This window comes from Nelumbo lutea, chromosome 3, assembly GCF_056320005.1.
Source record: "Nelumbo lutea isolate HS-2025 chromosome 3, American lotus-T2T, whole genome shotgun sequence".
Classification (NCBI taxonomy): domain Eukaryota; kingdom Viridiplantae; phylum Streptophyta; class Magnoliopsida; order Proteales; family Nelumbonaceae; genus Nelumbo; species Nelumbo lutea.
This window is the reverse complement of record NC_142686.1, coordinates 49,746,496-49,798,535: the sequence shown is the minus strand read 5'-3', so window position 1 is coordinate 49,798,535 and position 52,040 is coordinate 49,746,496. Positions and strand designations below refer to the sequence as shown.

Sequence of the window (52,040 nt, the reverse complement as noted above, 5' to 3'; positions counted from 1 at the left end):
GCCCATAAGGCAGTACAATTGACAACCTGTGACAGCTGAGACTAGTGTCACCTAGTAGTTGCTTACTTGTGACAATTGAACCTAGTGTAACACTATTTTTAACCAATAGTCGACTAACTGAAACAGCAGGGACTAAGTAACTTGTAGTAGTTGACTATCAGAGAAGAAAGATTCTGTCATGCGAGTAGTAGTGAACTACTTAGTCCTGATAGTCGACACCTACTTCTAACAGGATGAAGTAGTTGACTACTTGGTCATGACAATTGACTATTTCTTGAAGAAAAATCTGATTTTTGAATGTTTGAAGGCTCAACGACTTTTTCTTCTTCTAGTAAACCTTCAACATCATTGGGAAAAGGCTTTGAATGTTTCCTAGAGTGGTTTAATCTCTTCCCAATGACTCTATAACAGCCATAAGCTTTTTAAACTTGATTACAGCTATATATGCATGAGTTTGAGTTGAAGATTTGAACAAGGAAGAAGGAAGTGAATTTGCGCTCAAGTGTTTGCAGAAAAAGAGAGCGGTTGCAAGAGAGAAAAAGAGTGTGAAGAGATTCTAAGCTGAAAGAGCTTCAACTTTGTGGAGATGTACAAGGGTAGCAGTGGTATGGTTGGCATGGGAAGAAAGAAATCCAAGGATCTTTTAAGGCTAAGAAAGAAGCATGGAAGCTCTAATAGAGGTAATTACCCTAAGAGTGGCACACTTGGCTAGAACCTTGAATCTCTTCTCTAGACTCAAGGTTGATGGTTTTTTCTGGTCTGGGGGTGCAATAGCTGTTTCTTCCTCTAGAAGACAAAAAGCCTTTGTGGAATGGTCACCTCCAAGTTCTTTTTTTTTTTTTTTATTTTTTATTTTTTTGATCAATAACTTTGAAAAGATATCATTAATTTGAAAACTTTAGGATACAATAAGAAGTTGTGAAAGAAATCAACTTTAGTAAGAGTTGAAAAACAACCCACTTGATGTATGGAACTGTTTGAGATTAGATGCAAACCAGAAAATGAACAAACAAGAGAGGAAGAGAAGAGAGAGTTGGCGGCAATGAGTGTTAGAGAGTAAGAGGTTCGAACATAACCCCTCTCTAACACTCTAAACATCTTATTAATAAGTTAATCTTTGACAAATTACAGAGAGGCCCTTGAGTGAGCAGGAAAATACAAAAAACAGAATATTACAGAGTATGGGCCCAGAATAAGGCCCACAACAGAGAGAAACATAACATAACATGAAATGACAGTCTATGGGCCATTCGGCCCATCTTCTCTACACTCCCCCTCAAGCTGAGCATAGATGTTAATCATGCCCAGCTTGCCAGTGTCATGTTGAAGCCTTGCCTTGGAAATGCCCTTGGTGAGAAAATCTGCCAGTTGTCCTTCAGAAGTAATGAATGGAAGACACACTTCACCGGAGGAGACTCTTTCACGAATAAAGTGTCTATCAACCTCAATATGTTTGGTTCTATCATGTTGTACCGGGTTGTGAGCAATGTTGATGGCAGCCTGATTATCACAGTACAACATCATGGGTTTGTCATGATCTACCCCAAGTTCTTCCATTAAGGACCTTAGCCACAATAATTCCGAGACTCCATGTGCCATAGCTCTATATTCTGCTTCTGCGGAGGATCGAGCCACAACTGTTTGTTTCTTACTCCTCCAAGAGACAACATTACCAGCCACCAGACTGCAATACCCTGAAGTAGATCTTCTATCATCAATATTTCCAGCCCAATCAGCATCAGTATAGGCTTCAAGTTTCAGATGACCATGTTTGGCAAATAGAATTCCTTTTCCTGGAGAGCCTTTCAGATAGTACAAAATCCGTTCTGCTGCTGCCATATGGGTATCTCTAGGAGCATGCATGAACTGGCTAATGCAACTGACAGCATACGCGATATCTGGCCTAGTCATGCACAGGTACAAAAGCTTCCCAAGAAGTCTCTGAAAGACCCTTTTGTCTTCCAACAAAGTTCCATCCGAAGCTGAAAGTTTGTGACTCATATCAATAGGAGTTGCAGCTGGTCTTGCACCCAATTTTCCAGTTTCAGACAAAAAATCAAGGACATATTTCCTCTGGGAAATAAGAATCCCATCCCTGGATCTGGCAACTTCTATGCCAAGGAAATATCTCAACTCCCCCAGATCCTTAATCTCAAATTCTGTACGGAGAAAAGACTTAAGGCCCAGAATGCCAGAGGCATCATCACCAGTCACTATAATGTCATCAACATACACAATGAGATACACTGCTAGAGACCCACTTTTCTTCACAAAAAGAGTATGATCTGACTGTGTCTGAACATAGCCGAATTTAACAAGTGCAGCTCTAAATCTCTCAAACCAGGCTCTAGGAGATTGTTTGAGGCCATAAAGAGATTTCTTCAGTTTACATACCTTTCCTTGCATATCTTTCCCATACATTCCTGGAGGAAGACACATGTAGACCTCCTCATGTAAGTCACCATTCAGAAATGCATTCTTTACATCTAACTGATAGAGAGGCCAATCAAAGTGAGCTGCCAGAGATAAAAGAACCCTCACAGATGTCATCTTAGCAACAGGGGCAAAAGTCTCCAGATAGTCAATCCCATATGTCTGTGTGTAGTCCTTTGCAACAAGTCTGGCCTTGTACCTCTCAATAGTCCCATCTGCCCTGTATTTAATGGTAAAAACCCACTTGCATCCAACTGGATCCTTCCCTTCAGGCAAATCCACCACCTCCCAAGTACCATTTTCATGTAGAGCATCCATTTCAGCCAGCATGGCATCTCTCCATTCTGGAATCCCAAGAGCTTCTGATACAGACCTAGGAATGGGGTTAGAAGCAACTGAAGAGAGGTAGGCACAATATGAAGGGGAAAGTAGGTCATAAGAAAGGTGTTTGGAAATGCAGTGTGCAGTACACTTCCGCTTTCCTTTCCTAACAGCAATGGGGACATCAAGATCTGGGAAGGGGGATTCCAAGGGAGCTGAAGCAATACCTGTTATCTCATCTGTGATTGGGAGGGTATGAGCCTCATCTGTTGTAAGGGAAACCACTTGCTTATTCCTGGATCTCTGCCTTTGATACACTTTGGGATTATGGGTAGGACGAGGAGGTAAAGAAATAGGAGCACTAGGACAAGAGGAATGAAGTGGCTGATCCTCCCTTGATTCATTTTGTGAGGATACAGATTTGTCAAGAGACTGAACTGGGACAGGAAGGGGAAGAGCAAAAACTTGTGACAGACTCTCCCCCTGTTGACAATGTCCTTCCTGAGAGGAACCATAAAAAGGAGAAAGTTCATCAAAGGTAACATCCATAGAGACATGTCTGGTGCCAGTCTTTGGATCAAAACAACAATAACCCTTTTGTGTGGGGGAGTAACTAAGGAAGATGCATTTGTGGGCTTTTGGTTCAAACTTGTGTCTCTGCACACTTGGAATGTGAACATAACAGGTACAACCAAACACACGAAGAGGAATTGGGAAGAGATCCTTATCTGGATGAAGAAGACTAAAGGGGGATTTAAACCCTAAAACCCTGGATGGCATACGATTTATGAGATAGGTAGCAGTAAGTACAGCATCACCCCAAAATCTTGTGGGAACATGTGAGGCAAATAAAAGGCTCCTTGCAACTTCAACAATATGTCTATTTTTTCTTTCAGCAACTCCATTTTGTTCAGGGGTTCTAACACAGGAGCTTTGGTGAATAACCCCCATGTCAGAGAGATACAAGGATAAGCTCTTCTCAAAATACTCTTTTGCATTGTCAGATCTGAAAACCTTAATTCTGGTACCAAATTGAGTCGAAACAAGCTCATGAAATTGCCTCACAAGTCTCGGGACTTCATCTCGGGATTTCATTAAGTATATCCAAGTGAATCTAGAAAAGTCATCAATGAACAGGATAAAGTATTTGTAGCCCCCCATAGAGGATAAGTGGTAAGGCCCCCACACATCAGAGTGTACAATATGAAAAAGAAAAGATGATCTTTTATTGCTCACAGGGTAATTTTTTCTACAATGCTTTGACAATTGACATGACTTACAATTGAGACTGGACACACTGACTCCCTTAAACAGTTTGGGAAGCAAATGACTTAAAGCAGAAAAAGGTAAATGACCCAACCGACAATGACTCAACATAATTTGACTGACTGACTCTGAAGAAGTAGAACCAAAAGCAGCATTCTTGGGATGATCAAAGCATTGGCCAGGGGTGTCGAGCAAGTATATTCCATTCGCTTCATGGCCACTCCCAATCACCTTCCGAGACTTCAGGTCCTGAAACACACAGTGAGAAGGGAAAAATGTTACACAACAATTCAATGACTTGGTCAAGCTACTTACAGATAACAAGTTGGTATTTAACTTAGGTACATGAAGAGTGGAAGATAAAAGTAAAGAGTCTGTAGGCTTGACAGTTCCCTTGCCAGAAATGGGGGCAAGAGAACCATCAGCTAAGGTGATTTTGTCACGACCAGGAAGCAAATCAAATGACACAAACAAAGTGGAAAGGTTGGTCATGTGATCAGAAGCACCTGAGTCAATGATCCAAGGGGTCTTGGGATTACCTGAGGTAGATGCATGGTTAGCAGAAGCCCTTATACCTGAGTGAGCAAATGCAGAGGTGGCTGGACTTCCAGAAGGGTTGGATGATGAAGTTACACCTTCAAGCTGGCTGATCATCCTTCCAAACTTCTCATAATCAGCTTTCATGGCTGCCAATTGTGCACTTGCAGACTCAAACTCTGTATCTGTACTTGTGGCTGTATGTGCACTTCCTGTCTTTCTACTGTCATTCTTCTTCTGGAATCGGATAGGGACAAGACTGGGATGCAATTTCCAGCACTTGTCCTTAGTGTGTTTCGGCTTCTTGCAATATTCACACACCACCTCCTTCTTTCCTGTGCCACTGGGGGCTTCTGTAACCCCTTTGGGTTTGATTCCCATATTTGCAAAATGATCATTGATACTGACCCCTTGAACCTGCACTTGCCTCCTGCTTTCTTCACTGCTGACCAAAGCATATGCTTGAGACAATGAAACATCTTCCTTGGACAAGATGTTTTGCTTTGTAATGTCATATTCAGAATTCAGCCCTGTCAAGAACTCAAAGACCCTATTCCTTTCAACCAATTTCCTATATGTTTCAGCATCCTTAGGGGTATCCCATGTCACGGCCTCTATCAAATCAATCTCTTGCCATATAGATTTTAGGGCTGAGAAGTATGCTGCAAATGACTTCTCCCCCTGTCTTAGATTCTTCACATCACTTCCCAGTTTGTAAGCTCTAGCAACATTCAACTTCTGGGAGTAAGTTTCTGCAACACTATCCCAGATTTCTTTAGCCAAGTTCATCAACAGATAATGCTGACTAATCTGTGGCTGCATTGAGTTCACAAGCCACCCAATCACTGTGTAGTTTTCTTGTACCCATCTCTCATAAGATGGATCATCCTCTGGAGGAGCTTTCTTGCTCCCAGAAATAAAACCCCATTTTCCTTTGCTACAAATGTGGATTTTCACTGATTGTGACCAAGCCAAGTAGTTGGTCCCATCAAGCTTAACTGTAGTTACAGCCAGCATAGAATCAGTTGGGGTTCCCAAAATCTGTCCATATTCAGCAGCATTCTTGTTTTCAAGGCTTGAGAAATCCATCATGTAAAGGCTCCAATTAGGATTTTTAATAGGTTTCTCAAGGTATTGGGGTCTTGATGAGTTTAGTTTGAGCTGAATAGGCAACAACAACTAGCTCACAGAATCAGTTCAGACTTGATAACTGTGACAGTCCAGTTTGGTGGTAGTTTTTCTTTACTGTTTCACCCTTTAAAGGACACCCAACAAACCTCCAATCACAAGGTATTTCAGGTTCTCAACAGCCGTTGTCCCAAAGAGAAGAAAACAGGGCCACAGTCCTTAAGAGACCTTTCGTCGAACACTCAGTGTGCAGTAGTTAACAGCCTACTGTTAACTAGAAGAAACCACTTCAAGGTGTTCAGTATAGGTCCAAGAAGAGGCTGGGATGAAGATGAGACTAGTGCCACTTAGTTTTAGATCAGTTTCAGCAGCTCGGCAGTCCAATAATCAGCCGAATAGCACTTCCAAAACAACCCAGAAAAACAGTCCAGCAACAGTGGGCCGAATGTATGTGGGCTTTGAATGCTTTAATAGTCCTCCCAAACAACAAAAAATAACTCAGCAAAGGACTGAGAAAAGACTTACAGCCAGAGAGTCTCTGGTTTGAACTATAAACCAGGCCGAACACTTGTTCTCTGAGATAACTTCAAAAGTCCTTTTCTCTGATTTCAAATCAGGCCAAACAACTTGCTCTCTGATTCTTCCTGGTCACCGAACCCTTCTCCAAGTGTATAGAAACTTGGGCACCCTCCAATGACCTCCAAGAACCAGGCGGATGACTGTAAACTTTCAGCCCTAGAACCTCCTCATGTAGTTGGCTGAACTAGAACCACATGAGGGACACGCCAAGCAATGGCCTGCTCTGATACCAAGTTGAAAAACAGCCCACTTGATGTATGGAACTGTTTGAGATTAGATGCAAACCAGAAAATGAACAAACAAGAGAGGAAGAGAAGAGAGAGCTGGCGGCAATGAGTGTTAGAGAGTAAGAGGTTCGAACATAACCCCTCTCTAACACTCTAAACATCTTTATAATAAGTTAATCTTTGACAAATTACAGAGAGGCCCTTGAGTGAGCAGGAAAATACAAAAACAGAATATTACAGAGTATGGGCCCAGAATAAGGCCCACAACAGAGAGAAACATAACATAACATGAAATGACAGTCTATGGGCCATTCGGCCCATCTTCTCTACAGTAAGCTGACACAGAATTACAAATGTACCCAAGACATGTGTTCTTTGAACCCCTTGCTTTGCTAAACTATCTGCCATACTGTTGGCAGATCTCCTAACCCATCCCACCTGGATTGACATGTTCCTTGACATCCATTTAAATCTTCGGAAATCATTCTTCAACTGCCGCCCCTTCCCCTTTCTGCAACCATTTTATCACAGTTTTTGAGTCTCCCTCGATGTTCAGTCTATTAATACCCAACTCTTTAGCCTTTTCAACCCCATATGCTGCAGCTAGGAACTCTGCCCTTGCCACATCATCCTCCTCCACAGGACCGGAGTACAGAGCAATAATGAGTCCATTTTCATCTCTAATGGCCTCCCCAATGCCTGAAGGGCCTGGGTTACCAACACAACTCCCATCAAAGTTCTGCTTCTTCCAACCATCTGTTGGAGGAGACCATGCCTCAAAAAACTGTTGTCTTGTAGATGAGGAGGCAGCAATAAGTCCCCAAACCCTGAAAAAGTCTTTGACCTTAAAAGCTGAAAACAACTTCAAGCTTTTTACCCAATGTGCCACCCTCGATGTTATTGTTTCGACTAAAGCTTCCTTGCATTTTTCTTTTCCTTCAAATATTCTATCATTTCTTTCCTCCCAAACGGTCCAAAGTATTGCTGCTCTAGTACACCTCCATAGAATCCTACCCCTCCTTTTCATGCTACTGATACCATTAGGGCTGAATAAACCTTCCACCCTGTCAGGAGAAGACCACCTGCACCCAAAAAGGGAAGTAAACTAATTCCAAATAAAATAGACAAAAGGGCAAGAAATTAGAAGGTGGAAAGCAGTCTCACTACTCAACTTATAGAGGGCACACCAGTTCTTCTTTTCTTCCTTTTTTTTTTTCTTCTTCTTTTTCTTTCTTTTCTTGGCCGATTACATCCTAAACCTAGTTCTGTTAACAGCTCTAAATCCAAGTTGGTATTAGAGTAGAATTTGATTTGTTTTTGAGATCACATGTAAGCTTAACTCAGCCAGTTGCATGAAATTCTTTCAGGTTTGAAGTTCTTGGCCTGATTCTTGGAGATTAGTAGAGATCAAAGTGTTGCCCAAGATTATTTATTGCTTGAAGATTTCCCATTGATCAGGAAGAATCAGAGATATCAGTGCTGTTGAGGTTTAGGGATTAAATCTCAGTTTGAAAGTGGCACTCAGTTGAAACTCTATAGTAGTATCCGTCCAATTGGAGATGGAGAAGAACTCTGTGGAGGCCACAAGTTGGGGAAGAGCTCCAAAGTTGGAGGCAAAAAGCTTTCTATTTGAGGAACTAAGAATCAAAGGATAGATCAGTCTGAAAATCAGGGAAGCTAAGATAGCTGGTATTATTGGTAGGACTAGATGTGGTTGAATGGTTCAGAGATTTTGTAGCTAAAGCTAACTCGAAAGGAAAGCTAAGAAGCTGGAAGGAGATTTCTACAGAGGTGGGAAGAAGACATGTGGTGGAATGTAAGAAAAATCACGAAGGATCTTTCATAGCTCTCTCAGAGTTCTTTGCCAAGAGCCAAGGTTGGCTCGAGATAGTAAAGATCCTGAGAGATTTTATGCTAAGAGTGAAAATAGATGAGGTTAGGTCATAGGAAAGAAAGAGAGGAAAAAGGGATCTCGAAGGTAGCAAATAATGTTGAATCCCTTGGGCATGATTGTTTGACCTTGTTGCAAACTGAAAGTAAGGCGGCTCTGTTGGTGAATGCTGGAAAAGGAGAGTGGACAAGCAAGCTGATTGTTGGAGTTGACAATCCAATCAGAAGTTGGAAGAAGATTGTTGATCTTTTGACAAAGCAGTTGAAGCCGAAAAATACTTTTATCCGAACACCTTTTGATAGGTTCAGAGCTTTATTTGATCTGCTTGAGAACAAATTATAAGTCAATGCTTTGTGCCTGCAAGATGATTATGGGTTGTTAAATATTTTTTGATGGTCCCCATCATCAAACTCGAAGGATTTCTCTATTTTGGATGGGATGGTAGTGCGTGCCCCTTTGATTCATAGGTGATACTTATTTTGTGGGGCCTGCCTTGCCTGAACCTATATGTACCTCAAATAACTTACTGTTATGCTTTGATGAATTAGTTTGAATTTGTTACTAGGTTGTGCTTATGATGATTAGACCTTAAACAATTGGGGTTTTTACTGTTCAGTCCACCCCCACAAATCTTAGCTCCACCGTACAGTTGGGGTAGGTCCCAGCTTGGAATTGATGCCAATACATGGGCGGGTATTGGTGTTATAGGTGGTGTTTGAAATTTTGAATTGTTGTAGGTCTGCAGTGGAATTCAGAATTCTGAGGTGGAGTGCAGTCTACTTATCCCTAAACAATTTAGCCTAGATAAGACTTAAATGTACAAGGCTACAACCTTTGTGTCATTGACATGATGCTTTTATTTTTCAGAAATGTAGATTTTGCATATTTTTGTGTATTAAATTTTTCTTTCAACTTTTTTTGTCAAAGGTGGCACTTCGATTTGGTATGGGCCTTGCCTTGCTCCTCAGGCTATAGGAATCCCTGGCACTTAAGTTGTGTATTTGCTTTTAAAACACTGTGATCAGGAAAGGATAAGAGAAAAAGTTCTACCACCAAGTGTGTGGAGGTACTAAGTGAGATACATGTGCGATGAGCTTAAAATCCAGCAAGAATGATTGTAGAACACTAAAGGGAGATATTCTTGGTCATGTACTGGAAATTCCAGGCGGTATGGTTGGAGGGCCTCTAGGGTTAGGGCACAACATTAAATGGTTTGGAATTATTGCCCTAGGAAGACCATTTTTATTGAACTTTTAAATGAATGCCTATTTTTATCAATTGCTTTAGACATATTTATTGAATTTTTACCAAACTATGTTCAATATTGCATATGGAATTGTTTATGATGTTTATGGATGGATGCTAGAGTGGTAACTTATTGTGCACAGTTCGATTAAGTGTTTATGGAAATATTTCATTTTGTTCTCAAATGGTTGTTTCTTATTGTTGTATGCAATTGGTTAAATTGTTAATATCCATTCAGGGAACTTGGTAATGGGCAATCCACGGACATTGCAGATTTGGGTATAATAGATCCATATGACTTAGATGACTCGGATGAAGAAATAATTGAGTTTTTTGTAGCAATGGAAATGATGAGATATTATGAGATGTGTTCTAGAAAACAGCCTTATTACACCTCCAAAATAAGTGGCCATGCATATGTTATGGAAATCTTAAATGACTTAGAACACCCAGAAAGGTGTTGTAAAGAATTTAGGATGGAGCCACATGTGTTCAGAAATTTTGCTAACTTTCTTAGGGAACTTGGCTTAATGAAGAACACTACTTATATCACTGTTGAGGAATCTCTTGCCATTTTCCTCTTAACTGTTGGACACAATGAACAAAATCGGTTAATAGCTGAACGGTTTCAACATTCTAAAAGCACCATAAGTGTTCATCTTAGAAGAACATGCAAAGCGATATGCAGATTAGGGAAAGAACTCATACAGCCTCCTCCTTTTGATCAACCACATCCATATATCAAGCGTACAGAGAAATATTATCCATGGTTCAAGGTAATGGTTTAAGGTTTTTAAAGTGTGTGTGTATATATATATATATATATATATATATATGTAATCTTCCTAATATTAAGTTTCATGCTCGCAGGATTGCATAGGTGCAATAGATGGCACACATGTTAGTGCATGGGTGCCTCAACAACAACAAATTCCATATAAGGGGAGAAAGAGCAAATGTACGACAAATGTGATGGCTGCATGCTCATTCGACATGCACTTTACATTTGTATATGTAGGTTGGGAGGGGTCTGCACATGATTCTAGGGTTCTCTCAGAAGCTATATCTCGCCCTGATTTACAGTTTCCGCATCCTCCAACAGGTAAGAATATTGAGAAGTCAATAGGAAGGAATTAAAGAAATTCTTAGTATGACTAATAGTCTAATGAAACATTAATTGTTGTAGGGAAGTACTACCTTGTAGATTCTGGTTATAGTAATATGATTGGATATCTTACACCTTATTCTGGGGAACGTTATCACTTAAATGAGTATCATGGCCCACATAGGAGGTTTAACTCTAAAAAAGAGTTGTTTAACTTCACTCACTCATGCTTGAGGAATGTTATTGAGAGGTGTTTTGGTGTTTTAAAGAGTAAGTTTCTTATCTTAGGAAACATGCCATCCTTTGACTTGAAAATGCAGCGTTACATTGTGATGGCATGTTTCGTCACATACAATTTCATTCAGAAGGAAGCACATCATGACATTGAATTTGAGAGGTGGGCAAGAGAAGAACTGGTGTATGAAGAAGAAGATGAAGATGAGGAAGATTCTGAAAGTGAGGAGGAAGAAGACGATGAAGTAGCTGATTTGGAGATGACCAATCTTAGGGACAGGATTGCAGATGATATGTGGGCATGCTATCAGACATACCAGGCTTGTCATTAACTCTATTTGTGTTATAATTTTGTCCTCACTTTTGTTATTTATTTATTTTTGTTACACAAGGGATCACCTGACCTATCTACAACCAAGTAGAGTTCACATCACTAAAAATCCAATGGATACATGCAGGAGCGCAGCCACTCAATGTCAAGTGTCAAGGTTTGTGGTGAACCAAGTTCACCAAAAGATTCACTGCCTGATTGCCCTCTCAATGAATGTGGTTAATGATACAAGTCAAAAGCATTTCTGATACCAGATTGTCTTGAATTTGGCTGAAGATGCAAGTATCAAAATGCTTACTATTTCTCTTTTGAATTTTTGTCCCATATGTTTAACAAGCGGGTTTGTGAATTTAATGGGATTTTAGACGTCCTCTCTCTACTGTTGAACTTGAAACATAATCATGTGTATCATTGTTTGAGGTCTTTGTATATAAGTTGCTAATGATATGCTATCATTACTGCTTTTAATGAATCATTTCAAAATGTTGGTAGACTACAAGCATGGATGGTATATAGTTGTCAAGGCAATGTATAGACAATCAAAGCATTTTTAACATCATCTATATTGTTTGTGAAAATAATTATCCTTCATTGCAGAAATTGCAGAACCTTTTGATCAAGGTTGTTCAGTTTCTGATTTCTCTAGCTTTGGTTTCCCTCAAGATTTATACAGAGAATGATTTGGATGGAGGTAGGAAGTGAGATTGGTTTCTTGCATCAAGATGATGACCAATAATCATATACTTTAACATTACGTACTTGGGGATTTATAATACTTTTGTATTGCAGAAATTAGGGATGAACAGGTTTAGGGCTGCAGACTGATTGAATATAGGGGTATATCCAAATTCGATTTGTTAAGAAATGGAGCATGCCCAAATTTTATTCAAACCCACGGATCTATAAATCTCTATTTTTGAATTCAATTTGATTAAATAATCGGATATCTAATTAAAATCCGGTTTGATATGATTATCAAGGAGAAAAGTTCTGAGTTTTAAGAACTGAAACGGACGAGAAAAAATTAATGAAATTAACGAGTGAGCGAGATCAAGGGACAAAATAAAAAATTGAAATAGAGATCCGAGTTTTAAGAACACCCTCAACCACAGTGGGTTTGGTATTCAGCACCGAAGTTGGACAATGGTTCAAGTTCTGAGAATTGAAAAAGAAGAAAATGTTGAAAAAAAGCACATTGTTTTCTATTCTTCCCGGTTGAAGGCCACTGTTTATCAACTAATTCTCCATTTGTTCATTCATATTTTGGGCGGTAGAGTGTAGAGTATTGGTAATAGGAACGTATCTCTTAGGGAAAACCTATGATGCCAGAAAGACATGATACCAGAAAGACTCTGTCCAATCAAAACTCCCCATCAATTTCTTATGAAATCCCTTTTGATCGATTTCCATTTTTATGATGCCGGTTGATTGGTTATAAGTTTGTCATGTTCTACTGGTAATTGTTTTTTGTGGATTTGAATTCTAGTTACTGCATTGTTATATATAATGTTTGGGTAATTAAATATTTATAGTAATGCCTTATTATTAGTTTATGTTATGATTTCAAAATGGAGGTTATTTGTAGAAAATAATAGCATGAAAATTGAATTTAATATCCATTTCATCAGTATTAGTCAGTGGCAATTTTTTATGATGATGATGGTGATAGTAAATAATATGTTTTTAAAATTTTTTATAATTTTTATATTTGTATCTCTACAAAAAATATTTTTTATTTGTCACACTTATATTTCTTATACTTTTGTGTATTTTCATTGGGGTATTTTAATCAAATAAAGTTCCACACTTTCATTCACACTTTTAATAGTAGTAGAGATCTTTGAAAATAAAGAGAAAAAGAAAGTACATAACCCGATGCTGGTCTCAACTATTTAGGGTCTTGGGAGGAGTAAATTGAATTTGGTCCCAAAATTTGGCATTTTCCACTCTTAGGATAGAAAAACACTACACAATGAAGAATTTGTTTTATGTGCTTTGGTTTTAATAAAGTAATTTTTTTTTTTCAAAACATGTATGGGGACTCAGTTCCTTGAAAATTGAAATCACAAAGAAGAGAACAATTCATATTGGAAAACATCTCCTTAAATGTTAACTAAAACCAATATTTGTAAATCCTACCTTGGATTTAGATGATAATCACCTCAGTGAAATAATTGTAGTAATGAATAAAATTCAAAGAATAAATATGAAAAGAAAAGAGAAGAGGATATATAAACTAAAAAACAAATGAAGTGAAATTGGAAAAGAAAGAAATGGTTGGTCATTTATCCATGAAAATGGCTAAGCACCAGAAGCAATATTGCACACTCCTAACAAAAAGAGAAGCAATATTTATTTTTGATAAATGACCAACCCTTTTTTATTGATGCTCAGTTTGGAAGGAGTACAAATGCAAATTTGCATTTGTACAAGGTTTTACACTCTACAAATTTGCATTTGTACCCTTTTCAAATTGAGCCTGAAGGATATTTTAGAAAATTCTCTCATTCATGGGACTAACATTTCTCTGCAAAAGTAATTACCTGGTAATAATCTCTCAGACTCAATTTGGAAGAAGTGTAAATGCAAATATGTACAGTATAAATATGTACAAAATAATATAGCATACATAGTTTTGCACTCCAAGCCTTAAGTAATATTTACCCAATTGAGGCATTTACCTGTAACCAATTTATGGGCAAATGAGTCGAGCCTAATTGCAATTTGCATGGGAATGTTGATCAGCTTCAGATGTGGACTTGACATTGAGTTGAGTTGAACCAATGATTTCAATCCTGAGGCATTTGGTTTAGAGTTTAGACATGATTCGTTCTCAATTTTGTTTTAATTGTCATGGGACCAAAAAATGCAGACAATAGAAACAAACAGGCAGATGGAATTTGGGTTGGCCCAAGTTGAACCTGGATCAAAATCCGTATTCGATCCATGGCGTCCCGTGCTTCATTAGACGTCATCAGATTGGAATCCGTTTGGTTGGAGTTCAAATGCAAATATAATCGGTTCAGGTGTGAGCAAAATTTAAGCCGGTTATAAGGGCCATTTGGACTTTTACCGTTTGGGAAGAAGAGAGAAAACTATCGATGCAACTTTTCTATCGTTTGGGAGAGTTTGTAACGTTACAAACTCAGGTCACAGAGTATGTACAGTGTAAACTTTGCTGTATGAGTGTGTACACTGTACATAAACCATCCTCTTCATGTATCGTTCATGTAAGCATTCCTGGGTTCATGAATCATTTATCTCATCAACTGGGGTTTCATTTGTGAACAGACTTTACAAATCTATACAATTACAAGATCTATTTATGTTAAAACAGGGGAAATGTTAAACTACAAGATACGGGGAAAAGGTTTTCAAATCTGTAAAAAAAAACAAATGGTATTGAGAAAATGAAAACAGAAAAGAGATCTGGAAATCATCTTACTTTCAGGCAGTCCAATAAGGTATTAGATAAGGTGAAGAGGACTTGAGAATGAACAAGGTTTTGAAGTTTGGAACAAGAGGAAAACTCCAAAAACAACAAACAACTAGGTATGTGTTTGGTTCTGTGGGCGGGCGTTCATCGATAGGCTATTTATTTGTACTTTTTACTTTAAACATTTTCTGTTTTTATTGTTTTGTTGGGCTTTTACTTCAAATGTTTTTTACTTTATACCTCAGATTGATACCTATTAAAGTGTGTGCATCTGGTTAACTAGACCAGATACAGCATGCATTGATAGATCAAATGAAAAACTAGACCAGCTACGTACAAGAAACCTCACTGACAACTTGATGCTAAAATCTTTGTTTCCTAGATTTCAAATCTCCAATAACGAACACTTGTATCTCAAACACTCGGACGCTCAGGCACTTAATTTGATCTCCGTTGCCTAGAATTGATTGTCGACTTGATGCTCAAATCTCAGATGTTGTAACACTTAGACTGAGAATGGGAAAATATCCATTACTCTTCGCTAGATCGATGTGAATTCTGGTGGATGAGGGTAAACCCTTTGCCTGTTTCCCTCGATGGACTTCGAGCGTGATTTTTACAAGTAGTTTTTCACCCCCAAAATGTTTGCAATTTTACTTCGACTTTTGGTTTTTTTTTTACAATGTTTTCAAATACTCGCAAATCCAACCCGGGATGCATATTTGTGCTGAACCGGAATTTGCACCCCTTCTAAACGGAGCCTTAACAGTGGTGATTCAGCCATTCAGTGATTCACGCTTCAGGAATAGGCGTGGAAAAGGGAACCGTAGGCGTACGTAACATTTGTATTGTAGCCTGAGGGTAGTCTCGTAATTTACTAATTTGGGCATTCAGGAATCCAGAGCTGAAAATCGAAAACGTCACGGCTTGAACTTGAAAGTTGAATCCAGAAGCTCTTCATATGTTGTTGTTTGTAGGTTAGACCGTTACAGTTAGCGTTTTCGTTTTGATCTCTCTCTGTCTCTGAGATCGACCGCCAGAAAGCTTTGGAGCTGGGGTTGGGTGTAGGGTTTTGCCGTTTGGGGACTAGGGTTTACTTCCTCTCTATCAACTCATTATTCTGTAATCACTAATTCTATCCAGATTCGGAACAGGGTTTCTCCGTGATGTCGAAGGCGCCACAGACTGGTTACGGCACTATCCCTTCAACGGCAGCTTCGACTTCGAACCCTGCGGTCGAGTTCATATCCCGCGCTAAGGAAAGAGGGAAATCGGTCTACGCCACACGGCGCCCATGGAGGGAACTGGCAGATCCGTCTGCGTTTGGGCGCCCGTATAGCTATGGCGAGGCTATGGTTCGAATCAAGCGTAATCTCGGCTATTTCCGCGTTAATTATGCCATTATCGTGTTACTGATATTGTTCCTGAGTCTCTTGTGGCATCCGATATCAATGATTGTGTTCTTGGTCGTGTTTGTGGCTTGGTTCTTCCTTTACTTCTTCCGTGATGAGCCACTTATGGTCTTCAATCGAACATTTGACGATCGGGTTGTTCTGGCGATTCTGAGTGTAGTTACCATTGTTGCGTTAGTCTTCACTCGTGTCGGGTTGAATGTTCTGGTTTCGCTTATAATTGGAGTAGTCATTGTTTGTCTTCATGCGGCTTTTAGGGTTACCGATGATCAATATCAGTTCCTCAGCGAACAGGAAGCTGCTGAAGGGGGATTGCTTTCGGTTGTTGGGAGCCCCCTGAGAACGACTTACAGCCGTGTTTGAATGGACTGCTTTTGTACTGTTGGTTGCGGCTTGGTTTCAGAAATGGGATCTTGGGTGGTGATTGTGATCATTATCGAGTTCCATATGAAAGAAGTCTTGCCGACTAAATCTGCCGGTTTGGGTTCGTTGTCAAATGTTCTGAAAAATGTTTTTGGTTCTGAACGGAGGGATTCTTGTGAGTGCATTTCTCTTGTTTCTATTTCTACAAAAAAAGTGCAAATTCTGAAGGAATTTGGTTGTAACTGTTTCATGTTAGACTTCTTGTAAAGCAAGTCAAATTTATTTACTCGAGCTTGTATTTTGTCCTTTTATCAGTGTTGTTTTGATTACATTTAAGTGTTAGTTCATGTTGTTTCAGTTTGTTATAAATTTCAGACTGCATTTTTGACCCCTTTTTTTGTTGGTTTGATCAGAATTGGTTAAGTTAGTGCAGAGTCAGGCTTTGTTTCTTTTCTTTCAATTGTACAAGCATTTGTCATCTTTTTGTTTAGAATGGACGGCAATTCATGTTGATGAATTTGCCAGTGAAGTTTTGTTGAAATATCTAATTAATTATTTATTTGTTTTATATGAACTTGATGCACGTCCCAAAACTATGCACATGCAAAATGTACCTGTGTGATTTATTTCTTGGCTTATTTTGAAAACTTTCAACTTGTTAAATCTGTGTCTTGTTTTGTTAGATCATTTGTGCTGGTATTATGGATCTCTTAGTCTTTTGTTTTCCTAATGAATTCTTCTTGATTCTCTTTCCTTACCCATTTCATCTTAACATATGGTTTGTTGACATGGAGGCAGTTGTTATTTATTGATTATGTACTGTCTGATGCAACAGACCCTTAAAAAACTAGAAATATAGACAAACACCAATAACCATGTTGAAAGCTGAAACACAATGCTTGTTTTCTTGTCCACAGATGACCGGGCGAATCCAAGATAGGTAAGACTTAAGAGAAAGAATGGCACAGAGGAATCACTCAAGATGTCTTTTTTTCCCCTCCATAAACTGGCATAAAATTTGTTCATGGTAAAATATTTTGAGCTATATTTTCATCCCTTTTAAGATAGAGGTGTTCATTTCCTTGCCATTTACCTCAAAACAAATTAAAAGTGATGTAAACAAAGTTTTCACTATAAAAGGGATAGAAGTGATAACTAATATTTTTATTGTAAAAAAACAATAGCTGAAATAGGTCAGCTTGAAAACAAATTATGTCCAATCATGGAGAAACTTAAGAAGCCTAAAGAAAATTGTATACTTAAATTGGGACCTGGAATATATATGGACGATCATGAGCAGCCGCTATGTAGCTGCCATAACACTTCAAGCCTACCAACAGAAAACAACTTATTTTATGGCTTGCAAGGTCTAGTTGCTAGAAGTAGCAAGAAAAGGCCAACTGACATAATACTGGGCACTCACATTATGAAACATTTGCAATATATATGTCATATCTCTCAAAGAAAATTAATTTTTTGAGAGAAAAGGTAAAAGTAATTCATTAATAGAAGACTGAAAGAGAATTATCAAAAAAAAAAAAAAAAAGAATGAAAGAGATACATACAGCTTTGCCCACAGAGGCACTGAGCAAGGCACTCACTATGAACAACTCAAAAAATCAAAAAAGAACATCATACAAAGAGATTACTCTACCCCAAAAAAGAATTGTAAGGGCAATTCTTGAATGGTTTGTAAGTTGCCACCCAGGAATATAACCTTCTCCAGATTCTCTTTAAGACTTCCTCCTCTGATCTCAACTGATTTTCAAAGAGTCTCATATTTCTTCCCGACCAGATTGATCACACCACCATCGCTGGCAACACCTTGCATACAATCTTACATCTTCTCAGCAAACCCTTCAGACCCCAGCCCCGTATCAGATCCAATACATTTCTTGGGAGGCAGGACTGAACTCCAAAAACCTCTAGCATTTTCATCCAAATTACCCAACTGAATCTGCAGTGCAGGAAGAGATGTTCCAACTTTTCAGAATTGTTGCCACATAGAACACATCTGCTTGGTTCTACTACCCAACCTCTCTTTGACAAATTATCAGCTGTTAAACACTTCCCTAAAGCTGTCACCCATAGACAAAAGGAAACTTTTAAAGGAGCCACCGTCCTCCATACCAGGTCTTTGGGGAAATTATCTTCCTCCTCCCTGCAAAGGCTGCTGGAAAAAGATTTGACTGAGAACCTACCTGATTTCTCCTTTGCCCAAATCCTCCTGTCCCCCCTTGTACTATCTACCCTTACTGCACTCAGCATCTGCATCATCTCCTCCCATTGCTCCACTTCCCAATCATTCAGGTTCCTTCTAAAACTGGGACACCACACAGCTGCTCCTCCAACCTGAGAAAACACCTCAAAGAAAAATAAATAAGTGATATATTAACAATTAAGTTGAGGAATTTTCATCAAGATTAAACCTTTGGCAGTTAGGTAGGTCTGAAGACCGCACTTGCACTACATTTGAAACCCAACACTTGGTGGTCTCAGGTGTACATTGTACCATGAAAGCCAAAACATAACGTGTGGACTACATCCTGGGATTTGTTTGAGAAAGTATGGCATTTGTTTTGCTGCATTACAAGTAATGCTGCATTAAGCCCAGCTGAATAATTATCATCTTCTCTATTACAAGTTCTGTTTCACCTAGGGAAGTTAGACTTCTATTTCCTGCATTATGTTCGTACAAAGTTTGTTGTATGGCATATTGTACTTTCATATGAAGCATGCAGTATGCACTACTTTTGTTTTACTTATCTTTTGGGAATAAAATGCTGAATTCTATTATCTGACACATTTTATCCCATCATTCCCCATAAATAATTGAGAATTTAACAGGTGTGATGGTGTATCATACAGTATGGTGAATAACTTGAAAGCTTTGCATAGTTATTCAATGCAGATTTTGGTTTCTTTATGCAATATGTTAGAATAGGAGACTCATTTTTGGGTGATTGGTCTTTATAACCCTGTTAACCTGCAATTTATAAACTTCCGGATGGGCATCAGAGAATCAAAGGTATCCAGAGTACTGCGATTTTGTTGACCAAGGATTTCTGCTGGATTTATGGAGTGCTTTTATGTTCCTATGTAACTTATTGTCTGGTCAGTAGTTCTTCCAGGAAAGTAGGGGATAGTGGTGTTGATGATTTCTAACATGAGTCTTTCTTCTATATGGATTGGATTTCTCACTACTTATGCCAAATTGAATCCCATTTATCTGATGAAAAAATAAATAAATAAACAAAAAGAATCTCATTTCATGACGGGAGCAACTGCAGAGGAAAGCCAATCTGGTTTAACATTCTGTCTTGTTAGATTTATCAGCTGAACAAGGTGTAATTAATTCTCTTTTAAGCTTAGTTATTAAAATCAAACTATGTTTATTGTCTGTATTCCAGAATATTTTGTTTTTTATCATTTCTTGCATATGGCATATCTAGGGGAATAGAAGGGACTGTGTTTTGTTGTATTTGCTTTGCCAAGAAGGATCGTGGTGTAAAGTAGTGATTATTTCTTCTCACTTGCAAAAGTGGGCTAGTTCTTATCAATTAGTATATAGCTGAGTTATCCTGGTCCCGGATGTAGGCCGCTTTTATGCAAGAGATTTTGTAATATAACATGTGGACATGTTATGTTTTGTAAAACAATAAATATTATTTATATACATTGAATTGAACTTGCCAAGGAAACCCATTTCGAGTTTAGTTTTCTTCTGAAATTTTCTTATGTTTTTCTTCTCTCTTTTAAATTTGCATAGTTTGAGCTCTTACCTTATTCAAACAAAGCCATATATGTTGAGCCTTCCTGGATTTTGTCTAGTTGTTCTTTCTCTCTTTTAAATTTGCATAGTTTGGGATCTTACTGCATTCAAACAAAGCCAATATGAGAACCCTTCCAGGGTTTTGTCAAGTTGGAACTCCCTGGATAATAGAGATCCTTGGAGCTGATCGGTGGTGGTTATAAAGTTCTAAGAAAATCTTCTACTACATTACATGGTCAGATACATCTTTCTAAGTTAGATCCAAATTAGACCTTATGGCATCAAAATCTATAAGCTATGCTTAAGATCTTTTTCCAATGTTGATTCAATTCCATTGTGATGCCTAAATAAGCAAGTTGGCCGAGTCATAGCTAATTCCATATGAAATTTTATGCATCAATGCAAATGATAAGGTGTTTACATTGGAAGTATTAGAATAATTGGCATATAATAAAGCTCTGTTGTTCTGGCCTGGGTTTTTCGCACAAACCATTCTTTTCTAATTGATCTTTAAGGTTGTATTTGGTAGCGATGCAAATGCCAGATCAGTGCTTTAATGCACTCTGGTTCGATTTTACACATTTGATTAGATTGTAAAATTACATCGTGAATCGAGGTAAAAATGGAGATTACCTTGAGAATCAAAGGAAATATTTACTTCGATTTTATCGAAGTAAACACTTGCTCCCTTTTCCATTGAACAGCACAATCGATAACGGCTAGTTGAAGAAGTGCAGACGATCACGATCTAGGCAACAACGACCAAGAAAGGTTTTCTGATGGTGACCAAGATGGATATCACCATTGTTGGACGGTGACAATCTAGGCGTTAAAGATTCTTTTCTAACCATTGATCTCAGATTTGTTGGTCAAAAAATCTCTTAGTCCAAAACTCCAAATTTCAAACTTTTCCAGTTTTTGCGTCCTCTGCCAGGAGGTTTGAAGAAATGGTGATTGATCTCTGCCTGGTTATTATCTGATGAGAAACGCCATCACTAATGCCAATGTCAGATCTGGTGAGAAACACCATTTCTCCCTCTGGTCTGCTAATTTTGAAGCTAAAATGGTGAGAAACACTATTTCTCCTACTGGCATTCAAAATTTGAGTTAGAAGTTTCAGATTCAGCATTACCTCTTGTAGTGCATTCAATATAGATCCAACCTGTTGACGCTTGCCTACTGGCAAGATGAGCGAAAATTCTTCTCGATCATATTGATGAAACGGTTCAAATAGAATAAGACACCTTAGGCAGACAAGAAAGATTTTCTCATTAGGCTCAGTTTGGAAGGAGTACAAATACAAATATATAGAGTACAAAGCTTTGTATTTTATATGTATTTGTACTGTACTACTGTACATATTTATATTTGTACTCCTTCCAAACTGAGCCTTAGGTTGTAATGCTATGTTTGACTTGATAAAAATAAAAGAAAAACAGAGACTCAGACTCAAGGGAAAGGTCCTTGAGGAATTGAACAAAATTTCTTAAGAACTTCCCCTCGATTTTCAGTTTCTCCCTTATCTTCTATCAAACCAAACATAGCCTAAGAGAATACAGCGGCTGTATATATTCATAAATTTATGCTTTAAAGAGTAACTAGTAAGCCTCAACTTATTGTCAGCATTATTAGTTTGGATGCTGAAAGCCATACCAGCTAGTTAATTCCTCACTTTTGACATGGAGAAATTCAGCTAAAAATTCTTAGGAGCTGCTTATGAAACTCTTGATTCTTTGTTTATGTTTATTAAGATATGTATTTCATTTATAATTTTTTAATATAATTATGGGTACATAGGGAGGGAGGGGGAAGGAGAACCATACTTAGTCCTCTAGCTATTCTAACCAAATTTGAACTAATAAAGTATTTTAATCCTCTCCAGCTTCTTTTATTGGCCATTGGATACAGCTTGCATTGCTCTCTATGGTTTACAATTTAACCTAATGATGGATTGATTAAGATCAGTCTTCCTAGCTATTGTAACTCAATACAAATGAGCCTTTATTCAAAGAAGGCAGATTATAGATCAAATATTGATAACCAATAAATGGTTAGGGGACTTGAGAAGATCGAGGAAGAAAGGATTTGTGTATAAATTGGATCTGGAAAAGTTCTATGATATGGTGTATTGGTCATTTATTTTAAAAGTAATAAAGAATTGTGGGTTGGGAGAGAGGTGGTGCAAATGGATCAAAGGCCACTTACAAATCTATCATAATTCAGTCTTGGTAAATAGTGTTTTGGAATTTTTTCTAGCTAGTAAGGGTTTAAGACAATGTGATGTACTTTTTTTTTTACCCTGACTATAGATGTGTTTAGTAGATTAATCTCTAGAGCTGAAAGCTTGAATGTTTTTAAAGGTTTGAGGGTAGGACCTTTTCAACTTTGTAAGTTTGTATTCACTCTATTTGCTTAAAAAAGAACTTATTCATCGCTTTATTGCAGCTTATTCATCAACTAGTTTGAGCTGGGATTTCGGTTTTAGAAGAGGGTTGAGGGATCATGAGTATGATTGGTTGTATAGTTGCTAAATACCCTTGATAATGTTTTCTTGGATCATTTTAAACTAGATAACGGAATATAGGTGCCTCATCATAATGATTTATTTTACTGCTCTTCTTTTTTTGCCCTCTCTTTGTTCTTTATCTTCTTCTCGGCCTTCCCCCCTTAAAAAAATTTGGTGTCAATCCATCCCTGCTAGGAGAAACTTTTTGTTGGGAACACTTTAATGAGAAGATTAATACTTTGGATAATTTGTAAAATAAGAAAACCGTCGTTATGCATTTCCCCTATTCAGTGTATTCTCTATAAAGTTGATGGTAAGTTGATGGTAAGAGTTGTTACTACATATTAATCACTTGTACTTTTGGTGTAGGCATTTGGGAGAAGATTTTTTCTCCTTTTGGGTGTAAGTAGACTTTGCAATTGGTGTAGGCATTTGTAATGATAATATTTGTCCTAAAGGCTCTATTTGGAAGGAGTACAAATACAAATATATAAAGCGCAAAATCTTGTATTTTGTATTATTTCTTATCTCTCATTTACTTTCCTAGATCTAATTCATTTAGCAGCAAGCAAATTAAGTTCGTTAACAAGCACTCGTTAAAGATAACTTAGTACAAGACTATAAACACCTTCAACAATATATATATATATATAGTCAATGCTAATAATAAATGCACTATTGATTGAAAATGTCAGGAAATTCATAATCCTAAGAGTTGCTTAAATTAGTTACCTCTCATCAAACCTTCACACTGTCAAACAGAGTATATGAGTAAGAAATTTGTTGTGAATCATTCAAATGGAATAGGTCTAAGATAAAATTAAAATCAATTAACAACCCAATTCATCCTCCTTCTTGGGTTGCCTATATGGGCAACACAATCTTTTTTATAGCTATAGAATCATTCAAAATTCCAATTTTCAGAATTTCATGTCTAAGGTGCCTTAAAATTGAAGGGTTATTAGAAGAGAGGTTTGACGTCAGCAGGTGTAGGGTAACAAACACCAGTATAAATCTACCCTGAATCCATATGTAATTCAGATACCAAGTTGTTTAAGGTGAAGCCAAAAGAAAGAAAGAAAGAAAGAAGAGAAGAGAGGAGAAGAAAAGAAGAAGAGAGTTATGAAGGTGTATCTTGGGTTATTGTTCACACAAGAGACAAAGTCTTTATAACTTTGTTGAAAATACAAGTTTGCCCTTACTTGGGCGCCCAAATACAAAGAGGAAAAAAATAAAAAAAAAACCCTTTCATCATATTGCATATTCTCAACTGCATCCTATGTGGCAATTAGATATATATTTTGTTGCATCATATCTATACAACTATAAAATGTAAGAATAGGAACTAAGATTTTTGGAATTTTTCTTGACTGGAATGCCCCTTTTTTTCTGAAATATGGTCCCTCTTTATTGCGATGATAGAAAATGTAATTTGACTACTATTATTTAATGCATTAAACTCCTCTCATTAAATCCCACATTTTAAGCAATTACTCTCATTCAACCTCATTTAATCATATATTTAAGGCATTTTTATTTCTTCTCATTACTAAATTCCACTAATTCCAATAGCATAAAAAATTATACTTCTAAAATTGACTTAGAAAAAATAGTATTTTCATCTAGGTGGTGGTAATAAATTAAACCATTATAGGTCAAATGGGTCAACCCATGTTACAACAATTAAATAATAAAAAATCAAAAATAGATCAAATGCAAAAAATAAAATAAAAAAGAAAAATTTTGGGAACATCTTTAAGATCATGTATTCGTCCTATTAAACAAGAATAAGTATCATAAATAATAAATATTTTTATTAATGATGGAAATAGAATATGAAATTTAAAACCAATTAGAAATAAAACTATTTTACTATTTTCTCTCATTAAGTCTCATATCTAATGTTTATTCTCTCATTAAATTCTACATTTAATATTTATTTCTCTTATCATTAAATTCTACTAATTAGTCCACAATATTAATTTTAATAATATAAAAATAAATACTTTGAAAAGTAATTCGAAAATAAAACCATCTTCTTTCCTTTTGGTGGTGGGTAAGCAATTTAACCATTTGGGTTAAATGGGTTACAAAATAATATCATAATTAAATAATAAAAATAAAATAAAATAATACAGAAAAATAAATTGGGTATATCTCTAATATTATATATTCATTATACTAAAGAAAAATAAGTATGATATGTAATAAAAAATTTTATTAATGATGAAAATGGAATTCCAAATCTAAAACCAACCAAGAAATGAAATGATGTCATAATCAAATAATAAAACTTTTAAAAATAGAAAACAAAGAATCACAAAAATAAAGAAAAATTAGAGAAAAAATTGGGAACATATCTAATGTTATATATTGAATAAAATTAGGTATTGTACATAAGAGTTATTTTTATTAATGACGGAAATGTAATACAAAATTTAAAGTAAACATAGAAATCAAACTATTTTCATTTTTGGGTGGTGGGTTAGTGGTCTGGGTCAAATTGATTAACCAATGATGTGATAGTTAAATAATAAAATTTAAAAAAAATCAAAAAGTACAAAGAAACACAAGTATATAAAAAATTATATCAAACAAAAATTAAGCATGATAAGCAAAAATTATTTATACAATGCAGATGAAATATATATAATTTAAAACTGATATGAAGTCAAAGGTATTTTCCTATCTAGATGGTTCCATGGTGGGTCAGTGATTCAACTTTTCCAATCAACTCATGATGTCATTATTGAAAAAGTGAAAAAGTATAGAATTTTGTTGAAAACATTTGGTAACATTTCTAATGTTATATATTCATCATATTATAAAAAAAAAAATTATTTATATTAATGATGGAAATGAAAATCAAAATTTAATAAAATAATAATAATATTATTATTATTATTGTAATTTAAAATTTAGTTGCACATACACATTTACTAGTACTAGTAAAGCTGGATATACACCATGAATACCCATAAAACCTACTCTCCAAAACAAAGGCTATTCTTTTGGTTATATACTTTTAGAACCATTGGACTTGCATAATCTATATGAAGTAAATAAGCCAATAATTAGAAAGCATTTATTTTTAAATTGACCATTGGATGAAAATCAATAAGATAGGGTGGTGTCACACTGAATTTAGACATTTAATAAGGGGAAATTTCTTAAACTACTACTGTTTGCAAAATTGACTAACTTAATAACTATACCTTTATTGTTTACATATTGTCTTAAACTACCCTTAAGTTTTCTGACAATTGTCAAACACCTCCCTTACCATTAGTCGATTGTCATACACCGTTTGCATGTGACACCACGTGACTAATAATTTTGTCTAGAATTCCTAAAATACCCTTTTACGGTTAAAAATGCCCTTTTCATTTCAGTTCATTTCATTTAGGGCTCGGTCAGCACTGGATTATTTCTTGCATGAGGGCTCGGTCACCGGCATCTTCTTACACGAATCTGAGCCATTGTTTGTTAGCATTGGCACCATCAATGGTGACCCTTTTTGTTAAGAATCATGGCCTGTGTCTACATCATCATCATCGTCAAAGTCATCGTTAGCAGTGGTAGAGAATCACTGCTCATAACTACCCGTCAACACTGTTCGTGGTGACCCCAAGGAACACGTATATTCCTCAAATTTTCAAAATAAAACCCAAACAATGCTACTTTCTTCTCTGTTTATATTAAACCTGGCAATTGGGTTTGGTGGGTCGGGTTCGGATTTGGTCAAGGTACTTCTGGTTGATTTCGGGTCGGGTTGAATTTCAAGTCGGATTGTTAAATGCTAGACCCTAACCCTAAATGCCCGGTTTAAGGTTGACCCATGGGTCAATTCGGATCATCCCAAAAAATAATTAAAATTTAAAAAATAAAGAAAACTTACATGAAAAATGTCAAAATTAAAAGAGTTAACCTTAAAATTCCAAATATAAAATAAAAAACTTGAACATTTAACAATTTAAAGAGTAAACAATAAAAGGTAAAAACTAAACAAAAAAAAATTAAAGAGTGGAAACTTCTAACAATGCATAAATAATCCCAATTAGACTTGACAATTAGGTCAGCGGGTTGACCCATGACACAACCCAACCCAACCCAACCCAGTTTTTTTAGGTTGGATCGGGTCGGATATGAGACCCTAACCCTATTTTTCGGGTCGGGTTGGGTCGGGTTCGCGGGTTGGGTCAACTTTTTGCCAGGTCTAGTGACATGGAAGCAATGAATCTTTAGCCTGTAATCAATCGGCAATCGACTTGAATCATGTCTCCTCCGTTTTCTTTGGTTTTTCTTTTTTATTTTCCCTAAAATTCTGTTTTCTAATCTCTTTTCGTTTTCCTTCATCTGTTTGAACTGACTTTTTGTTTTAAGATCTGTGTTTTAGTTATCAACGATTAATATTTAGGATGTATTGGGATTTTAGGGACATCCTCTTCTCCGCCGTAGTTGATTTCTCCGGTGGTTCCATCTGTTGTGATTTATTCTTGCATATCTGATAGTCATGTGAGCAATCTCATATGGGTTTGGATAAATAGGTGTAGTTTTTCAAATGTACCACCGGCCGGAGTTTGCAGCGGCAGTTGTTGAAGACGATGACTTTTCCGCTTGGTAAGGGTGAGCATTATTCAGTTAAAATAAAAAATTTTGGTTTACAATATATATAACATTTAATATATAATATGCTACATATTATATATACAATATATAACATTTAATATATAATATGCTACATATTTATATATTAATATATTATATAATGTACTATAATGAAATTCAATTTCATAATATATATTATAGGTTATAATATATAATATTTTATATAAATTAATTAAATTCAAATTTTAACCAAAATAACCAAAAACCGAAACAAAATTTTGGTTTCGGTTATTTCGGTTTTTATTTTTTTTTTGGTTTTTAAAATTTTGATTTATTCGAGTCGGTTTTTAATCAAATAAATCGAATGCTCACCCCTACTGCTTGAACAATGCCGATGGTTTTTCAAGACAAGTTTTTAAATGGGTGGCCAACCTTTAATCGATCCCTTGTTTGTTTTAATGGAAGGGTAAAAAAGTAATTTGAACACTAAGGTCGATTTGAGCCAGTTTTAATAGAAGGGTAAAAATGTAAATTCAATATTTTCATCCCGATTTAACGATGATGATAATTGTCAGAAAACTTAAGGATAGTTTATGACAATATGTAAACAATAAGAGTATAATTAGTCAATTTCGCAAACAAAAAAGGTAGTTTAAGAAATTTGCCCTTCATTTAAAGCATAATTTACATTGCTAAAACTACATGTCAAAGAAGCAAAAAAAGTGAATCAAAAGTGAGATATGACCTGTAATATACACCTTATAAAATATGAACCAATGAAAAGTAAGTAGACCATGTGACAAGGGTGCAACTTAGGCAACCCAACCCAAAATTTTACACATGTTAGGCTTGGATTTTCAGTCCTTGGGCTAGACTCGGGCCCAAGAAGTCGAGCTTTTTTATTTTTTAGGCCAATACTAATTCATACATATACACACACACACACACACACATATATATATACACATATATATATATATATATATATATATATATATATATGTTTGTATACATATTTACATATGTACATAAATATATGTATAAAAATTTGCATGAATACATATTATATGTATAATTTTAAAGTGGGTTCATCAACCATCCTGAACCTGGCCCGGGCCTGAGTACATCAAATTATAGTACGAGCTAGGTTTGGGTTGGGAAGATCGGGCTTGGGCCTTAAGTCCAAATTTTAGGATTGAGCCAGGATTGACCATAAACCCAGCCCAACCCACCCGACTTGCACCCCTACCATGTGATAAAGATGATTGGTTATTTTTTAAAATTAATTGTATTGCTTTTGCACAAAGGTTTAACTCCTCATTTAAATTTTGAATTAGCATTACCAATACCAAACACACCTCTCCAAACGTTTGAGCCTGAATGGTAATGGCACAAAGGCAATCTAAATGAATTGTGAACTTGTAGTTACTGCACTTCTGCTTAAATTGGGTGGCTTTGGGTATCAGTGTTTTACTCAGGTCGATTTGACTATTTGAGGTTTCAACGCATATCCACCCTAAGATCAGATCAGATCTGGGATTCAGAGATCATGGGTCAGCCAATCAGTTTAATCTGATCAGACGGTCCTGTGCCCCCCGTCTAGGTTAATGCAAAATATTCTACATGAGGAAGAGGTGGAAGGAAGATAAATATTCCAGAAACAAAACCAAGTACATTAATTCATTTAATTAATACATTAAAAAAAAAGGCTTAGGCTGTTTCACAATCCAACATACAAAAGTCCAACCTCTCTTTCTTCTTTTTCTCTACATTCCTTCACTTAGAGGGACAATCCTGATTCCTCGTCCTCTTCAAGGGTAGCAGTGTAGACAAAATAGAGAGACCAAATGAGAGCAAAGACGCCCAGTAGGATCCACCCAAGAAGGTTGTTGCTCAGTCCGAATGGAAGTCCGGTTCCTTCGGTGCTCAGTCTCTCATCCACCAGAGCCAATGCCGGGTTCGACATGGTTGCAGCGCATGCAGCTGCCATGAGCGATGCACCCATGCTCACACTTGAGCTGACACTCGAAGCAGAGGGCTTCTCCTCCACTGAACACATCACACGTCCCCTCCTAGCCAGTGCTGGCAAACCTGAAATGCATAATAAGAGAAGATTTCACATAAACCGTCAACGTTCTCTGAATTTCAGTAACCGGGTATCTGGAACAGAGGACAAAAAAAAAGCATAATTATTCATCTGATTTACTCTCAGTACTAGGATCCTAACGGGAACAGAAATGGGTTTCAAGAATTCAATTCATTTCTTGAAACCCATTTCCACAATTTCAGCGTTCATCTATTCTATCCATTATGGACGATGATCTGTTGATTCCATCTTGGTTCCAACTTATTCGGCCCTGAACCCAGAAGCGCACTACAGAAAAATTTGGCCACAGAAAAGCAGAGTGTGTTCTGTCTTGCGCGAATTCACATGGGGTTTAATTAAATACACCTTTAGTTATCTCCACCACGGAAAGAAAAACAAAGATCTAAAATTCTACGAAGAAGGTTGAAAATCAGGTATCATACACAACCAAGTCGAGGTCTTACCAAGAACAGGGGAGGATGAGGTCCCGATCGAGCTCTTGCGCACGAAGCTGGCACGAACCACCGATGAAGTCGGGGTGGTTGCAGAGATGGAAGCCATTTTTCTTCAAAGTGCAAGAAAATGGGAGGAGAATTCAGGAGAGGAGAGGACCAGTTCACAGGTTTCTTTGTTTCAGGGAGCGCGGTTGGTCGGCTTTAGAAAATGAAATCAAGGAATTATATTCCGGGCACAGAGTTTAAGCTATGAATGCACCACACAAGAGGGATAGAAGGATAGAGAGCCCCTCGTTCCATATCCTCAATCTCCACGCGCCCAACCAGCGCCTTCCACGTGGCATATAATCCATCGGACACACGTATACCACTGGAAAGATACATTTTCATTCGATCTTTGTCCTGAGCACCGAGGAACATGTGGAAATGGAAGAATTAAGTAATAGGCAATTATTAGCAATTTATCACGAGCTTAATTACTAACATGCCCTTGCCCCGTTGGTGGTGTAACAGATATTTTTTATTTTGTGTTTGGTGGAGTTTGAGAGTGCCTATTTGAATAAAGAAAGTAGTGCTTACAAAGTTATTCTAATAAGTGTTCATGATCACTCAGTGAAAAATCACTTATTTCAAACAGGGGTAGAATAGGTATTTTCAAAATGATGTGGCAGGCCAACTGACCAAGACATGCCAAAAAGGAAATAAGCACTTAGGAATAAGCCTAAATTTTTGGCTTCTTGAATAAGTGATTATTGGATTAAATGTTTATTCTTAAGCACTCCCAAGCAAGCTTAGCCCAATCCAGAGGAGTCCTGATTAGAAAATTCTTGTATGTTCTCAATGCTGCACTCGGGAATATCGTGAGGTGTAAGTGGGTGAGTGTGTGTACAGTTCGTTATGGGTAGGACGTAGAGACCCCGAACACAACTCAGCCTTGATTGATTGAATTAACGAGAGGGGGCCTGGAAGTGAAAGGAGGTTATACTTAATAAGTTTATTCTTTTTAGGATTTTTCTTTTCTTTTTATTTTATAGATAACTTATGGAACTAATCATATATTTGCATGGGAATGTAAATGAGAAAATGATAAACTTTGATTAGTTTTATCCAGATTTCACTTTAGTTTGCTCAGATTTTATTTTGAGTCATCTACCTTGGAAATAAACAAATCAAAGTAAAATGCATAACAAAGTCAAAACAAAATTTGGACTCGTCTCACTTGCAGTCCAACGCTTTTACACTAGTGTTAATAAAATGAACTACAAACAAACAAAGCCTAAATATTATATTAACCAAATAAATTTGGATACAGGTGTAATAGCATAGACTTACAAACCGCCACAGGTCTGGTTTAATCCATCCCGAGTCAAAACTAGGCCAATCTGATTCTATGGTCGACCCAATTTACCGAGTAATAATTAAGAGCAAATTATAGTGACCTGACCAACTTGGAATTTGGATGATGTGGCATGAAAGGTTCTAGTAACCTCTCCACTTAGTAAATATTCGAAAACATTAAAGGGGAGCTCAGCTCATCTCACTCACTTCATTGACAATTTCACATTTTCCTCTCAAGTCCCCCTTTACATATACAAGTTTTTCCCTCTTTTTTTAGGTCTTGTTCGTTTTTGGGAAAGTTATTTAGCAGGGTAAGTGTTTTATGGGAAATATTTATCTGGGTAAGTATATTTATCTATATTCTTTTATTTTCTAGATATAAATAAGAAAATGACTAACCATAGAAATCCATTATTAAAAGGGGTAGGTTTATCTCATCCAAATGTTCACAACTTTTCCTCTTGGTGGGAAAGTTACTTACTCACCTAGGAGATGGGTATCATTTACCCAAATAACCAGATCCCACATAAATCTGAAAAAAGAACATGGGTATCTTGGTTAATAGGAATCAAAATCCCATTAACCAACTTCACTCTCTCAAAATCCAAAAAAAAAAAAAAAAAGAAAAAGAATAGGCCATTAAATCTTCCCTTATAGGGAATTATGATGACTTGTTGGAGTATACATAGTGCAGCCCTTTTGGGGCTCTAACCACTTTCCATCTTTCCCAACCCATTTCTCCTCATACCATGGTTTTTAAAACCGATCCGGTGATCAAACTGGTCAGGGGTCCAGTTACCGGGTCGAACAGTCCATATGTTCGAATCAAACACTCGGCCCATTCTAACAAAAACTAAAAAAATAAAAAATAAAAAATGGTCAAAATCGTTTGAACGGTTAACTGCCCGGTTTAGCGGTTCGCTAACCAAAATCAACGGTTTTGGGGGGAAATCCGGTTTTTGGGGAAAATGGAACTGATCACCTGACCGGTTCCTAGTTTTTCTGGTCTGGTCCGGTTTTGAAAACCATGCCTCATACCTTTGGAGTTGACCGCTATCACCATATCCATGTTTAGCCTAATATCGTACCGTATCCGTACCTGTTCGGGTTGTAGAATCCTAAAATTCGTTTGTTCCCCAAAACTCGTCCTGTAAGCAAAAGAAACCCATCCCATCGAGTAGGATAGGGGCTTACCAACCGGGTAGGGTAGAAATTGTCATCCCTACGCCTCCATATAAGATTTTAGTCCAAGTTAACCACTAACCCACCTCTACTTAAAAATTCATTGACTTGTTCAAAGACCTGATGACACTCGTGATTGAACATTTGACCCATTTGGCCTAAGCAAGGTTTAAATTTTCAACATGATATGTCTGAATTAGACAGCATATTAATGTTTAAAAATCAATCTGGATGTCTCCATTTCTAAGTCAGCAGCTCAACTGTCATGGTTGAATAGGTCAATCCATGATGTCATAAATAAAATAATAAGTATACTACTGTGGAACATTGATATTTTGAATTCTGACTCCCCCCGGGCGCGTGAATTATTCAATTTATGGCATTGAGTCCTACTAGATCCCTCTAACTCGCTATTTAAAAAACTAGACTGGACAAGGCGATCAAACCACTTGACCCGACAACCAGTCATGTTTCCAGATCCATTTTTAGACTAGAGCACTTTTTTGAAAAAAAAAAAACATTGAATTAGTCAGAGAACAGCTGATTCGGACAGTTGAACTGTTAAACCATTCCATCGGACAGCGGTTTATGGTTTAATAAAAAATTATTTAATTTTTTTAAGATTATTAATAGAAAAAAAAAAAGGAGATGGAGAGCTGAAGAGGGACTGAGACAAGATCTTAGATCTGAGATGACTGAGATTTGAGAGATCTCAGAGATGAGATCAGAGAAAGAGCGAGCCATCACCGTTGCCATCATCATTGCTGGTGAACATCGCCTCCTTCTTTTTCTTATTCTTCTTCTTTTTTTCCTTCTTTCTTTCCTTCTTTCTTTCCCTCCTTTTCTTTCCTTTTTTTTTTCCGTTCTTTCTTTCCTTTCTTTCTTGTTTACCCAGCTGACAGCCACCTACCTCTCTCTTTTCTTATAAAAGAAAAGAGATGTATGTATTTCTATCCTAACATTTCATTTTAAGGGTCAAACCATTTGAACCGTTTGACTCTCGATTGATCAAACCACCGATCCAAAAACAGGTGATCAAAATGATTCCATTTTCAGATTGATTTTTAATTTTTAAAACCTTGCTCTAATTGAAATTTTCACAAATCATGAATGAAAAACTGATAGGATAAGGACACATAGGGGCGGAGAGAGAGAGAAACGGCCTGATAATTCAATAGGGTAATAGGCTAATAGCATTAAAGATATATCGAAAGTATGTGTCTGTGTGTGAAACTGAAAATATAGCATACACTGTCGGACTGTCAGTTTTTCAAAATTCAAAGGCGGAACTAAGAATTAAAGATTTGTTGTTGTAAACCCGCAAACGATTGCCCAGGTTGACATTTTTTACCGAGTCAAAAACCGGTTCCAGGGTCACCTGGTTTTCCGCCCGGATCAATGAGTTTTTAAAACCTTGCATATTACATTGTATTGTATCAGTAAGTCCCCGATATATTAAGGCCCCGTTTGGTTTGTGGGAATAGGGTATGGGATTGGAATCGGAATGGGTTATTTCGATTCCAAGTGTTTGGTTGGATGGAATTGGAATCCTATTTTCATTTCTGTTGGAATGATATTCCACCATTTAAAGAAATGGTCATTCCCTGCTCCTTTCTTGGGAATGAAATCTCATATTTGATGACTCCCATTTCTATTCTCATTCTTGTCTGAACCAAACAGATTATGGAAATAGACCGTTCCGATTCCAATTCCCACAGGATTTAAATTCTGATTCCAATTCTAACTATGAACCAAACAGACCCCAAATACTTGGTGGTTGGGGTTTTTTAATATTCAAAGGCTCCTAGTGAAATTAAAAAAAAAAAAAAGAAAAGAAAAAACCGGAGCGCATGTGATGAATTCAAATTAGCTTAACGCTTTTGTGGAACCAATGATGAGATTTTATGTCAGTAATAAATTCATGAGCCTTACTATAAAAGGTATGAGCCCCATGTATTTAATACTGGCATGGAACCTTATCATTGGTTCCACAGCCCAATGAGCAGCTAAAGCCTTTAGCTAAACCTTATTCGCATGTGACTGTAAGAAACGTGTTCCAATCTCCTACCTACATCAGATACACACGTTCGTGTGTATTTGGGTTTGCCTCAATACTTAGAAGTGTATATATATATAATTAAAAATGTATTTCATAAATAAAATTATTTTTATTATTTATTTATGATGTCATAGATTGACCCATTCAACGAGGATGGTTGAACCGCTGACCCACCATATAAGAAAAGGGTCAGCCATCAGCATCTGCATCGATTTTTAAAACGTGCAATAAAGGCTAACCATAATGATTCAATTTAAAGCATTTGGACTTGGAATGCAGGGTGTTATTTGTTAAAATTCATGGGTGGATTTTGATTGATCAAAACTCTTTTCATATCATATCTTTTCCATATCATAGATTTTCCCGCAAAAGAAAGAATGAAAGAAACCGGCCACCCGTGAACGTCATTGGACTCAAGAGTAGAGTTTGTAGTTGTTAATTGTGGTTGATGGGGTGCACCGTGCACGAAATAATCCTACTAAACAGGGTGAAAAAAAGCTGAAAGGCAAACGAAAGACGAAAAGAAGTAAATTCTGTATGTAAATATGCTCTCCTTCAAAACAAAGATGCTGTGTTCAAAAACTACAGAAGCTCTGTACATTCAAGATAAGATACACCAACATTACAAAATGCTCACATGAACTCTCTTATTTGATCTCCATTTATTGATTTAATTTGACTCAGCTCTAGAAGAATATAACCGGAAAGAGAGAAGGAAAGAAATGGAAAGAAAAATGGACTACAATAAATTGGAGTTAAAATTTACATGAAGGGGAATGAATGAGGTTGACATCTGTCATCTGCTGTCCCTGAGAAGATGAATGTCATGAGACCACAAACGTGTTGATGAAGACTTGAAGATTGTTCTGTATATTACCCATCGTATTACTCTACAACTACTCATGGAGGTTGCACTGTTGCAAGTAAGGGTGCTCATAATTGACATGTTTGTTCCAGTAGCTCTTGTACTTCGCAATACCAGTATCTAGCCAAGGCTTCTTGTTTCCATCATAGTGGATGACGGCTGCCCGCTCAATCTCACTCCGCCCCACACCTGATTCATACCCAAGCCCTAAAAGGTGCCAACTTCGATTTAGAGCCACTGTTTGGTTATAGAAGGTGAGATGACCCAAAGGCAAACTTCCAGCCCGCCATGACTGCTTACTGTCACCCTGCAACCGCACCAACCCAAAGGCAATCCGGTATGTCCAAAAGCATATCAACATGGTCATATTTATATCCATATATAGGCACACAAAAACCAATAAATGCATACTAACAAAACGAGATAGACATGGAAAGGTATCAAAACGATGATGTACTCATGCATATGTCTCACACCACCCACCATATTCCCACAAAAACAAACACCCAGTTCCACTAGGAACAAATGCCTGCTAATTCATGGAAGAACCAAACTATCAATAAACATCTGATACCACATGCCTGTGCACACATGCATACACATATACTACATGCAACATACAGTTGGAAAGGCAAAAGTCGTACAGTTCATGTACTGAAACTAAAGTAAAAAGCAAATCCACATTCATTTTCAGAGAGATGCAGAAGGAATGTAGTTGGCATTCCTGTTGAATGAAGGAAACCTGATTAGCAGACATTTGCATTAGAATAAGAGGATTTAGAAAGCTTCTGTTCTTGTGTTTTCTTTTCCATATTTGGTTATATAATTTGTACTCAATCCTCGTTACCCCTCCATGCAGATTACATAATGCACACTTAAATGAGATAGAGAACCATGATTGACATATTCAACAATAGATCTCGTAGGCCAATACTTGGTAGAATAAGACGATTCAATCTATCAACTTCTTTTCTTGGACCATTCTGCCAACATTTAAGTTAAAACAACAATGTAGGGTGGTTAGGAGCATCATCACAATGGGTAAAAGAGAACTGGGACGAAGTAATCTTTTATATTTTTTAGAGTCCCCCCTTTCTGAGAAAGAAAAATAGGAACGAAAGAAATGGAATGCGATTGCAATAACCCCTCGCGTGTGAAATTATAGATCTCCTTTAAGATCAAACAATTCCATTGAATTGAGTATGATTGTATGTGTGATAGCATCTACTATACCAGGAATATCAATGAACCCAATTATTGCAATTGCTCAGGATACCCTTTTTTAGCTTCTAGGGTCTATTTCTTAGTTCAAGATCCCTCTTACTAACTGGAATCAAAGAATTAGTAGATCTGTTCTGCCCAAAATGGGAATGGGCTAGGGTTATGAACTTATAATCTGATGATCAAGTCGATTCCATGATTCCTCACGTCCAGGATTACGTACTGGATCATTAGATAGGAATCCGAAGATGAAGAGAGAAACAAAGAATATCACTACCATGTAACGAAGAGTTTGAGAGTAAGCATTACACAATCTCCAATATCATTTTTTGGGAAAAGGGGAAAGTTGTTTCTTCATAGACATTCTGTGGCAGATAAATTCCTCACCTTCCATAGGACCTAGGGGTATATGATACAAGATGGATACTGTAACGAATGGTGCAGGGGATCCTAGTGCTTCCCAAATTTTCCAGAGGATAGTGGTCGTCTCCAGATTGTTAAATTCCTCACCTTCCATCCTGAAAATGAATTACCAAGTTTGAATTGCCCAAACTTGATTGAATTGCTGAAGCTGGAGTGGAGATTGAATATGAGATGGAAGGTGAGGAATTTTCAGGTGAAAGTAAAGAGACTGGAAACCAGATCGAATGCTACACCAAGGATGTTCAGCAATACGAGGAGGTGAAGATTGGAAATTTGAGTGTCGATTTGGGTAGAAGGAGCAACTCTGAAGAGGAGGGGGGAACAAACCAATCAAATAATAAGAAAGAAACCACGCAGTTCGAGAAATCATTATATTGTGCATGTGACTAAGATTTTCTCTAGGCTAAAATTGGGCCTGACAGGAGCAGGACCTATAAAACATTTCAAATGGGTAAACAGGAGAAAAAGATTGAGAGACAATGGAACGTATGGTATTGATCATGGGGGGACACTGGGACAGTCTCAGTCATCAGCCTCCCTGATGCCGAAGGAGCAGCAGGAAAACATTTCCAGTGGAGGTGATTCCGAGTCTGTGGTGAGACAGACGATGCAAAAGAATAACAGTAATGATGGGGAATCAGGTGAAGGGGCCTTCCAAAAAATAGTGGACAGAGGTTGCAATTGGGAAAAACCTAGATCTGTTTTATTGGGATGGTGAGGAGTTTGCTAGAAAGGCTTTTGAGGAGTTCGAAAGGAGAAGAGAGGAAGAGAAGTTGAATAAAGATGCCTGTCCGAAAAAAGACGATATGGGATGAGGACGTTTTAATTCAAGAGGGCATGCCCACAAAGATTCTCTGAAGTCATGGCTGTGGCAAGGAGGGGCTTTTGTTTTCTGTTTTCTTGATGGGCTGTTGGGCTATGATTTCTGGGGATTGGTTTGGGATTTTTTCCTTGTTCTTAGTTTGGAAATGCTTGGGTGTTCCTTTTGTCAACAAGTTATGTGGGTTTGGGGTCTCAAAGGGTCTTTGAGACTTGCTTTTCTTCCCTAGGTGATATCTTATCACCACCATGATGTACCTCTTTTTTTAATAAAATTTTATGTAAAGAGTAATACAAGTAAACTTGAAGGACTAAATACATTAGAATAATTCACCAAAAAATTAAATACAATAGAATATTTGCTCATAAAAAGGGGAGAAAAGCAGTAGACTATCAAGGTCAAAAAGGAAGTCAAATGAAGTGAGAAATTTTGGGATTTCTATTAGCCATGACTCAAAGAATATGGATGACTCTAACATGAGAAAAGGGATAAGGGCTCTAAATATCATATCTTTCCATGGTTTGCTAGGTCTTGTTGGCTCTCTGTTAGGTTTGGGCAATTCAATCAAGTTGTGCACCTTGTTTCATAGCTTTGAGCTCCAGCTTTTTTACTTTTTGATTCCTCAACGTGTTCTTGTTTCAAGTTTTAGTCTGCTTAGAGATGTTTAGCCATTGACTTGGTTCTACTTAGGAGATCTTAGTTTTTTTCTTTCCATTTTTCTTGAATAAAATCCTTATTTAAAAGAGCAAGGAAAAGAAAAAGAGAAAAAGGGCATAGTTCTGATATAACTTTGCACCATCTTTAAACATCCAATAAAAGTAAATACAAAAAATGGCAGAATTTGATTACCAATTCTAGGTACTTATGGTAGACATTTGTCAAATCTTGCCTCCTCCACTCTAGTAGATCAAAAACATTCAAACCAAATGCCCACGTGCATGTCAAAGCATTAAACCTCTTTGCAATGGTTGGATTTGAGAAGTCAATAAGCATACCCATCCGGCGGAATGTTGGCTCACCTACCCAGCAAGTCTCAACAGCTCCATTTACTTTTCCCTTCATATCAAAACTCCACAATCCACCCAGATCCCTGTGCACCACCACATCATGATCAAGAAGCACAATTTTATTCAGCTCGGGGAAGATATCTGGTAGATAGAAGCGAAGATAATTCAGTCTCGAACTGTATCTTGGGTCCCGGGTATTCTGGTTCTTCAATGCCATACTATATCTGGAGAACAGCCATTCAAAATCATTCATGCCTTTGACCTCAATTGTCGCCTTACCAGGAGGGTTTAAAAGGAACCACATTGTAATTGCTGGGAGGTTGAGGGCATCAGTCACTATGTGGAAGACGATTTTTTTGGGTTCCTACAAATAAACCAAGCAGGATAAGCTTTCCTTGTTTCCTCACAAATAGTAGATTTATTCTCATTAAGATTGATTTTCTAAATAGCACCACTAGAGAAATTAAGCAACACTTATTGATAAAGTGCAAATAGTGGAAAAGAAAAAGAAAAAAAAATCGGGTCATCTTACTATTGCTGCTGATACAGTGGAATTAACAACCACTGCACATGCAAGGACATTATCTGAGAAGACTGCATAATGATGGAGCTGTGGATCAGACAATTTCTGTCTATTAGGAAATTGCCACTCCTCAGGTTGCAAAGCAAAATAATCAGTGGTTAGTCGCATGGAGAGACAGTGAAGACCCTTTGGAGTTGTTCTTACAGCAAGTTGAACAAGATACGCTACTTCATTGTGCTGTGCACGGCCCAGTTCTTCTGTGTTATATGTCATAGCACGGAGCTTTGTTGCCATGGCAGAGCAGTCTGCATAAATACGACTAGCTTTTGACAAGGATGTCTCCATGGCTCTCATTCTCTGCAAGGCACTGCAAAATTTTCCAGCTCTGAATTAGACATGAGTCCAAATAGCAGTCTCCAAATTAATTTAGATTGATATTGCTTATCTAAATATTACTAATGTGCAACTGACCACTGATTAGGGGTTTCAAGCAGATTGAAATGAAGATAATCAGCTGGAATGTAAGAGGCCTTGGAAGTGCCAAAAAGAGGAGAATAATTAGGAGCACTCTCAGGAAAGAAAGACCATATCTGATTTTGATTCAAGAAACCAAGTTATCAGAGCTGTGAATGGAAGGTGGATGAGAAGCATTTGGGGAGCTAGGGGTCTAAGCTGGTCATTTGCCCCTTCATGGGGAGCTTTAGGAGGAATTTTGACTATTTGGAGAAATGAGAAAATGGAATGTGTGGAGGAATTGATTGGCAGATACTTAGTTTCCATAAAAATTACAAAACCCTTGGACAGGTGTGAGTGGGTGGTTACAAATGTATATGGTCCCAATTCCTATAGAGACAGGGAGGCCTTTTGGGAGGAGTTATGTGCAATTAGAGGAGTTTGAGAGGGACCGTGGTGTGTGGGGGGTGATTTCAATGTTATCAGATTTTCGGGAGAAACAAATAAACCGAACCAAGGAATCACTACCAGCATGAGGAAGTTTAATAACTTAATCGATTCCCTTTAATTGATTGAACCTCCAATGTTAAGGGTGGACTATACATGGCCAAACTTCCAATCCCCCCCAACCTACTCCAAACTAGATAGATTTCTATTTACTCCTGACTGGGAAAAATTGTGGGGCTCAATGGTAATGAAAGGGCTACCTAGGGTGTTAGACAGTCTTGTATGCCCTTATCTTCAATCGGATTTGATGTACTTTTGTTATTTAGTGGAAATAAATTAAAGTGCATGTTTGATTCATGTTGTTTGGTATAATTCTGTGTAAGACCCTAAAACTGAACACTTATAGAAACTTGTCTTAGTTTTAAATGTTCACAGCCATTGGATAAGTTTGGGGAGATTTATCCTGCCAAGGCTGACACTGGTGTGCCATCAAGTGTTGGGATGGCTTGTTTCGGCCATCAGGGTAAGACCCAAGGCACATGCAGTATGGGATTGCTTGAACCCTTGAACCGGACCAGATTTCCAGTATTGCCCTAGACCTTGGAGACAGATGGGCAAAACTGGAAAGTTATACCTGACCCCTAGACTCGATTATGACACATCACTAGGTGTCGGATCGGGTTGTCTTTGATGTGTCAATCAGTGAGATCCTTAGTGGGGGTCAAAACCTGGACATGTTGGGGCAGTCTGAGAATTCATCTGAGTGAGTGGTCATAGTGACAGGATCAGCCCCTTTGTCGGACAATGGTAATGATCGGGAATGCACTCTCTCTAATAGAAACCAAACTGCCGGTAGTTGATTTCAATCATTGGAATTTTGTTTTGCAAAAATAAGATATATATATATGTACGGTTTCAAAAAGATTTGCAAAAGGTTTTAATTCCCAGGATCCATGTGAGTAGAGAGTGCGGCACTGTTCCTTGCAGCCGAGAGAGAGGTCTTCTCTTGTCGGGCAGTGCTTGATCATTAAGGGCTGAGAGGTTAAGTGTAAGACCATTTAAGATAATACCTGATAGGTTAATCTTGCACCTGCCCACAGTCCCTAGGTTTTTATAAGATGGCTTGGCCTAGGGACCACTTAATGTAAGTGTTGGGCCCATAGGGTCCATGTGATGGGCTCAAGGGGGTCACTGAGTCTTTCAGTGAATTCGGCTGGGCCTTGTAATAAAGGCTGGGCCGAACCCATGTGGGCTAGTGTGTAGATCAATGCTTGGGTCCCACGCCATACAAAGAAGCCCAACTGGGCAGCAGGTTGGAAACTAGTTAAACACTGAACACTTAGTGGGCCAAAAGCCCATTTCGAACTGGGCTGATATGATCACCAGTTCATAGGGCGAATCTGAGATTAGTGTTAGTAAAGGATTGGGTCTTTGACCTTATCCACTCTAAGAGACCAAATTCAAATTATATTTGAATCTGGTAACCTCCTGATAAGATCAGGAATTAACTAACTTAATCTGCAGATAGGATTAAGATTAACCTCTATCCAAATACTGATTTGGATTGGGATAACTCCCAAAATATTGGGAGGTTTCTTAATCAAGAAAAAAGAGGAGAAAACCCTAACAAAAATATCAGATTTCGAACTAAGGGGTTGGAGTAAGCAAGAAACACATCCTGCAATCTGAGATTTGATCTCTCACAGACTCCAGAGAGGAGACAATTCTGCCCTCTTCGTCCCTGGACTTCTCCTCCTTCAGCCGCCGCCACTACCTGTTGGAAGATTGGATCTTTGCAGCAACAGGAAGTCAAGAAAGCAGTTCTTGACAATAGTCTTGCAAGAAAGACACTAGGATTCAGTGTTCAAGGTTTCCAGAGGGTTCTTGTAAAGAATCCAGTGTGTAGGACGCACCCTGTTGGTTCCGTTCCATCCACAGCTGTGTCATCTTCAGCAGGAGCGGATCTTGGTTACTTCTTTGGGCGTGAACACCAACTTTGGGAGATATTATTTCTCCGGATCATGTATAATCCTTCATGTTTCCTTTTGGTTCAGATCTGGTTTGTTTATGGTTCAAGTAGGATCCTTGAATAATGTATTCTAAATTTAGGGAATATGATTCCCAGTTGGAAGAATGTAGGAATTTTTTTTGAAATTCGCCCCCCATTCCGCACCTTTCTTGGCGTCCATTAGATGGATCCTACCATCTAGGGTCACCTCAGATCATTGCCCCATTTCCATTGAGAAGGAAATTCCAAGGGGAGGCCCAACTCCTTTCAAATTTGAAAACATGTGGTTTGAGGATCACTCATTTAAAACCAGACTAAAGGAATGGTGGCAGGAACTCTGACCCTTGGGGAGTATGAAATTGTTAAGTTTTGCATGGAATTTAAAGAGGATAAAAAGGAAAATAAAAGAGTGGAACAATGAGCATTTCTAGAGGGTGGAGGAAATAAAAGACAATATATTGAGGAAGATCGAGGAGCTTGACAAGAAAGAGGCTAGCAGAAGTTTAACAGAAGAAGAGAGAGAGAATCGATGGAAAATCAAGAAGGAATTGGAAGAGACTTAAAGAAATGAGGAAATTTGTTGGAGACAAAAGTCAAAGTGCCAATGGATTGTTGAAGGAGATGGTAATACAAAGTTTTTCCATGCAATTGCAAATGGAAGGAGAAAGAAAAATTTGATCTTCAGTGTGGAGGAGGGGGGGTCAAAAAGTAAGATAGAGCCAGGAGATCATAAGGATCTTTGTGAACTACTCCAAAGAAATCTTCATAGGCTCAAGTGGGGTGACAAAAGAAGTACCAGAAATGGAAGAGGATAGGCTCTCAGAAGAACAATCTTTCTTTGGAGAGGAACTTCACTTTGGAGGAATTAAGAGTGCAATCTTCTCCATGGATAGATCAAAAGCCCCCGGACCAGATGGATTTTCAATGGCCTTTTATCAAGAATGTTGGGATTGGTTGAAAAATGATATCCTGGAAGTGTTCAATGAATTCTTTCTCAAAGAAGAGGTGCCTTGAGGGGTGAATGCCACTTTTATAACTTTAACCCCGAAGAGGAGGTAGGCCAAAACCCCTAAAGACTAAAAGCCAATTAGTCTTGTTGGGAGTATATATAAAATTATTGCAAAGGTTCTCTCAGAAAGGATCAAGAAAACACTTCCATCGATCATCTCACCTTTCCAAGGTGCTTTTGTGGAAGGTAGGCAGATTGTGGATCAAATTCTAGTAGCTAATGAGTGTGTTGCAAAAAAAATAAAGGGTAAAGGAAAAGGGTTGGTGTGTAAGGTGAACCTAGAGAAAGCTTAGGACATGGTTAAGTGGGAAGTGCTACTTCAAATGTTAGAAAGGTTGGGCTTTGGAACTAAGTGGAGGTCTTGGATCAAAGGATGTCTGAATTTTTCCCATTACTCAATTCTTATTAATGGAGTAACGAGGGATTTCTTTTTGGCGGAGAGAGGAATTAGGCAAGGAGACCCCTTATCTCCCTTTCTCTTTACTGTAGTGGCTGAGGTATTAAGTAGAATGGTGGCAAAAGCTGACTCCCGAGGATTGTTCAGGGGATGGAGGATAGGTAGAAATCAAGAGGTTGCTACCCACCTCCAATTTGTAGATGACACGATCTTCTTTTGTGAGGGTGGTAACGAGGAAGGTGTGGTGAATCTAAAGAGGCTATTGGATAACTTTGTGGGAATAACAAGTTTAAGGATTAATTGGACCAAAACAGGCATCGTAGGGATCAATTTGGAGGAAGGGGAACTTAATAGATTTATAGAGATTTTGGGGTGTGAGAATAGAAGTTGGCCAACTAACTATTTGGGGTTACCTTTAGGTGGTAATCCTAAGTCAAAAGATATTTGGAAGCCAATCATTGAAAGATTTGCCAGGAAGCTAGCTCTTTGGAGGAGGAATTACATCTCTTGGTGAAAGGATAACACTGATCAGAGCCATGTTGGCAAACCTCCCTGTTTACTTCCTCTCAACCTTTAAAATACCCTATAGAGTGGCAAGGAGGTTAGAAAAATACATGAGAGATTTCCTTTGGGATCCAGGAGAGGAGAGGAAGGATCACCTGATAAATTGGGATCAAGTTAGAAATCCCAAGGATAAAGGGGGTTTGGGAATAGGAAATATTTCACTTAGGAACTCAGCTCTGCTAGGAAAATGGTTGTGGAGGTTCCCTTTTGAGAGAGATAGACTATGGCACAAAGTCATTGCGAGTATCCATGGTTTGGATGAGAATGGTTGGAATGCAAAAGTCGCCCCTCATGTATCCTCTTGTTCTCCTTGGAAAGCTATCCATGAAATTTACCCATCTTTCCTTAACTCCATTCGGTTTGATGTGGGCCAAGGCAATAAAGTTCGTTTCTGGGAAGATCTTTGGGTGGGACATAGTCCACTCAAAGACCTTTTTCCTGACCTATACTCTTTGTCAAACTTGAAAGGGAAAACAATAAGTCTTTTAGGTAATCCTGGCCCAAGTGGGATCAATTGGAATCTGGGTTTCAGAAGGGGCCTGAGGGAAAATGAATGTGCATCTTTAATTCACTTGTTAGATATTCTAGGACAAGTCCTTTTGGACCCGTCCTTGGAAGATTCCAGAATTTGGAAAGGCTCCACAGATGGCCTCTTCTCTTGTTCCTCTTTCTTTAATGTCCTTGCCTCACCTAGCAACCCGACTGGGGACTTCCCTGTAAAAGGAGTAAGCCTATCCCCCAAAAAATTCAAACCTTCTGTTGGGAAATTTTCCTTGGTAAGGTTAATACGTGTGATATGTTGCAGAAAAAAAGGCCTTTTTCTTGCCTTTCTCCTCACATGTGCTCCCTTTGTAAGGAAAGTGGTGAGACCTTGACACACCTTTTTTTATCTTGTTCTTTTGTGCATCATGTTTGGGATTCTTTTTGTCTTCTCTTTGGTTACAGGTGGGTTTCCCCTTGAGAAGTGGCAGGTCTTTTTAACCGTGACTTTTTGAGGCAATCAAAGAAAATAGAGAAGGTTATGTAGAAAGCTACAAAGGCAGCTATTTGTTGGATGATATGGGAATAAAGGAATAACAGAATATTCTTAGAAAAGAGTAGAACCACAGAGGAGGTGATTGACACAATCAAAGTTAAAGTAGCCCATTGGGTAAGCTCTTTGCATATATTCCAACAGTTCTAAGTCACAGACATTATAAGATCCTGGACAGAAGTAGCACAATCTTCAAGAGTGAAAGAGAGAGTAAGGTTGGAATGGAAACCTCCAAATGGTAACAGAATTAAACTGAATTTTGATGGAAGTTCATTTGGGAATCCAGGATTGTCAAGTATCGGGGGAGTAATCAGAAATTCTGAAGGGAGGATATTAGCATTATTCTCTAGACCTATTGGCGTGGGCAACTCTCTAAAAGCTGAGGTAATGGCATTGCTATAAGGATTGAAGATAGCCAAGCAACTAGGAATGAGGCAAATTGAGGTTGAAGGGGATTCCAAGGTGATCATCTCTTGGGCTAAGAACAATAGAATTACTCCGTGGACCTTCAAACAAGTGATAAGGGAAGTGGAAAAGGTTGCAAGGGAGATAGAAGCAGAATTCAAATGGGTTAGAAGGAGTGCAAATGGGCTAGCTGATTCTCTTGCTAAACAAGGGGCTTTGAGGCAACAACTGTTTTGGGCTGCATTGTAAAAGGGACAGAAATATGTATTCGTGTGGGACTTCTTGTTCCATACACATCGTTGTAAAACTTCTTAAATCCAATTTCAAATAAAATTTTCCTTTTGATGATCAAAAAAAATAATTGCAACTGACCACTAATTTCTCTTTTGATTAATTAGTTCATTTAAATTCAGCTTTAATTTTCTTATAGCAAGCTGCTTTACCTCCTAGACAAATCTGAATCCTTGGTGGCTTCACCAATTGCCCGTTCCACCTCTTTTATACGCAACTTCAGCTCTTTAACTAAGTGAGATTTGCTGTTTGGTGGTGCAAAATTCAAGTATGTCTTGGCCCTGATGATTTGATCTTTCATTTCTCTTACTTTCTCATCAGTTGCTCTCTGAATATTAGATTGCACATTTGGATCTTGTCTGACAGTTGCTTGGGTGGAGTAACCCTGCTTAAACAAAAGCACAGCTCACAAGAATGAGATCAAAATTTAAAATAAATATATAAAAATCAATTCAGCTTGATATTTCCCTTAAACAACTTGCATTACATGAAAATTCAATTAAAATCTTAAGACAAGCTTCAAATGAACATGTATTACAAACCATGTTCCACAGCATCAAGCTCAAACAACCTTGCAATCAATTTTTTAAACACATTTTTTGGATAAATAACAAATAGCATACAAGAGGTATATAAAAGAAGGGCGAAAGACAAGAAGGGAAACATCTAAAAGGCCCCAAGCAACCACCTCCACACAACAGAAATCTCAAACTTCACCTACCTAAACACAGTTTTATTAAATACAAAGGCAAAACCATTTGGTAAGAGCCATAATATAAAATATATAAAAAGGGCAGCCCAGTGCACAAGGCCCCCACCAATATAGGGTCTGGGGAGGGACAGATATAAATCCATTTAGCTACAATATTTCCTTTAAATAACTTGTATCATGTTGTGTTGAGCTTTATTTTTAGTTTTTTATCTGTTTATGCGCCCCAGGGGCACAATTGTATTTTTACCTTTCTTTATGTGCTGCCCTAACATAAATAGAATAGCTGGTGCCGCTAGCATGCTTTTTGGCTCTCATTCAAATCTCCTCTCTCACCTCTCCTTTACCTGAGTCAAGGAGAACCACATTACCATTCCCATTCCTCAGCACCCCTCCCATCCCAGAGGGGCCTGGATTACGTTGACTACTGCCATCAAAATTCAGATTCAAGAAACCTGCAAGTGGTGGTTCCCAACTCATACTCACTCTGACCTTTAGAGAGGAGCAGTGCTTGCCACTGCTGACCAATTCCTCCAAAAATCATTAAAGGAGAAAAGGTGGAAAGTACCCAAGGATTTTAACCACATAATTGCCTATGTTAGTTCCAAGGAGCAACTTTCAGATGTGTTTACTAAGGGATTACCTCACCTGCAGCACCATGATCTTTGTGACAAGTTGGGCATGATAGATATCTATGCCCCAACTTGAAGGGAAGTGTTGTGTTGAGCTTTATTTTTCGTTTCTTATCTTCTTTATGTGTCGTATGGGCACTGTTGCATTTTTACCTTTCTTTATATGCCACCCTAATATAAATAGAATAGCTTCTGCCACCAACATGCTATTTGGCTTTCATTTGATTCTCTCTCTTCTCTTCTCTTGCCTTCTCTCCTCTCCTCTCTTCCTCTCTTTTCTTGGTTCTTTTATTATCATGTTACATGCAAATTCTATTAAAATCTCATGACAAGCTTCAAATAAAAGTTCATCCTAAAACCATTTTCCCCTAGAATAAGCCCAAAGTAACCTTGCAATCAGTTTTCTTTAAACAGTTTTTTTGGATAGATAAAATTCAGAGAGTAAAAGAAAAAAGATGTAGAAGAGGTATATAAAAGATGGGTGACAAACATTTTAGGGCACAAACTATCATCGAATCCACCAAATAAAACTCAAAATCATCTCTACGTCCCTTCCAAACAAAATCTCATGCTACTTATCCAACTTCTTCAGCCACACTGTCTAGAACTGGAAAGAAAGAGATTGAGAGAATGTATAAGGGAAGTACTTTGAATCAATGTCTATTGCTCTAATGATATAAGTATAATAGAATTGTTTTCTCTAACTTCTTCAGCCACACTTTCATTTTCTTTCCAAGATTTTCAGATAAAAATATCCTTTACTATTAAACTGAAAGTTTCCATCATCCTCACTTATATTTTATCAACGACCAGGTACCCAGGACAATCCAAAACATCCTTAGTCATCCTTAATATTTTAATCAATCAATAAGGAATTCTATACTCAAGGACTGAATACCTCTGTAACACCTAAAAGCACTACTTCCTGACATAAACCTTTCCACCCAGATTTTGTCACAAATTTTGACCTTCAGGACATTTTTTTTCAATAAATAATATGCCATGCTACAGACCAAAGGGGAAACCCTTATGCAAACTGAAAAGTATTCACTGCTGTAGAATTTAAGGACAATTTTTCTGACCTTGGGAAATCATGATAACCTCTCATCTGGAAGAAATGGGTGTGCAAGACAGTCCTTTAAAATCCAATAAGATTTGGACCAAAAGATGATTGTTTCTAAGCCTTCTTTCAAAACTTGTGCAGTTACTTTTATTCCATATGCTCCAAAACATTTTGGGTCCCAAAATTGCAGAACCTCAAAAAAAAAAAGCAAAAATAGACCTCCGGCACCACAAAAGAATGCTGGACAAATTATGCAGAATGCTCATAGAAGGAACAATATCCAGAAATTTGTGTCTCCTCAAAGCCCCTAAATAATCTTTCCTCTTCCCACTTTAACAAGTTACACTTTATTTTGATTAGCACCCATTTCTACACTATCTTGAGCTTCAAGCAGATGTTAAAGGCTTTGCTGCCTCCTTGACGGGCCACTGATACATCACCAGTGAGCCTAATTTAAGTTCCTCAATTAAGCACGTAATCAAAGAGTTTTATATACTTGTTACAGCAGAAATAAAAGAAGCATGTTTTCCTTGCTTGGATCCTTTGCATATTGAGGACTTCAATCCTCTAATTTCTTTGTGCCTTTCAGAAGAATACCATACATATATGTTAGGAACTGGTTTTGCTAAGTTGCACACTGTAAGTATAAAGTTGTTAATTACAGTGATAAATATGTAACTAGGAAGTAGGAATATTTTAGAATCTTTATATCTGATAAGTGATCAAGAATCATAACATAAGGAAATTTTATCCTGAGAGATGATTACCTTGATAACTTTGAATGAGATAAACTAGTTTGGAGTAATGAACACATTGAACAAAGTACTTAGTTTCTTACCCAAAAAAAAAACATCTCTCCTTAATTAGTGTACAAAGTATGGTACTCCCATCCCAATTCCAAAATCAGTTTCCTTTGAACATTCAAATTAACCTAATTATAAGTTATTTCCATTGACAAACGGATAAGCTTTTCCTTATCTTAAGCTAATAAAACTGGATCTTCTTTACCAAAGCATCTTTATTAACCATCACTAAACCATTTTAAATTGCAGTGTCAGGCATAATAATCATAAAATCATGTCATTAAACTAAAAGAAGATAAATGAATAGCACAAAGTTCACCAATACCATACTTTTCTTCCAGTAGGGGGTGGAACATTTTTATGTTGAATCTCTTTATTTCCTCCCCTGTGGTCGGTATCAGGCCCTGGAACTTTGAACCAGAGGAAAACAACAGCAAGGGAGCCAATAAGCAACATTCTCAACAAGCTAACGACTACTAGATTGAAAAGAAGAATCACACCAACCATTTCTTTCCAACAAACTGGGACTGCCCCCAGTATTCCCGGGGACCTTGGACTCATCAAAAGAGTTACCAGAGTTACCACTATCTACAGAATTAAAATCTCCATCTTTGTACAAAACTAATGCTGGCTCTTTCAAGCCTTCGCCCGTTTCCTGAATTCAAAGCTAACCCAAATTCACCAGCTGGTAAAATAGATTAAAAACAATAGTTTGAAACATATTCATAAAACAAACAAACGCACACACGGACAGGCAGAGAGAGAGAGAGAGAGAGAGACCTGCTGGATTGCATTTAGTCTCAGTATATCGCTCCTATATTTCTGTGCCCAAAAACGAGACCCAATCATTAGCTAATTTAGCTCTTAAGAAAGAAAATAAAAAATAAACACAAACAGTTGATTGAAACAACGGATTCATACAATGGTGGATGGATCCCCAAAAAATTCTGTGTGTGCTGCAGTAACAGAAAACGACCAGAACAATTAGAACGAACAACAAGAGTCAAACAATAAGTTAGAGAAAATCAATAGAAATATATAAATCACCAAGACCAACAAATAAGGTACCGAAAGAAGGCGTGAAGTTTTTGAGCCTATTGGAGACTATAACGAGCGGAGAAAAGACGGAGACGGAAAGCAACAAGAGGATGAAAATCCTCTGACATCTCAGAGCCTGCTTCATGAAGGACTACACCAATAAGCTTTTGTTCTGTTTTTTTAGGGCTTCTCCTTCTTGGCAGAAAACTCATTTGCAGACTCTAGGGTTCGTTCCTCTCTTCTTCATCAATAAGGAAGAAACTTGTTACTAGGGTTTCTCTCTCTTTTAACCTTTTTCTTTTCCTTTAAAAAAATCAATTCATATTCCTCTGATCCTCTCTGCTGCTTCTGTTATTCCGTGTTGCCTGAGATCTATGTACTTGTTGAGATTACAACGGGAATTTAAAACGCGGGCACGATGGTGATGGTGACGGTGTCATCACATGCATGATGGTGATGATGTTGATGGTTTTATGATGCATGTGTCATGGTGTGATGACGATGCCTCCAGCTCTATGACATGAGTTTTCCCAGAAGTTAGTTATTATTTGGTGTAGCAAGTGTCTACTTATCAATAATAAACTTCCCTCTCTTAAATACTTCCAAATTCCAATCTTCGATTTGACCTTTCAACGATGATACGAGGTATATCTGGATCGTAAGTTCTACCAGATGAGTGTTGATTGTCTATTGACACATCGTAAGATATGCTGAGTTTCTGCAGGGAGAGCGGTAAAACCTGCCGTTCAACGAATTTCAACGGCTGACCTTTGCTAAAGAAAATGAATTTCATTCCTGTTGGAACCTGACCGTTGGATGATCATTTCATCCAATTAATCAAAGATCCGAAGGTTAAGATTACACCATCAGTTGAAGACCACCCCCCAAGCAGGATTCGGCCTTCCCATCTTCCTCGGCCTCTGAGCACAACTTACAGAGTCCAGATCTTCCTGTTCATGCAAATTCTGCACACGTTTATCGTAGCCATACATGGATAACACATCTCACGAGGGGTAATGTGTTGTGAGTAGACGTGGATAGAAGTCTCCTGGATCTAGAGTCCAACTCACATGCCCCCAATTCGGATCTCATAGCCATATAATCATAAAATATGTTTCAATACCCTTACGATATATAGCGTGTTTTTTGTTTCGTGAGGACTCTTTGTAACGAGTTCACATCTATGCCGCATAGCACATCCCACTCTTGTATTGGAACATCTCCGGATGTTTCATCATTTTCATACTTGTCATCGAGAGGTGTTCCCAATACAAGGTGGGGATGTGTTGTGGGACATTGTGGGTATCCCCTTGTGGGGCACAGATCTGAACTCCTTTGTAATAGACATTTATAGGTGTCATTTTAACATTTCTCCTATGCAGATTAGTACACATAGATACTTACAAAAGCAAGTCTTAATTTATATGTGCGTTTATCATTGGTGAAACTTCATTTTATTGCTTTCCCAATCGATAAGTGTTTATTTTTTGTTTTGTTGATATGGTGTTTAATGGTGACTAAGTGACAATAAATGGGTTTATTATTATTTTTTTCAGTTTTACAAACAAATCAAATACAAATGTTTAGCAAATAAACACTTGCGGTTCCAAACACATACAATGTAATCTTATATGGGAGTGTTGTATACAGTACATCTCACCATGAAATTGGACCCACATTAAAAGAAGGGCCCATATTATGTATGTGATGTGCGATGTTGGATCATGTTATAAAGGTGTTGGAACCAATTATGTTGGCAGGAGTTCTCAAGTTAGTGGACCATGTCAACATGGTGCATGTTTGAGATTATGAGGG

At 37.6% G+C, this 52,040-nt stretch overlaps 2 protein-coding genes and 1 pseudogene across 4 annotated transcripts; 1 reads left to right on the top strand and 2 right to left on the bottom strand.

Moving 5' to 3' along the window:
* The first annotated feature begins 15,681 nt into the window (after positions 1-15,681).
* On the top strand, positions 15,682-16,749 carry LOC148864870 (PRA1 family protein F3 pseudogene; annotated as a pseudogene). Its single transcript, XR_016110409.1, has one exon. The product of XR_016110409.1 is annotated as a PRA1 family protein F3 pseudogene (transcript).
* Positions 16,750-29,046: 12,297 nt separating this feature from the next.
* PSBW (photosystem II reaction center W) lies at positions 29,047-30,227 on the bottom strand. The gene is made up of 2 exons (XM_088975698.1): positions 29,945-30,227; positions 29,047-29,485 (listed from the first exon to the last, which is right to left on the bottom strand). The coding sequence occupies exons 1-2, from the start codon at positions 30,039-30,041 to the stop codon at positions 29,175-29,177; spliced, it is 408 nt and encodes a 135-aa protein (XP_088831824.1). The 5' UTR covers positions 30,042-30,227; the 3' UTR covers positions 29,047-29,174.
* Positions 30,228-35,041: 4,814 nt separating this feature from the next.
* LOC148864868 (putative galacturonosyltransferase 6) lies at positions 35,042-50,668 on the bottom strand. 2 transcript variants are annotated; one of them, XM_088980595.1, is made up of 9 exons: positions 50,256-50,668; positions 50,109-50,143; positions 49,968-50,009; positions 49,692-49,842; positions 49,518-49,597; positions 46,133-46,365; positions 39,383-39,740; positions 38,693-39,214; positions 35,042-35,686 (listed from the first exon to the last, which is right to left on the bottom strand). In XM_088980595.1, exons 1-9 carry the CDS (start codon positions 50,368-50,370, stop codon positions 35,411-35,413), a joined length of 1,812 nt encoding a protein of 603 aa, XP_088836721.1. In that variant the 5' UTR covers positions 50,371-50,668; the 3' UTR covers positions 35,042-35,410. The 2 variants fall into 2 exon arrangements, with proteins under 2 accessions (XP_088836721.1, XP_088836722.1); XM_088980596.1 differs by lacking the exons at positions 49,518-49,597; positions 49,692-49,842 and having other exon boundaries at positions 50,256-50,598.
* Between the last annotated feature and the right edge of the window lie 1,372 nt (positions 50,669-52,040).

Excerpts from the sequence above, each read along its gene's own strand:
- PSBW (XM_088975698.1), bottom strand. The coding sequence starts at position 30,041 with ATGGCTTCCATCTCTGCAACCACCCCGACTTCATCGGTGGTTCGTGCC. Across the intron at positions 29,486-29,944 it reads CTCATCCTCCCCTGTTCTTG|GTTTGCCAGCACTGGCTAGG; the intron begins GTAAGACCTCGA and ends TATGCATTTCAG.
- LOC148864868 (XM_088980595.1), bottom strand. The coding sequence starts at position 50,370 with ATGAAGCAGGCTCTGAGATGTCAGAGGATTTTCATCCTCTTGTTGCTT. Across the intron at positions 50,010-50,108 it reads TTGGGGATCCATCCACCATT|AAATATAGGAGCGATATACT; the intron begins GTATGAATCCGT and ends TTTTGGGCACAG. Across the intron at positions 39,215-39,382 it reads CCACTGTATCAGCAGCAATA|GAACCCAAAAAAATCGTCTT; the intron begins GTAAGATGACCC and ends GTTTATTTGTAG.